The following is a 72089-nucleotide window of genomic DNA, read 5'->3' as shown; positions in this document are numbered from 1 at the left end:
GATGCCCAGAGACTGTTCTTCAGGCTAAATCAGCCCCAGTCCGTTCGCAGGGTCCGCCTCGTCTCCGGGTGGGCCCTGCTTGGGCGCTGGACGCTCTGTCACCGTGGAGCCGTGCTCCACGTGGTCCAAGCTGCTTCTGCTGGCGTGGTGTGCCCCATGTTGGGCACCAATTGTGTCCGGTTGTGTCCCCGCTCCGGGTGGGAGCTGACCCCCAGCTAGCTCGGGTCAACACAGACACAAAGTTTCCAGTTCGTTTTGGCTTCTCGGCTTAGCAGCTGGACCCAAAGGTGACAGTCAACAGCAGCAGAAGAGAAAAGGCTGGCTCTCAGCTTAGCAGGTTAAAGGATGTTTATTAGCAGAGATCTCCAAGCTCCGAGGCGAGCGGCTGAGAGCTTCCAGGCTGAGAACCCAGCGGCTGAGAGAGCCTCTTCCTCCCTCCTACCCCTTATAAGCGGGGGAGGGTCCCAGGGAGGATACAACAAGACAACAAATCAGGGAATTCAGGGGGTAACAAGATGTGCCCACCCCCAAGCTTCAGACCACTAAAATCTAGAGCCAAAGGAATTTCCCCCAGGCTACCTATCACCTGAAGCCCTCTCCCGGAGATTTCACAATCCGGGAGGGACCCCGGGAGTGATAGACAATCTGCCCCAGAGAGGGGGGTTGGGGCAGAGGGGATGTTACATGTCATGTGAGGTATGGGATGATTGACACAAAACACCTTATTATACAGACAACACAAAAGGGATACAGAATTGGGGATACAGTGAAACAAACCATAACATAAACTTCTTACAAAAATCTAATAAAACAGTTCTGCACCACCACATACGTGGGAAATTTTTCTGATATCATTGACTATGTCCAGGACAGCATCTCCATTGTCATCTATTTTTAAACAACAATCTGATGTATTGAACTTTCCACAAACACCCCCTTCTTCAGCTAATAGATAGTCTAAAGCTAACCTATTCTGATACACAGCCGCTCTTGTTTGGGCTTGTTGCTTTGATATTAATTCCATTGCCTGACCAGTTTTGTTCGTTATTATCTCTACAGCCGCTTGAAATCTTATAATACGATTTAGCATATAAATTGGGGTTCAATATCTCCAACTCCCATCTTGTGTCCAGGTGGCTGGCCCATACGTTTCCAGTATGCGTTCAGGGGGCCATTCCTCATCTCCCCATTTTTAGAATCCTCCAATCAATTCTCTTTTGTTTCTCTTTAGATCCTCATAAACTGGTATCCCTAATTGATCCCCATCAGGTCCTGGTAAAAGAAAAAATCCTGGCTGTATAATTCCCAGAGTACAGCTCCCTTTCCACTGGGAGGGGAGTTTTGGGTATGCTCTTTTTCTACGTATCCAAAATAAGTGATCTGGAGCTTTCCAGTAGTCAAATTTTTGTTGATCTATATTCTCCTAAAATTTGGAATTTTCTGGGATGCCATAGTAAGGATTTTTGCCTGTATCATTACATTGAAAAAGGTTTATTTTATTATCATACTTACAATTTCCTTTTTTTGCTTTTTCTTGGGTCCAATACACGGTTGGTGCTTCTGGGACCCACCACACAGAAGTTCCATTACTAACCTTATATCTTTTACAGGGTGTTTTTCCTACTTCATGAAGGAACCTTTTCCCAGTGCGCCAGAGACTTTCTTCCCCTATCACTGTTGAGTTTAAATTCCACCCTTCTGGTCTGTTTCTCCACTTGTACTTGCTTGGTTCCATTTTAGAAGCTCAATTGGGCCTAAGCTGCTGCCTTTCCATGGCCATTCTTCTGACATCAAAGCCCCTCCACAGACCCAACAATTGGTTATGTTAAGTTCCTTACTTATTCTTTCCCCCAATTCTACAAACTGATTTTTACCCATCCTTGAGATATCTATTTCTTTCTCTAATTTCTGTTCAAGTTTGGTATACAAATCGTCGATTGAGATTGGCACAGGTTTAGGTGGTTGTAATGACTTAGCCTTTTTGCTTATCAACTGCTCTTTTACTAAATCTGGTGCTTTGTGCCCAATAATGTAGGTAAAACAACTCCATCTCTCCTCTTTTGGGCACTGACTTCCCATCCTGCTACCACTTGTTCCTAAGTTCTCTGCAATCCAGTACTTTTTCCCTTTATGTATGCAATTGCCTAATTTGGATGGATTGTAACAGTGGCTGTTGACATGAGTGTGAGAAATGAAAAAAGAACCTCGGTGTCTTTCCATGTACAGCTTTTGGTAACACCTATAGCATGGCCTTGTCGATATCTCAAAAGGGAAAAGACAAAAACTGAGTGACAGAAAAAGGAATAACAGAGGTCCAGTATGGCTTATGCTCCCACCTCCCATGCCTATGGGGTTGCAACCCACAGCAGGTGTATTTGATCTTCTTGGTGGCGAATACAGAGGCCAATCTGGTCTTGCCCTCTATTTCCTTGTCACTTCCTCTTAGCTAATTTCCAGACAAATCGTTTTTGACACTCTTTAACTGTCGTTTCCTGTCGGGGGCTTACCCCAACATTGAGGTGGTTTCAGGGTCCTTGCTCCCCTGCGCAGCTCCGAGCCGAGCCGACTCCAACAGTTTCCCACTGTTCTTCAGGTATCTCCCATTCAACAGGCACTAATAATTCCCATCCACAAAACAAAGATATTATTTCAGTTTCTTGGAATTCTATTTGGATAGGAGATCGATTTGGTCCTTGACACTTCCTGCAACGAGAACGTCGCTTGTGTGAACTACAATACCAATTCTTCCCACAATTTAAACATTTACATTTAACCCAGCTAGCATGTCTGGTATTTGGGTGGATTAAACAAGGTATTTGGTCTGACACTGATGGAAGTTGCAACTCCTCTTCCTCCTTGTATAAATCACAGGCTAAGGCGTGAATACAAGAGTTCTCTGTCCAAAACAGTCCTGATCCTCCTGTTTGGAGTGGAAGTATTCCTCCCCAAGGAGGGTATCTGAGGCGTCTCAAAACTTGTCCAGACGGTACTTGAAACCACTGATATAAGCTTGGCCTTATCTCCCAATTAGGTGTGATCCTGGGTATGTTTCTTGGATCATTTGGGTCTTCCCAGTTCATTACCACCCAGTCCCCGTTTAAGAGTCAGTTTTGTATCACCCGGTTCAGATGTAATCGTCCACTCCTTAGCTTCATCCACAGGTCCTTTGATTCTGCTGGCGTGGATCCACCCTCATTCCTTGGTCCGGATCGCGGCCTCGGTCGCCAGCAATACCTGAAAAGGACCTTCCCATTGAGGAGTTAAAGATTGTTCTTTCCAGGTTTTTACTAGCACCCATTCCCCTGGATGAACATTATGGATTTTAAAATCTAAAGGTGTGGTTTGAGGGATTATTCCTTTCAACCGTAAGTTTTCAAGAGTTTTTGCGATGGTGTTAACGTATCTTTTAACGCTCATTTCCCCTACCTCATAGGTAGCATTTTCATGTTGGGTGGTTAAAAAGGGTAACCCAAACATCATTTCATAGGGTGACACTCCCAGGTCTGACCGGGGTTGTGTTCGGATCTTCAATAAGGCCAAAGGTAGGCATTGTACCCATGACATTTGGGTTTCAACCATTAATTTGGTCAAAGTTCTCTTTAAAGTCTGGTTCATCCTTTCTACACGACCAGAACTCTGTGGATGCCATGGGGTATGGAGCTCCCATTTTATCCCTAAAGATTGAATTATCTGTTGTAACACTTTTGACGTAAAATGCGTTCCTCTGTCTGAGTCTATTCTATTAACCATTCCGTATCTGGGAATAATCTGTTCTAAAAGGGTCTTACTTACCATGTTGGCTGAGGTCTTGGTGGTGGGAACTGCTTCTACCCAATGGGTTAAATGGTCTGTTATTACTAATAAATACTTCCATCTTTGTACTTGAGGAAGTTCAGTAAAATCTACTTGGATACTTTGAAATGGTCGAAGAGCTAACTCACGACCTTCTAATGTTGTTTTTCTCATCACCTTTTTGTTTATCCTTTGGCAAGTTATACATTTTTCAGTTACTTGCTTTGCTACTCCATAAATCCCAATGCATCCATAGTTCCTTAAAAAATGATCACACAAGGCCTGAGTACCCCAATGGGTTTTCTGATGCATATCTTCTAATATTTTTCTAGCCAGTATTTTATTAAGTAATTGTCTTCCATCAGGAAGTTTCCATTTCCCTGATTCAGCCTGTTCTCCTCCTATCTTATTTAATTCTTTTTTCTCTGCTTCACTAAACTTCGGGATTTCCAATTTTTCTTCATTTGGAGTTAATATTAACATGACTCTTTCAGCTCCATTTTCTGCTGCATCCTTAGCTTCCTGATCTGCTAAATTATTTCCTCTTATTTCTGGGGTTACTCCTTTTTGGTGTCCCTTAATGTGTACTATAGCTATTTCTTCAGGTAGTTTTAATGCCTCTAAAATCTCTAAAATGAGTCCTTCATGTACTAATCCTTTTCCTCTTGAATTAAGTAATCTTCTTTCTTCCCAAATTTTTCCAAAAGTACGTACTACTCCAAAAGCATACCTCGAATCAGTGTATATAGTTCCTTTCTTGTGTGCTAAATATTCCAGTGCCTTTTTTAGAGCGTATAATTCACAAGTTTGAGCTGACCAGTTTGAGGGTAATTTTTCTTTTTCAATAGTTTGCATGTTTTTTCCATCAACTACTGCATACCCTGACATCCTTTTTCCTTGTAAACATCTGGAGGAACCATCCACATAGATTATTTCCCCTTCTGAAAGGGCTTGTTCTTCAAGATCTCCTCGAACTTTTGTTTGGTATTGGATAATTTCTAAACAATTATGTATTAGGTTATCTGCTGGTTCTCCATATAGAAATTGAGCTGGATTTAAACTTCTGTTTACTTCTAATGTCAGATCATCACTATCTATCAAGATTGCTTCATATTTTAACATCCTAGAGTCTGTCAACCATTTTTCAGCTTTCTGATTTAACACATTTCGAACCACATGAGGTGTGCACACAATTAGTTTACCTCCAAAAGTAAGTTTACGACTTTCTTCTACCAGGATTGCAGTAGCGGCTATAGCTTGAATACATACTGGCCAGCCGTGGCTCACTGGGTCCAACATCTTTGATAAATAAGCTACTGGTCTCTTTACTCCTCCCCACACTTGGATCAGAACTCCATGAGCTACCCCTGTTCTACATTCACATACAGATGAAAGGGTTTTTCTAGTGAAGGTAAGCTTAAAGCTGGTATTGAGGCTAATTTTAACTTCAATTTTTCTAATTTATCATCTTCCTTGGTCCATTTTATATTATCTCCCTCTGTCAATTTTTCATACAAAAATTTTACTGCCTGTGTGTACCCCTCAATCCATAATCTACAATATCCCAACAATCCAAGTAGTTTTCTGATTTCCCTCTTTGAAGAGGGAGGTGGAAGGGATAGAATTCCTGCAATTCCCTCTGGACTGAGCCTTCGACTACCCTTACTTATCAAGTGTCCAAGATATTTTACTTCTAGTTCTACAAATTGCAGTTTCTCTTTTGATACCCTTAATCCTTTTTCTCCAAGAAAATTTAAAAGCGTTATTGTAGCTTCTCTAACTTCAACTTCATCTTCCCCAGATAGTAAAAGGTCATCCACATATTGGATAATTTGTATTCTAGGAGGAGTGGAAAAGGCTTGCAGTATTTTTTTCTAAAGCTTGCCCAAATAAGTTTGGAGATTCCGTGAACCCCTGCGGTAATTTCGTCCATCTTAATTGCTGCTTTCTTCCAGTTTTTGGATCCTCCCATTCAAAGGCAAAGATATCTCAGCTCTCCTCGGCTAGTGGACAGGCCCAAAAAGCATCTTTAAGATCCACTACACTAAACCACTGATGCTGGGGTGGAACTTTACTTAGAAGTGTATAGGGATTGGGTACCACTGGGTAACGAGACCGAGTTCTTTTGTTAACTTCCCTTAAATCTTGTACTAGTCTATAACTCCCATCAGGCTTCTTTACTGGGAGAATAGGGGTATTATGGGGAGACATGCAAGGTTCTAGTGTCCCATCCTTTATTAGTCCTTCTATTACTGGCTTCAAACCTTCCCGTCCCTCTAAAGATATGGGGTATTGACGTACACGTATGGGACAATCTTCTCTCTCTATTGTAACACTTATAGGGTCAATATTTAATCCTCCCCTATTTCCTGCCCCAGCCCAAACTTCCTTGTTAATTTTTTCTTCATCCTCTTGGCCTAATTTTAAAACTTTAGCTGTCATTTTCCCATCTTCTGGTATAACTCCTATTCCTAATTTCACTTGTAAGTCTCTTCCTAGTAAGTTGCTACCTGCCTTTGGAACCAATAAAACATCTCCCATCCAAATTTTAGTTTCCCCTTCAATTACTACATCTTTAATGACTGGAACTGTTAAAGTTTCCCCTTTTGCACCTGTTACTTTTTCAGTATCTTTACTCACACTATAACCTTTGGGTACATTTACAGGCAGGTTCTTTCTGCCCCTGTATCTACTACAAATTCCAATTCTTCTTCTTGGGGACCCACTTTCAGAGTTATCACAGGCTCTAGATGGTATTTGTCCCCTAAAAACTAGAGTCTTTGACCTCCCTATTCCTCCTCTGTGCTCATTTCTTTGAAGATTTTCAGATCTATTACCTGCTTAGGACAATTTTTCCTATAATGTCCCTCACCCCCACAGTAAAAGCAGACATTCCTGGAATGCTGCTGAGACTTGGTTTGTATTGGGATTCTATTTTTCTCCTTTTCCCTGTCTCTATTAATTTTATCTCTAAAAGTAGTGCCTGTATGTTTTTGATTTTTTTGGAAATTGTTTTCTCGCATGGTGACTGCCATAAATTTTGCTTTCAGTTTAGCTTTCTTTTCATCTCTTCGAACATATACTTTTTGAGCCTCCTTTAGTAAGTCATCTAATGATTTATTATGCCAATCCTCAATTTTTTCTAATTTTTTTCTGATATCTGGCCAAGCATTTGTAACAAAGTTAATCCTTAACAAAGCATTTCCCACATCAGTTTCAGGGTCTATTCCAGAATATTGTTTCATATTTTTCCTAAGTCTGTCTAACCATTCAGTTGGAGATTCCTCTTTTTCTTGCTGTGCCTCAAAAGCTTTTTTAGCATTTTGCCCTCGGGGTGCCGCCTCTTTTATTCCCTTGATTATTAAATTACGATATTCATTCATGTGTTTCCTCCCTTCCTCATTATTTTGACCCCACTCAGGAGACACAGTAGGCATTTTGTCTTCTCCAGGGGGCCCCTGTGGGTTCTCTTTTTCCCAGACTTTTATTCCAGCTTCTCTGATTAGTTGCCTTTCTTCCTGAGAAAATATTATTTTCATTATAGACTGCATCTCTTCCCAGGTATAAATATTTGGACCTAAGAACTGGTCTAGTTGTTCAGCGGTGCCGATAGGATCTTCTAAAATTCCTTTGATTTCTTTTTTAAAATTTCTGACCTCAGAAGAAGTCAAAGGGGCATTTACAAAACCTGTCCCACCTCCCCCCATTGGGACTTCTCTCAGTGGGAATAGACTAATTTCTTTATCCCATTTCTGGTTTTCATCCTCTGCAGTCTTTTTCCCGTGTTTTGAGAAAGAATCCAGAGGGGGCTGTCTTTTAACAAAACTTCTAGTGTTTCGATAAGGCATTTCTAGGGAGAAATCGTTTCTCTGAGCAGTCGCTGTGGTTACCAAGGGAACGGAGCTCGGGGCTGCAAGGGGGGGAAGGGAAGGGCATAGCGCCGAGGCTTGGTCCTCCAAGGGCGGAGCGTAGGCGGGGTTTGCTGCCGGGACAGGAGGAGGGAGCAGTTCCGGGGGATTCCAAAGGGGAGCGTGGGCAGCTTGCATGGGGCTGGTGGTAGCTGAGTCAGCGACTCCCGGCAGAGACAAAGGAGCGGCGGCAGCGCCCAGCGCAGCCGGCTTAGGCAGGGCAGCCGGGGATCGGGCAGTGGGGGAAGCAATTGGAGATAGGACGGCTGGGACCGACGGGACCCCCGGCATGGTCGGGGCCGCAGCCCTAGACCACGCGTTAGGAGGGGCCCCTGGCACGGCCCCCAAGGCGGCTGCAGACCAGGCGGTTGGGGCAGACAAATTCACCGGCGGGGCCGGGGATGGGGCATATGCGGGGACCGGCACAGCTGCCGCGGGCTGCGAACCGGCGCTCGGGACGGGAACCGGGGCCGGCGGGGCTGCCGGAGGCTGTGAGCCCGAGCTGGGGGCGGGCGGGGCTGAAGCGGGACCTGGGACAGGGGGCTCGGCCGCGAACGGCGAAAGCGCGAGCGGGAACGGAGGGGGCAAAGCCTGCAAAGGATCCCACTCTATTTTCTTCTTGTTCCCTTCCCTTTTCTTTCCCCTTTTTCTTTTCCTGTTTCGTCTCGGGCGTTTCTGATACATTAAAGATTTTTATTCTCCTAAAATCTCCTGTCCAACATGTGGCATATTCTCTTTCTTCAGGATTAAACGGTTCTTTTGAATTTACAAATATATTTAGAGCTTGACAGATCCAGTTCTCAAAAGAGCCATATCTTGGCCAATAAATGTGGTCAGATCTTATTTCCTTCTCTGCCCATTCTATCATGCAAAATTGTATCATCTTTACCTTTTCCTTTTTTTTTGTACAAGGGTTTTTATCCCAGTTAGCTAACATAATGCCAAGAGGGCTATCTTGAGGTATTTCTGTTGGTAATTTTTTACACTTTTTTTTTTTTGTATCCAACGTACTGTTTTTCTGTCCCATTTTTCAAGATTTTATCTATTCCTCCTTCACTTCTGTTTTTCACTTTCTCTTACAACCTAAAAACCACTTCTATCTATGCACACACACACAAATCCCTTCTATCGCACACAAATACAATACACTTCCCTCTAAGGAGATATACCAGCCAACATTACATGTGCTTTACTCTTACTTCATTCCTCCTTCACTTTTACACACTCTTTCACACTCTTAGGACATGAAGCCTGTCGTCAGAGAATCGTGGCTCTGTGTGTCCTCCCCCTATAGCTGGGCCTCTGAGGAGGGCTCAGAATCTGGTCGCCCCAAGTCGATCCACTTATGAGGCTAATTTGCGTGTCACTTACACTTTACTGCCCCCCCACTCCACACACCAGGAGAAAAAGGGCTGAATTGCAGGTCACACACACGCTTTTCCACAGCCCCCACCCGCCCGGGGAAACTATGGCCGGTTTGCAGGTCACACACACTTTTCCACAGCCCCCACCCGCCCGGGGAAACTGAGGCCTATTCGCAGGTCACACACACTTTGCCACAGCCCCCACCCGCCCAGGGAAACTGAGGCCTATTTGCAGGTCACACACACTTTGCCACAGCCCCCACCTGCCCGGGGAAACTGAGGCCTATTTTGTGTGTGACTCACTCTCACACAACAAAACAACAACAACAAGGTACCTTTTACTTTTAAATCACCTATTACAATTTTAGGTGTTACTGGCCAGTCCCGGTGCTCTTGGATATCCCCTCAATACAGCTGTGTTGTCCAACCCCAGATGCTCTTGGGCCCTTTAGCCCTCAATCTAGCTGTGTTGTTCAACCCCAGATGCTCTTGGGCATAACCTCAATCTGGCAAAACCCTGGGTGCTCTTGGCACAATCCCTCAACCCAGCAGGTTTCAGTCCTGGATGCTCTTGGGCACCTACCCCTCAATCCAGCAGACTTTTTGCTTCACCCTGGGTGCTCTTGGGATATTAATCCCTCAACCCAGCAAAAGTTTTAGTCCTGGATGCTCTTGGGCACCTACCCCTCAATCCAGCAGACTTTTTGTTTAACCCTGGGTGCTCTTGGGATATTAATCCCTCAACCCAGCAAAAGTTTTAGTCCTGGATGCTCCTGGGCAATCACCCCTTAATCCAGCAGACTTTTTGCTTCCTAGGGGTCCCACCCCTTTTCTAAAATTCAGTCCCAGTTTCCCTGGGGGGTTCTCTCACTCTTCTTATCACTCGCTTCGTCTCTTTACTGGCCTTCTCACGAAAGAACAGAAATGCAGCATCAGAAACTCCGCACTCGCTTAGCAAGTCTGGGATAACCAGCTGCCTCTCATTCACACACATTCATCCCCCCCTTAACCGCCCCTCCAAACCAATACTTACCTGTCCTTTGTCCTTGGGTCTTTCTCTTCGTGTACACTTTGGTCTTAGGGGCTAACTACCGCGGTTTTAGGGAATCTTTTCCCTTTCTTTGTTTTATTGTCTCCCTTTGTCCATTGATCGTAACCTGCATCTGCCGGTCACAGCAGGAGAACACAGAGCGAGGCTGCCAAACTGGGCAGGGCGCGCCGTCCTCACTCTGATTCCCCTAAGGCACGAGCAGTGAGGTGTTATAACCATCCTCTGCTACCATAATTGTGATAAACGCCAATCACTTGTTTTAAAATTTTAAAAGTTTAATAGTAAATAAGGTGGTTATAAAAATAGAATTAGAGTAAAAAATTGAACAATTTTAGAGTTAGGACAATACAAGACAATTAAAAACAAAGTTACAGACGTCTGGGTGCCTCTCCCGAGCCACAAGCTCTGAAGAAGGACCCCTGTTAACAAAGAATTATCTCTTAAAAGCAATAGCCTGTTGAATATTCATACAATTCATACATAATGCATAAATTCCATTCTAACTAAGAATTGTCTCTGGTTAGTATCACTTTTTTCCTTTAATCTCTATGGCGTCCACCAGGCTGAGAGAAGCAGGAGGAGCTGGTCTCTTCTGATTAGAAAGTAGTAAATTCTTTCTTCTTTGAAAGATTTACATTTTCCTGTGGTTGTTACATGTGATATATGTCCTAAAGTTAATTCATGTTAAAAGATACAAAATATAATACCATCCCTATAAGTATAAGTTCTGTTTTAATCCAATATGCTATGAGTTAACTCAGAAGAAAGCAGCTCAGTAAAAGTACAGGAATTTCTCTTGCCTGAAAAGACAAAAGGGGGGACACGAGACAAAACATGATTAGAATTACCAGGAGAGAGACACAAACATGCCTCGGCTGAGAATCATTAAAAAGGAATGTAACATCTGTTCTAAAGTTAATTCATGTTAATAAAATATAAAATGCAATACCGACTGTATAAGTTCTGTATAAACTAGCATGTTAGAAGTTAAGTTTTGTTTAAAATAGCATTTTGTGAGTTAACTCGGGAGGAAGGGGACTTAATAAAATACAAGAATTCCTCTAGCCTGAAAAGGCATGGGAGGGACATGAGGAGAACTTGATTGGAATTACCAGAAAGGAGGACAGAAGACTGTCACTGCCAGGAATCGTTGAAAAGAAACAAAAGGCAACGGAAAAACAGAGATGATAGCCCGGAGGACCCGAGGATTGTATCAGATCCGTATCTAGATGGTCTCCGGCTAGAATTAACATGTCCACACCACACCTGGACCCGACCATTAACGGCATTGTCCTCCTCCGCTGATCCATTCAGACTCTTAGAACTGAAACCTGCATGTTTAATGAAGATGCCTCGGAGGGAGGACTGTCGACATCCCGAGCCTCTCTCCACGATCCAGTGTATAAAAAGAGACTGCTGCAAACCAAAAATGTGAACTTGGGGATAACAGACTGTCAGAGTGTGTTATCGTTGTTCACCCAGCGGCGACCCCGGGCTCGACGCTGTCCTTTTAATTGTGGCTGTCCGAGACTGTTATTTTGTCTCTCAATAAAATTCCAAATTTTGATTTATCGAATTTGGTCCTTCTCATTTATAACAGTACATAAAAACTACATTTTAACTACATTTACCATACTATCAAAATATTAATACCACATTAACAATTAGCGCAACATAACACATATAGTAAATATCTTGCGTAGAGCCATATAATATGCACTTTTCACATTTAGGGTGGCTCAGCTCAGAGTTGTTATAAAGCTGCAGGCTTTCTTTCTCTGCTGCCAGTGGCTATTAAGCCAGGCCATGGCTTGGCCCCCTCTGCCGTGGCCCCGGGCACATGGTCAGCACTGCCGAGCTGCAGCCTTCCCTCTCCCCCACCGGCAGCCAGGGGAAAGGGGGCTCAGCCGGCCCGGGCCACTCCCCATGCAGCCAGCAGCTCCCGGAGCCCTGGCTGGGCCCAGCTCGGCTGCCCAGAGGGCAGTGGGGCCTGAGCCGGGCCCTCCTCTGCTGCCCAGAATATTACCTTGTGGCAGGCCCAGAAGGAATAGACTGACCTGCAGGAAATCAGGGTTTATATATGGGTACTTCCCAAAGTCACATTTGACATCCTCAGTGGTCAAAACAGATGCCAATATCCCAAACTAGTCTTCTGATAGGTCCCTGTCCTTTCTAAAGCAATTCCAAGGTCCTGACAAGGAAAAGCATTCCATATTCCTCCCTAACTAAAAACCAAACTGTGCCAACCTGTTTAGAGCTGTGTATTAGCAGTAAGGGAAAGGGAAGCAGTTAGTGAAAGATGACAGGAAGATGAAGTTGTGTAAAGTAGCTCAGAGAAATATTTACACCCAAGTTTCTTAGCTCTGAGTTCATATCAAACCATGGTTCATACAGAGCATGTTTTTTTGCTGGGCCTGCTCCATTTTGGAGCCTTCTCCCTTCCTGTCAGGTCATGCTGGCCTGCCTGGCTGGCAGTGAGCTGGAAGGAAGCTGATTAGCAATGTCTAGTCATGACCACTATCATGGGAGTGTATTTCTGCTATATATGGCATCTTCACAGAATCACAGAATGGGTAAAGCTGGAAGGGATCACATTGGGTCTTCTGGTCCATCCTCCCTGCTCAAGCAGGGTCATCCCAGCACACAATGCACAGGATTGTGTGTAGACAGTTCTGGAATATTTCCAGAGAGGGAGACTCCACACCCTTTCTGGGGAATGTGTTCCAGTGCACACAGAATCTGCACAGTGAAGTTCTTCCTCATGTTCAGATGGAACTTCCTGTCTTCCAATTTCTGCTTAGTGCCTCTTGTCCTTCTGCTCAGCACCACTGAGCAGAGCCTGGCTCCGGCCTCTGACACTCTCCCTTCAGATACTGATAGACATTGATGAGGTCACCTCTCAGCTGACTCTTCTCAAGGCTGAACAGGCCCTGCTCCCTCAACCAGTCCTTGTAAATGAGATGATCCAATCTTCTTCCCCTGGCTGTGAACTGTGCAAAGAGGGATACCAGTGTAAAAAAACAAATCACAGACCATGCTTTTGTTTTGGTCCTAGAACTCCAAACATTCACCTTTAAGAAACACTTGAAGAAGAAGTGGAGGGTTTCTGTTCTTATTATGAGCTGGGCAGGAAACCAAGGCTGAGAAGAAAACACATCTCTTCCAAGGAGCTGATGGCATGATGTAGGAAGGAGTGTAAATTTTCAAGGTAGTATCACCCAAGACCAGGCTGGCAGACTGGCACAGCACCCCGATGAGATGCAGGGCAGACAGCTGGCCTGCCTCCCAGTGGGTGCCCTGTGATGGATTTCCCATTTGAAGCAAGAGGGAATGGCTGCAAGACAACAGCTGCTGGAGCCCCTGCTAAAGCTGTTCCAGCTTGAGGGGTCGTGTTCAAACTGTACAGGTGCTGAGTGGCAGATGAAGTCTGGGAGCAGGAGTGAAGGAGACAGCAGCTGTGCGAGTGCACTTTTCCCTAAACTCATTTTAAGTGTAAATCCATGTGCAATGTCAAGCACAGGGTTTTTTTCAGTTCATGTAACCTAATGCCTGATTCCCTTTTATGCACTGAACAATTTCCCCTTCTGTTTCGCTATCTTTCTCTAATGGCATTTTTTAACTAGAAATGCAACAGCAGTCTGACATGGGTACATGGTAGGAGCATCTAGCTCTCACATAAACAGAGCAGTAGGCAGCAGTGTCCCACATTATCTCATTAAGAGACTTTCGTAGGCATGCCTCTGCTAATGTAAAATCATTATCAGATAGAACAGCAGCAGTTGTTTTCACATGGATGGATCCAAGTCCAAGTGATGAATTGTTTCTCTACTCTTAGCTGGGTTCTTAAGTATTGTTTTGAATGTTGCCTGAGAACTAAGTGGCCATGTGCTACATTTATACAGTAACTTTTGCCCTGTTCCAGTAGACCACTGACAACTGTGCTCTGCTGATCAATAGCAATGATCTGCTATCTGCTCTGACACCACATGCTGATACTGTGAGGAGAATATTTGTAGGAAGATAGCGTTTCACAACATGCAGGCAAGAATAAGAATAATGTTGATGTTGCAGGCTCTGAACAATCTGTGATGCTCCAAATAATCAAAGACATTGTGGCCCATGTTTTACTCTCTCTGACCGTGTCTTTAGCAACATAAGCCTCCCTGACAGTTATGAATGTCAGCATGAAATGGACACTTGACTCCACAATTATAAAAACTGGGGTGTTTTTTTTGAAGAGTATATGATACCCTTTCATCATCTTTGCAGCTGGGAAGTGGACTGTTTGTCTAACGAGGGGAGAATGACACTGACAGCTTAATGCTCCACGTAAAAGATGTAACAGAACCTGGCAGCTAAGAGTATTGGGAGCAGCAAATTTCCCTTGGAAGTATGAGCTGGGTGCTGCAACCCCACCCTGAAATGCTGGGGTTGAAGAAAGCATAGGGTGGTTTCAAAGAAACAGTGTATCAATGTTTCTGAAACAAATATTTCAATTTATGTTTTGCAGAAAAATAACCCTGTTAAACATTTTTTTTTTCATTTCTGAATGGCAACTAAACCAAACAGCATCATTCCAGTGCCACAGGCATTGCAAACTTTGATCAACTATTGTCAGAAGGAAAATCCACCCTGTGCTAAGCAGATGTCATTATTTTTCAGCTCCATCCCACCTTAACTATCTGGAGAATAGCATTTAAGTGCAGAGGTCAGTGGGGGAAAAAAACCCCTGCTCTGGCCAGCTGAGCCGATAGCATAGACCATACATGGATTTGGAATGAAGGGCATCTGTGGGAGATTAGGGACAGGCGGTCGGAAGATATCGTGTTGTACGGGCAGACAGAACCCCTCCCTCAATTCTTAGTTGGTTAGTGTCCTTGATAAGGTAAGCAACACCTAATTTGTAACGTAAGCAGACGGAAGTGATGTAGCAAACAGAGGTTTTATAACTCCATGTAACCAGTTAATAAACGCCATTAGCCGTCCACCACACTGGTGTCTGTGAGCTGGTGGTCTGAGCAGCCTGGGTGTGGCTGCCATGTCGTTCCTGAACCAGGTCGCTACGCCTCAGCGGAGGTAACAAGTGGTGCCGAAACCCCGGGAGTTGCCCGGGAGAACGGGAGTCGCCTGGACGGGTGAACGACGGCCGAGCGGCGGGGCCAGCTCGGCGGGAGGGACGCCTCCGGACCCACGCAGAGGATGGAAGCTCTTGTGAAGGTCATTTCTCAGATTCATAAGCAGTGGGGAATTGATTGTAAAGCAAAAGATTTTACCCTCGCAGTGTCGAGGCTTTTGCAACTTAGTATTATTGATAGACCGGTGGATATCCTCCACCCAGATGTTTGGGATCAATGTACTAAGGCTCTTGCCGAAGACACAATGTCTTCCGGCTCGGGGAAAAATCTTAAAGCATGGGGAAGGGTCGTAAAATCTTTACAGAAGGCTCTGCACGAGCAAGAAACCTGGAGAGCAGCCCGAAATTGTTTAAAGGTTTCCCCCCAATTGGGTATCGCAGCAGCGATGCAAACTTTCTCAGAGGGAACTGTTGTTGAGAATTTTCAGTGTAAAAGAATGTAGTCTGAATGTTAGTGATAATGCTCAGAGTGTTGATGAAGTCAGTTTGGCCGAATGCATAGGCTCAGGCTCAGAAAATCAAGAGCTCGCTTCAAAGCCTCCAAGCTCAAGGTCGCTCACTGATAGCACTGAAAAAAAAGAGAGCTTGTTTGCTAATGCGGGGGCGCGCGAACAGAAAAAGGGAGGAGAGCGCAAAGATAGAGCTGAAGCCAATCTTTGCCAAAAAGCACGTTTTTTTAAGGCAAGAAGCTCCCACAGCAGGAGGCGGGGGGAGCGCAGGTGCAGGGGGCGGCTCAGCCCTGAGAGAAAGGGGCGGACGCCCAGGGGGAAGGAGTGGCCCAGCCCTGAGGGAAAGGGGCGGGGTCGGAGCCCAACCAAAAGGGTCCAGAGCCCGGAAGCAGCCAGTCAGTCGACTTCCGGCTCTGATTCGGACTTCAGCTGGGACTGGGACAGCCAGTCCTCTGCTGCCGGCTCTGACTCCGGCTCTGACAAAGAAGAAGTAACAGTATATAAAATCAGTAACAACAATGTTTCTACTTGGGCTGAGGGGAAGTCAGAACGAACCCCCCTCACAGACTGGAAGAAGATAAAAATGGCATGCTTTAAATGCAGCCAGGCATTTAAATTGGGCAAACGTGCAAATTATCAGACTCCCACTTTCAGTGCCCCAGTCATTCAAACCCTATCAGATTCTCACAGCATGCAGACACAGGAGAGAGGCCACATCTGGCACCTCCTCCTCATTCAGTCCTTTAGCTATCTACCAAAAACCTAAGTCAGATCCTTACAATTTGTTTCTTAGTGTGTTAAATGCTACCTTTTTGTCATTGAACCAATCCAATCCGAACTTTACAAAATCATGCTGGTTATGTTATAATGCAGAACCTCCTTTTTATGAGGGTGTCGCCCTTGATGCTCCTTTTGAATATTCTGCAGCAAACAATCCACACAACTGTAAGTGGGACACACCCCGGAGAGAAATTACCCTGAGTCAAGTCACAGGCCGAGGCAAATGCTTTGGCAGTGTAACCGTAGCAAAGCAGATGGGAAATATCTGTACTGAGTTCATCCAACCTAGTCAAAAGACTGACAAGTGGGCAGTTCCGTTCCTATCAGGAATGTGGGTCTGTCAACAAATCGGAATAACTCCCTGTGTGTACCTTAGCAAACTCAATAACCTTGCTGACTTTTGTGTCCAAGTTCTGATTGTTCCTAGAGTCCTGTATCACCAAGAAGAAGAAATGTATCGCTTTTTAGAAGAAACCATCCTGCTCCACAAAAGAGAAGTAATAACAGGTATAACCATTGCAATGCTCCTTGGCCTAGGAGCCACTGGCACAGCCACAGGTGTTTCAGCTCTCGTGACCCAACATCAAAGACTTTCTCAGCTGCAAATGACAATTGACGAAGACTTACTGAGAATTGAAAAATCCACCTCCTCTCTGGAAAGATCTATCTCCTCGCTTTCGGAAGTCGTCCTGCAGAACAGGCGAGGACTGGACCTCTTGCTCATGCAGCAAGGAGGCCTGTGTGCCGCCTTGAGAGAAGAATGCTGTTTTTATGCAGACCATACCGGAGTCGTGCGAGACTCCATGGCCGAACTGAGAGGAAGACTGGCCCAGAGAAAGAGAGAGAGAGAGGCCCAGCGAGGATGGTTCGAGTCATGGTTCAGTCAGTCCCCATGGCTAGCCACCCTTGTTCCCACATTAATAGGCCCTCTCACCATGATACTCCTGACATTGATTTTTGGGCCTTGCATTTTGAACAAGTTAGTGTCGTTTGTTAGAAGACGTTTAGAGAAAGTCGACATCCTATTTGTCGAACGCCTGCAATTACCGTGAAGTGTGCTTGTTACTAACATTTTATACCACTTTTGTATCCTATTATACTAACTTTAACAGCTTTTGCATTTTTATGACATTTATACTTTTATAACATTTATACTTTTATACTTTTTTACTTAGTCATGGGAGGGGGGGAAAATGTGGGAGATTAGGGACAGGCGGTCGGAAGATATCGCGTTGTACGGGCAGACAGAACCCCTCCCTCAATTCTTAGTTGGTTAGTGTCCTTGATAAGGTAAGCAATACCTAACTTGTAACGTAAGCAGATGGAAGTGATGTAGCAAACAGAGGTTTTATAACTCCATGTAACCAGTTAATAAACGCCATTAGTCGTCCACCACACTGGTGTCTGTGAGCTGGTGGTCCGAGCAGCCTGGGTGTGGCTGCCGTGTCGTTCCTGAACCAGGTCGCTACGCCTCAGCGGAGGTAACAGGCATCAGACTCACAAACTCCCCGGTGCCAAGAAATACACAGCTAAAATCGGCAGCTCAGAGATGAGTAATGCACAAACGTGGTCCAGAGTGTTAGAAGTGTTCAAGCACTTCCAGAGTATGTTGGGTAAATGAGTATCTGTTTCCATGGCACCAAAACAGCACAGAGATCACGCCATGTTCTCTGATTCCATGCCCAGTGAATGAGAGCAGAGCTGACCTCCAGGAAAAGCACTCCCTGGTTCCAATGTGGAGGAGCACAACAAGGTCCTCTCTTCATCTACAAGCAATGCTCATGGTCAAGGGCTGCTCAACGGTGCTGGCAGCCAGGTGAGCCTGGTTGGGAGCCACCAGCCACCCCATCGGAGCCCAGCCAGCTCTGCTCGAACCCAGCCTTTTGGGCAGGAGGGTGCAGGGACTCCAACATCAGACAGAGGACTTGTAATGCTGCTTCTGTGTAGTGAGATGGGAGGAGGGTTTTTTGCAAGAAAACCATAAAACTGTAGAGCTTAGAAACATGCTGGATTCAGAGTGCATTTACATGGCACTGTGAGAACACGCAAGGTGTTAGGAGACTGTCCTGGTCCAGCAGTCTCTTAAGAAAATATCACTTACATGGGCTGGCCCATACACATTCAAATTGTTTAAAATGAGGTTCACAGCTAGGTTCTCCCATGCAGAGAGGGAGCACACAAGCAACTGTTTTACTTTGTATGCCTACTGAAACCAAAGGCAGAACAATTTATTATTCCTCTATTAAATATGCAAATTAAGTATGTTAACCCTGAATTTGTGTCAATTAACTGTATCAAATTCCCTCAGTCAGATGATCGTTTTAGAGTGGCCAAAATGATTGCCTTACCTACAGTAAGGGGATTCCATAATCTCAGTGATGTCCTGCCAAAGGAACATGACTGGATAGGATCAAAGAGACTTTGGCTGAGGTCTTGAAAAGCAGTTTTTTTGTTTGCCTAGAGTCTGTTTGGGGTCAGGCACATGGACCTCTGGACAGCTGATCTCAGCATTTTTTTCAGAGATCAAGTATGGGGAGTACCTTGTGTCCTGTAGTCACAGCATTTCACTGGAAACTCACAGTGTCTTTGTTATACTTCCAGGGTAGCCCAGTGCCTGTTGGAGGTGGTGCTGTAGGACAGGTCCTCAAACAAAGCTGCTTGGAAGGCATTGCTGCCACCATTTAGAAACAGTCTGAAAGCCTTCCCAGTGGTCAGAAGAAGAAATCCAACAGTACCCACTCCCTGAAATTTATTCCAAGATAAATGTCCTCCTACACTAAAATCCCATCATGTATGTCTTTAGTACCACTTGTACCCCAGAAGAGAGTGGTTTTGGAGTGGCCAAAATGATTGCCTTACCTACAGCGAGGTATTGTGTGCTGTGGGATTCTTTGGCACGGAAGATACTATCACGAACAAGAGTTTATTACAATGCCATTGAAAACATTGCTGCAATCTGCAATGCCCCTGGCACCGAGGTGCATCGACTCACCCTGTCTTCATCAGTGACCTCTGCAGCAGGCAGCTGCTGGCGTTTGCCCCCAGGCATTCACACCCATTCTCGATTCCCACCTTAAGATAGTGCATGACTGATGCTTTGCTGCATTATGTTTGTAGGAACATTTTATCCTATTAAGGCACTTCCAGAAGCCAGATGTTCTGTTTTAGTAGGGACTTCCTTTTTTAAAAAACAAGCATTTCTGAGCTGATGTTATTTTTATTCAGTTCTTGTCTTGGGTTATGTAACCAAAAAATGTGTATTCTATTTCATCTGTTGAAAGCCGTTGGGGAGATGCTTTTTCCTTATCTCTTGTAACTCCAGGGGGGAGGGGGGGTGGATGCCTTCTGATAATGGCCCAGCCGTTGAAACCAGGTGGAGCAGCATTTCTTATCTTTTTCACCACCCCTCCATCCTCCAGGGGATATCTTCTGATAATGGGCCATTAAGGCTCACCAATGACATGACACATTACACCATCCCATTGTGAGATGCTCCACCCAGTGGCCGGGGGGGGGGGGAAGCCAACCATTCCTACTGAGATAAAAACTGAGACTCAGGAACACCAGGTATCCAGTTTTTCCACTGGATCCCCAGAGGAAGACTGAACCCATCTCATCACCACTGGACTTTCTACAGGACCATCTCTACTCCACAGAACCACATCTGTTACTCCAGGAGGACTTATTTGGACTGCTTCCAACACCCCGACCAACAGGATGTCAGGTCGTATCCCTGACTCTGTCAGGGTTTTTTCCAGGATTTTTGTTTGCTTGCTTGCTTGTTTTTTTTTGTACTACTATATTTGTATTTTTTATATATATATATTCCTATTAAAGAACTGTTACTACTATTCCCATATCTTTGCCTGAAAGCCTCTAATTGTAAAATTATAATAATTTGGAGGGAAGGGGGTTTACATTCTCCATTCCAAGGGAAGCTCTAGCTTTCTCTAGCAGACAACTGTCTTTCAAAACCAAGACAGTTCTCCTTGTGAAACTTCCAAAGACAGACTTTTGCTTGGCAATGTCATAGCAGGGAATGAGGGAGAAATGGCCATCAATCTGCCTCTGTTTACATATGTTCACGTACCCAGGGAACCTAGTCAGGGAGTACTACTGATACTGCAAAGCTTAATATTCATATATTAGGAAACTGATTTATTAAATCACACTTGCAGGTCCACTCCAACTTTGAGTTATGTAATCATACGTTCTTTTTCACAAGGTCATCTGTGCTTTGGAGGCCTCTGTTGGATCTGATCAGGCATGGAGTCAGGAGTCTGTTGTAGAGAGCTCTAGCCTGTAGGATTCCCAGGTCCTTGGCTGCAGAAGTCAAAAGTTATCTTGTAAACTAAATGGGAGATGAGGAGGATGTCCCTTTCCCGGCATCTGGACTCCACTCCAGCCTCTGCCATGGATTTCCTTTCTGAACAGCATTAAATCACTTCCACCAACTTTTATTTTCTCACACAAACCTCTGGAGACAGACTTGCAGCTGTGCTGGGCTCCTGTAGCTCCAGGGAGGGTAAACAGAAGCAAGTACTTCAAACCAGCCCCAGCCATCCTTCCAGTTTGCTCTGAAAAACCAGACACAATGTGGTGAACACCAGTCATGTAAATTGACTGAAATGGCTCTGTCCTTCACGTTTCCATCACTGATATAATGCCTTCTTCTGACATCACAAGAATAGTAATGTTGTCATAAGGTGCTGAGCTATAATAGCCTTGCATCCTCAGAGATGGGACCAGTGAGTTCACATGCAGTGAATGTTTTCACTGTTCAGCACAGACCTTGAAGAGTATACAGTTAACAAAAGCAACATACTTTCCCCATAGGTGCTCTCCCTCAGCAACCAGCAATCATGGTTTCTTTTATTCTTAGAATTTTTCATATTTTGTAACATTCAGAAGTCAAAAGATCAGTAAGTCTCAACATGCTCTGAACTCCCTGGCACTTAAAGCTCTAACATAGGCAAATGCTGAAATTAGAAATGAGCCACGGGAAGATTTTCCCATGCTTACTAATCAAGAGTCACTGATGTGAGGATTTCTCTCCCAGGCTAAAATCTCTCATCTTTCTCCAGCACAAAATTTATTTAGCAAATAAAAGGAGACCTGTGACCTCTGTATATGTTGACTTGGATAGTTATAATTTCTAATTCTTAGGTCTCACCATTACAGTCATGAAGGTGATTTTTGAAAAGAAAAAAACAAAACAAAAACAAAAACACAGGGAACAGCCAGAGTCAAACACCTTCTTCACAGAAGTAGTGGTGAATGCTCCATTTATTGAGGGTACACAGGGTTCTTTTATACATATATCATTCTAGTGCATAAGCTGTTCACACGGCATTTTACTACTAGCTATTGGCTAGTGTTATCTGCATAAGCATTCCTTTGCAGTTACCTGTTTACACTTTGTTGAGGGAAAAAGCTGGTTCTCAGGCTCAACGTCCTTGACAGTGCTAAAACAACAGAATTTTCCCAGCACTGTCAGGCCTCTCTGTGTCTGTCTCCAAAAATCCTGCTACACAGTCACCCCAGGTCTTTGTTATACAAGACTTGGTGGCTGTGGTTGTTAAAAAAGACTCGAGTGTCTTGAGGTTAGGCTGCTTGGAGAGGGGCCTAGTAACAACCTGTTTGCTGAACCTGTGAGTCATGGAAAATGAAAATAGAGAAAAACATACTAAGGAACCTCAGCCATTCCTACATCTGATAAAGTACATCTCCCTAGCTTTGTATGCTCTTCATATCTTTGTCTGGTCCAGTTTTAAATTGTATTTCTATACCTTTCCTTAACAAACTATTCCATGGCATGAGTGTTTAGAAGTTTTTCTTGAACTTCATACTTTTTTTTCCCTCTGTTTATTTATAGAATTAATTTGAGATTTGGCTGTGTAAACATAAATGTGAGAGTTGGCCAGTATTTTAATGATCAGGAAGGGGAGGTGTTGTGTTCCTCTGAGGAATGTTTTTTCCCCTCAGAATCCCCCTGAAGCCTGTGCTATGTAGTTTAACCCTTCTTCCCTATCATACCTACTCCTGACCCTATTGGCTCAGGGCCAATATCTTTCCTTGGCCCAAAACTACATAAACCCCTGTCTCTTTCTGTTTGCTCTCTCTCTCCTTGGGCTGCTGGAACATCACATTGAGAATAAAGCTTGGACAGAAGCCGGGGGTGAGAGCCACTCTTTTGAAATCTTTATTCTGTCTCTATGAAATATATTTCCCTAAAACCCCTGAACAACTGAGCTAGCTAGAGCCGGGGAGTGGCTAGAGGGAGTATATTTCAGGGAGGGAGGTGTCTGATGGCACAGATCATGGCTTTTGGTGCTCAGGTTTCATGATTATTAGCTAGACAAAATTTGTAGAGTGCAATGAGCAGGTCAGCTTCCAAGGTGGTCAGGCTAACTTGAATGTCTTTTTGTCTTGCAGAAGATGAAGCCCATCGTCCAAAGAAGACAATCTACCTCATGTGCCATTACTAAAGCTCTTGGTAAATCAAAGTCCCATTCCAGGTAGAAAAAATACCTTTGTGACTAGTTTCCATATTTCTGCCTACACAGACTGAAATCAAACTGGTTTTCAAATTCATTTAACAGTGTTGAGGGCAATTTGGTCCTGCGACAGGGGCAGGTGGGGGCGGGTGGAGGGGAACAAGGCACCAGGCAGACATGGTGGGTTGCAGGACATGGGCTGATGCAGATTTAGCACCTCTGGGGAGCATCCTGGTGTTCCACCTCAGAGTTTTCCTGTGCAGCCACCTCCAGCTTACTCACTGCCAGAGCCCTCTGCAGCCCCTGCTCCATGTGCTGGACTTCCAGTGGGAGGGATAGTTCTGAGAATTGCTTCTGGCTCAGCTACAGGTACACCTGGGCAGGTGAGGGGGCTAGAGCTGCTTCTGGAGATGGAGGGAGTGGTGGGAGGCATGCCTAGGCCCTGACAGCCCTGTGCAGGATGGCATCAGCTCAGGACATTAGCTGTAAGAACCGCCAGACCTAGACATGCTCCAGGCCAGCCATGTCCCTGTCAGGGGACAGCAGCTTTCCCCTACTACCAGCTTGAGTAGTGGAAAGCTGCCCCCATGCCTGCACCTCCATCGAGTGTCTGCTGATGCTTTGCTCCTGCAGCATGAGGCACCAGGAGTGTCAGCAGACAGTCAGGGAGCTACATGCCAGACATGCACATCTGCTGAAACACTGTGTTCTAGGTTAACCCTGAGCTGAGCACCTCAGTCCAGTGGGAGCTGAGTCCTCCTTGACCTCATCCCCTCCTGCAGCACTTTGTCACTGCTAGAGACATAAGGGGATACCATGGTCCTTTCTGCCTTGCTCTGATAGCAGTCTTGTAAATAACATTTGCTGAGGGATTTGTTTAGTTTGATTTTTTCTTTCTTTATAAGAAAGAGAAAATAAAGCTGAACTGAATGACGCTGAACTGAATGACACTGATCTGAATCAGCCCTCCCAAAGAATATCCCTTTTGTATCACACCATTGGTGATCAATGCACAGTACAGTCTGCTTCTCTGGAATGAGGGGGGGAATGTCAGTCTCACAGGATCATTTAATATGAAGGGCAGGACTGATTTTTATTTGGTTGTCATTTGACAAAGTTATGTGACTTCTTTTTCCTTCCTCCCACCCCCTCTAAATTGCAGTAGGGGAAAAAAAAGTGAGGAAGAGAAGCAAATTTTTGACTTTATTTGGCTGGAGAACATTCTCACGAGGGAGGGAAGCTTTAAATGTTTCTTGTGATGGATTGCCATGGAGGGAGCTGATCCAATGCCATCTTTGCTTAGGCCATGAAAGCATCAGTGAGATTTTTTTTGCTATCCTGCCACTGTGTTTATAAAGCTGGGTAATCCTCTAGCTTTAGGAAATCCACTGCTTGGGATTGTAAGATGCTGTGGCTCCCACTGCTCAGCTGATGGACATGGAGAGCTTTTAATATAATATCTGAAGGTGATTAAGCTTCTCACAGCCCCACAGCTGCATAAGTCAAGGATTCCCTGGGTGGTGGCTGTGGAGGGAAGAGGGAATTTTGGTTTGCCAGACTGCAGGTGTTCCTGTGGCTGGGGGAGGATTTTAGTAAAGCAGCTACTGGCTGGTTTAATCTCACTCCTGTGAAATCAACTGAGTTCAGTTATGAGGCCAGTGGAAACTGAGTTAAGACCAACAATGTCAAAAATGCCACACTTAAAGCTCATGTGGTTTTTTATTTGTTTGTGTAGTGTCCTCAGAGTAGAGGGTAGAGCAGTAGAGCAGTAGAGCAGTAGAGGGTAGAGCAGAATTGCTGAGGGGTGAAGGGAAGGCAAGTATCCTTGCCTGCAAGCAAGGTACACATTTTTGTCTATGTGTAGAGACAGGAGGATCTCTGTGAGGTTTTTTCTGTGTCAGTCTAAGGCTGTGTCTCAGAGGTTCACTAAGTCAGGCTCAGGCACACGAACACACTGTGTGAACAGGAACTCTTCCATGTTCACGCAGCACATCCCACATGCTGAGACCCAGAAATGGCTGTGGAAGCTGCTGTGTGCCAGCTGACCTGAACCTGGAGCAGTGCTGAGGAGATGCTCTGTGGAGTGCTGAGGTGCAAGTGAGGAGATTGCACTTGGCAGAGCTCTTCCAGCTGGGGACAGCATAAGGAGAGGGTCTGGTTCAATCCTCATGCTGCCTTGTTGACTGCAGTCAACATCCAAAAACCCTCAGGGATTTTTGGAAATTGTGAGCACCTATATGAATCTCAGTGAAAACAACAAGCTGGATGGCAGACAAGCAAGCCAGAATCTGATGTCTGGAATTAGATGAGTACATGCAGTTCATTTTCTTTTGGCTGCAACTCTTGTGCTGACAAATTGTTCAGTCTGGATGGAAAACATGTGCAGAAAGGGCAGTGCCCCCCACGCCCAGCTGAGCCACACCATGAGCCATGGGCTTTCCATGTTCAGGTCATAGCTCACACACATGTGCAGGAAGTAAGTCTTTTACCTGAGTGACAAATTACTCAATAACTGCTATTTCAGCAGCTTAATGTCACAAGATTTGGTGTGGGCATTTAGGCAGTTTTCCATCTATCTGAGGCTGGTAAAGTTAATTGTGCAGAGGCAGGCGAATGTGGGTCATAATAGAGAGCAATAGGGGCTGGGAGAAGCACGGGGCTATCAGGCTTCTCCAGAACAGATGCCTGTGTCCAATCACAAACCTTTCTAAGGAAAGCTTCTGACAAAGTCTTGTGATTTTTCTTACTCCTCCAGGGAAACTACTCTTTCCTTTTCCCATTCAGACAATGGGCTACCAAGTGGGGTGTTCAGCAGCCCAGGCTCCACCTTCATCCTGGATGAGCGAGTGCAGCTAACTGTGGGCCTTCAGACCCAGGAAAGACATCTGATTTTGTTCAGTGATATGCTGGTCATTTCCAAATCCAAGTAAGAAGAATCCCCACTCATTCCTTTTCCCCAGTAGGTGCTGTTGAAACTAGGCTCAGCACATGGTGGGATTTCTGGGGCCGTCCTGTTCAGAGCCAGGTGTTGGACTCAATGATCATGTGGGTCATCACCTTCCAACTCATGAGATTCTGTGATTCTATGAGGCTCTGATCTATTTGTGGAGCACTCAGCAGCCTCCAAAACAATGCTTCTTTGGAAATGTAGATCTAAAATGTGGCATTTCCCCCTTCGACCTTCACAAAGTCTTCTTGGTATTAATGTTTCACTCCATTTGTCTGAAGAAAAAGGTTGTCTAATCAGTATTGCTCATTTCCTTATGAGGTTGCTTGAAGCTACACCATGAGGGCAAGAGGCAGAAGGACAAAACTGACTTTCAGTCTGACTCCTGTCACATAATAAAGAGCTCTAACTGCACCTGCATGGCTTGAAAGGAGCATGATCAGACTATGGAAGTCTAAATGTGATTCTCTGGCCTAAGGAATTAATAATTTCCATTGTAGATCCTCCTCCAGCCTGAAGCTGAAAAAGCAAGTGCATCTGAGTGAAGTGTGGACCGGCACCTGTCTCAGCAAAGTGACAGAAAAAAAGATGAGTCCTGAGAATTTGTTTGTCATTGGCTGGCCTATCACCAACTATGTTGTCACCTTCAGGTATCTTATCTGACATGAGACCTCCCTCTGCATCCCAGTAGCTACTCAGGTCTCCTGTGTGTCAAGTGAATCAATAACTGAGGCTAAAGGGTCCATTTCCTTTTCCATTTCCTTACCCTGAAACCCGGGTAACCTGTGCTAGCAGCAATAGTTCTATGAACAGCATACATTGGGAAGGAAATACTAGGAGAAAGAAAATAGCAATTAAAGGTCACTGCAAAAATAATGAGAGCCCACAAGATGAGTTAACTCCAACTTCACAGAAAGGGATTTGTCCCTTATCTGAACACTCACCAGTCTGATAGGAAACCTGGTTCAGTTTGTTGCTGGGATTTTTTTGTTATTATTATTTTTGTTATTTGTTAAAATAGAACAGAAGAAGGAAAGGACTGTGCTTTTGTTCCAGGGCTTTGCAGGAAGCAACTTTGACTTACAGCCATATATAAATGAAATTGGGTAGTTTCCAAAGGCTGTTACCTGTTCAGCACTTGTTTGATGATCTGCTTCCCTTTTTGTCTTCAGCTCAGCTGATGTGAAGGAACGATGGCTGTCAGCATTACTGTGGTAAGTGACCCTCTGTAGTGGTTTCACGTTTGCCAAATTCTAGTTGCTAAATTTAGCATAGTGGTCTTTGTGTTTATTCTTTTTCTGTGGGAGAGAGATTAGGAGAAAAACAAAGCAGGCTCAAGCTTAAAAATGAACAAATAGTTTTATTAACACACACTAAAAGAATGGAAAAAGAAACTTGGGAAAAAAACTAAAACAAAACAGAATGAAACTCCAAAAACACTCTTCCCTCCCCTTACAAACTGTTCACTTTCCTACAAAACAACATAAATAGACAAAACCTGTAATTTTCAGTCAGTTTCACCATTTGAAAACAGTCTTTCACTAATCTTTAGGAGAGGAGTCTCTCTTAGAGTCATGGATCCCACTGACAACTTAGAACAGTTTTCTTGTGGGTTTTTTAACTGTCACAAAAACAGCCGCCCAGAGAAACTTAACTTTGTGACCCCTCCCATTAGCAGGTTCCCAAGCTGCTTATGAGTCATGGGTCTTAGACTCTTGCATATTGGGGTATCAGCTTTTAAAGATTAGTAACTCTAAAGGCAAAGGAGTCTTTATCTTAAGGCACAGAGATATCTTCTCACTTCTTCACTGGTGCAAAGGATTTCTCATCTCTATCTCTGTTTATGCATCTTATAGGATTAATATAACTTAGTTTATCACAAACACCTTTGCTCAAATCCACGCACAAATCTAAACAATCATCTCCCCAAATGCATATCTTTCCCACGATTTAAAGGAATAATCTAAAGTTCATTTCTATGGCTCAATAAGGATGGAATGATAAATCCTCAACCCTCTGTCCCAATAGTCTTTTCACTCTTGCTCTACTGACTTCATGCTGTTTCTTCTTTATGTTCACATTGTCCCTTTCTTTCCTCTCTCAGGGAAGGGTTAGGCTTTGGAAGCTTCATGTTGCTAGGAAAGGGTTAAATCTGCCCGGAGTCTTTTCTCTCTTGCTGCAACTCATGGTGTTAAGATTTTCAAGGCCGCGCTGGTGAGAGGAGGAAGAACTCACAAAGAAACATCTGAGATCAGAGATCAGAGCACCCAGGCAGTCTGGAATCAAAAAAACCCAGGCAGAATTAGAAATGCCTTTTTGGCCCACCCCTCGGTGTAAATTGGGGCAACCTCAGCCTAAACGGGGCCCATAGTTCTTATCAGGGGCCCGGCCAGCTGGCCTGCCAGGCTCCCCCCCCCCCCTTGCTGGCAGTAGATGGAGCCCAGAAGCACAGCCCAGCCAGGGCTGCTCCTCTGGGCTCGGGTCAGCCCTGCCCCGGCCACCCGGCCAGGGCGGAGGAGCCCGGCCGATCTCCGGCTACTGCACGATGTTACCTTTCTCTCTCTGGCCAGCAGGAAAAGAATGACCTGCAGGAAATCAAGGGGTTTTATGTGTATCCTCCCAAAGTAACAACTGACATTTTTAGTGGTCAAACTAGATGCCAATATTCCAACTAACCTTCTGATAGGTCCCTGTCCTTTCTAAAGCAATTCCCAGGTTCTGACCTGGAAGTACATTCTACATTTCTCCATAACTAAAAACAAAACTGTGCCAACCCATGACACCCTCCTTTCATCCTCCTTCCAGGTGGTTCCTCTACAGGCCTTAGAGAAATTTGCCTGTCAAATTGTGCTCTGATTTTCAGCATGTTAAGTGTCTAAGTGCTGTTTGAAAAATCCACCTTTGAAATCTGAATATAGATGCCCCTAGGAGAGTGCAAAATTTGTGTTAACAGTTGGGGAAAAAGGGGATCCATCAGAAGATGATATTGTTGGAGCATCCTTTTTCCTTTGGAGCTGGAGGTCGACTTTGCTAATTACTGTGTGTGATATATGTCCTAAAGGTAATTCGTGTTAAGCAATATGATATGTAATTGATTCACTGTAAAATAGAATAATATACCATGTAAAATTGATCTACTTTAAGTTTAGTTTAAGATCATTAAACCTAAAGGTGTGTATAGGGTTAACTGAGACTAAAACTGCACAGAGGGACACGAGGAATTCCTGCCGGGAACCGCTTTGGAAGGCACAAAAGGACTGAAAAGGGAGATGGGTGCCCTGACGCCCGAATAATTAAATCAGATCGATATCTTATCTGTTCCTGCCCAATGTTAACATTTCCAAACCTTCTCCGGACACGGCAATCATGACATTGTTCTGCTTTGAGAATCCATTCAACAGACCCCGGACATGATCATGAATATCTAATCAAGCTGCCATGAAGCAAGAGTCTTACAGTCTCAGCCCGCTCTCAGCGGAAGACTGTATAAAACCCGGCGGTATTAGACCCAATTTGTGAACAGAGTGGGTAACAGGCTGACAGAGTCAGTTACCGTGTTCACCCAGTGCCGAAATCCCGGGATTCGACGCTGTCCCTTTTAATTGTGGCTACCGGAGACTGGGTTTAAGTCTCAAAATAAAATTCTACATTTTGATTTACTGAATTTGGCTTGGCGATTTATTACACTGTGGAACTGTTGCAAGTGTTACTGATTCTTCAAATGTTTTTTGATTTTAACTAAAATTTTATTACGTTGCATCTAGAGGTTACAGTTTTTTTCTTTTTCTTTTATGTTTTTGTCTTGGTTTGGAAAAGACAGGTGTCTGCTAGGGAGGGCAGGGTCTCCCTTTGAATGGAGAATTCAAACACACCCCCCTCCCCCAAATTATTATAATTTTGAAAATTAAGGGGGCTCTCAGGCAGAGGTATGGGGATAGGAATATCAGTTCTTTACTAGTATGTATAACAAGGCAAAACAAACAACAACAACAACAGCATTAATAATAAACATAACCAGGAACCTCGAGGGGATTTGCTTCACAAAGCCCGGGGCAGTCTGATCTCAGTGCCCCTGCAGGACTCGGAGAGCACCAAGCTAAAACGGTGGAAAATCCTGGGCTGGTGGATGAGATATACCAGAAGCTCCACGGTGGTAACTGGAACGGTGGGATGTCCCAGCAGAGCAGGGGGGTGTGGGCCTACAGCGTAGCAAAAGGAGCAGTGCCGAAGAAGCGGTGGCAGTGGGACAGGGTTGGCCCAGCTCCAGCAGGGCAGGAGTAGGTGAGCTCAGAATTCTGGGGCACACAAGCAGATGGTGGTAGATTTCCCAGGACTGGACTTGGTGGTGACAGTGAACGCCTCCTGCAGCAAACAACAACCTGGCCATCCTCTCTCGGAATGCCGAGAGCAAGAAAGCGTAGCTGGCCCCCAGCTCCGTCCTTCACCTGCCCCCAAAACTTGCGTTATCTTCCCCCTCCGAGAGAAACAACTCCCAGAGACAAAAAAAAAAGTGTAGCCAGGTGCTACACTCCTCTCCTTTGGCCCCTTTTGTTCTGCTTAAGTAACTATAAGTACCCAGTAGTTAGTTTCCTAGCAACTTATGAAAAAAAAATTCTATAAGTAAAAAAGAAACAAATCTAACCCCCAACAGTTTTATATGTTGCTTCCACTAACACCCAGACAAAAGTGTTTATATAGAGACAAAGAGGGGAAGAAATCTGCTTTGTGGAGAACAGTAGTGATCCTGCGGGAACACTGGAAGATACTATGCAGGACACATCTACCTGCACTGAAGTACTGCATGTGGGGGATTGTTAGTCTTTATGGTCCAGGTAGATAAAGAAGTCAGTAAGCCACTATGAACATTGCATTCATATATGTCATAATTAAACTGTATTTATTACAGTGCTAAGGAGGATGTCCCATCCAAATTTTAGGGCCCTTCTCAAATTTGGTTGGGAGATTACATCCCTTCCCTTTTTCTTTGACTTTCAGGCATACCAATGAGGTAAAACAAAATGACTATCTGAAGAATCTGACCCTTCAGATCATTGTGCTGGATGATGACAACTGTTCTTCTGTAAGTAAAGCTAAGAACTTGCTCATCAGATCAAGACTATACAGGGGTCTGCAGAGTAGGGGAGGGAATGCAGGGCTGTGCTGGTATTCCAGTTTCAAATTCAAGTCCCAGCTAAAAAGATTTAGAAGGTGTGCATCTGGGTATCTGCATCCTTCCCACTTGGAAGCCCACTTGGAGAGTTTTGGTTTGAGAAATGAGGAGGTAGCCAGACCCTTACCAAGCAGCACTTAATTTTTAAGATTATTCTTCGCCTCTGACTTCTTTTCTCTTTTCCTTTTGCTTCACTTCAAAATTTACGACAGTTTGTGGCTGAGTGCCACAGTCAATTCCTATTTCCAGTGCTATGGATTGAGGATATTGATCACAGAGTCACAGGTGTGTTGACCTTGTTAGGAAAATTAATCCACAAACACCAGAGGTTTATGTCCAAAAAGGAGACAGAGGAGTCCTTTTACTTTATTTGAATAAAGGGAGAGGCCATGGGGCATTTCCCCTGGGGTCTCTCAAATTTTGGAGGACGCAGCCTCCTTTTTATCCTAACTTCCCGGCCGCATTTCCCTCTCTCTTTCCCCACTGGCTGAGGTACTTGAGAGGTATAGACTTCCCGGAGTGCCTAATACCTAAAATTCCTCTTTAATATATAACCTCCCTTTTAATATTTAATTCTTATGGAATTTATGGGTTTTCCCCATTGTTTCTTTCATCTTTCAATATCCAATTTCATTTATCAGCAAACCTACAGTTTGTTTGTAAAGACAAATATCTTCTTTTCCATTCATCAATCAGTGGAATCCTTCCCATTGTTTCTTTTATCTCTTAGTGCTAGTTTTATCTACCAGTAGACCCACCGCTTGTTTGTAAAGACAAATCTGTCATTCCTCTCAACCTGAAGTAATTTTCTGGAATGTGTCCCAGTCTAGCATACATTTCTTGGCTTCATGCCAAGCTTGGTGGGTCACATTTGCCTCCTGGGTATTCTTCCTTAAAGAGTGATCCCTGACACTCATGATTGATGAGCATTGCCATGTTCCATGTTCACCCTTTTGAGTGACAGTGGCACTATAATCAGCCAAACACTGATGGGATCAAACACAGCATCTGAGCACCACCCACCTCCTGTGATTTCTGCTGGATGAAATCTTTGGATGGTATAATAGACCCACGACAGAAGAAGTACTGGAGAATAGTTTTCACATTGTATAGCCACCATCCTTTCTGGTGTAGTTCAAATTCGTACAGCTCATCCAACCATGCACATTTAGTAACGACAGTCATTAGACAGAGATGTGACATTTTCCTCAGATTTTGAAGCTACAAGAAACTGCAACCAAACTTCTCACTTTTGTCTTAGCTTCCTGTATTTTCTCTGTTTGCCTTTTTAGACTACTGTTGGGGAGGATGAAGCCAGAAAGCCCTATAAATATGATTGCTTAGATTCTGAGAATGTGAAGTCTGTAAGTGAGATAGAATTGAAAGTAAGTTTTGATGTTTGAGATGTCCTAGCTACTGGTTGTCTGGGAAAACAGTTATGTGACCAGCTGAAGGTCACCTGCAGCCAGACCCAGAGGTCAAATGGAATGTCCTGTCTCACCCCCCAATGTATGGTTCATCCCACACATGTAACCTTGCCCTGAAGTATCAAGTATCTGTAACCCCATTGGCCAAAGTCCTGTTCCAGCCCACCTTGAGACCCCTTATCAAGGGGCTGTGAGGGTGGGTTGGTCTCTTTGCTCTTTGCTCTTTTTGCCTGGCACCCTTTCCCAAGGACTTTCCTCTCCTGGAATTTCCTCTCCCTACCTCTCCCTTCCCCCACTTTCCTAGGCCTTGCCACGAGCTGCAGCCTGGCAGCTCAGAGCAAGGCCTCATATCCCTTACAATAAACCTCATCTTCTAAAACCCAACTTCAGAGATCTCTCGTCTACATTCATCCACACCGTCCTGGAGTCCACAGCAGAGAAGTTATTTCTACAGACTACTGCAGTCAATGTGTCCAGTGTGGAAACTGCAGAGAGTGTGATGAAGAAGACCCTTCTACAGCTTGGGCTCCCTGTAAGTGGCAAGTGACAGATCTTAGCTAAGGATGCTGGCAACATCTGGTTCACAGGACGGTGTGGGTGTGGATAAGTGTAGATTTGCTGTCTATTGCTTTCTCAGTGGAGGGCAACCTCATGGACCCTCACTCTGGCCCCTCTCAACTAACATTTTTTCTCCTCTCTGTTCCTCACCCAGCAGGGCAGGACCAGTGAACACCACCTCTGTGTGGTCTCAGGAAAAGATGAGCCTGCTTACCCTCTCATTGGTAAGAGCCCTCATATTGAGCATAATTTTGGTGCTTAATTCTGGCACCAGAGGAACAAGTGATAAATTATATTGGCATGTGTGGCAGAGACACATCACAAACATTGCACTCTTCACTTAAAAAACAATGGTAGGGACACTTGCTGATGTAAGATGTGACATCAAGTTGCTGTGAGATGTCACTTGGCTTTTATCATCTCAGCATCCACATTTAATCAAAGCATGGTGATATCTTTGTAAAACTTCACAAACTTTCCAAGCAAATCTGTGCATTTCTGGGTGCGAGCCTATCACACTTTTCAGCAGATGCTCCAAATAAATGGGAGATCTTTAGGCTGGCCCAAGAAGTACCTTCTTTGCAGCAGATGTGATATGGGGGTAGGACATGCCTCAAAGCCTAATTCAATCCCTCTGGGTGCTGGTATGAGCTTGCAGGGCTACAGGTTTGGAGGCTGGTCATACTCTCCTGCTCAGCTCTGCAGGCATCTCCTTATGGGCAGAGCAGGAGGTCAGGGGCAGCCTCAGCCCACCTTCACTGTCTGTGATAGAGGTGTCCACTGATCTCTGCCAGACAGAGCATCTCCTGACACTTCCCAGGCCCTTTGCCTTTGGGCTCTGTCAGAACCAAACCAATTGCTGCAGTCAGGTGGTCATTCAGCAAGTGTGTTAGATCTATAGGAAAGCACTTTGGCAATTGAAAGAAACAGATTTTTAGATGGTCTATTGGTGACTTATAAGCCTCTAGTTAGGAAGCTAACATGTTTATCTTACTTTTTTGGTACTTACTTAATTTTCATTGCATTTCAGTTCACAAGTAATGAAACTGCTTTCCACACAAAATGTTGTATCATATTGAAAATCCAGTTTGTTGCATTTGGGTTGTTATCTTCTGAACTGCTACCTTAATCCAATACTAAACTGACCTCACGAGCACATGTGGGCTACTTGCATCGAATGCCTTTGCAGGCTGTTTATTTGAAAACTTTCCTTTTTAACAATTTGTGTTTAGGTTTTAGAAACTCCTCAGGCTTGAGGGAGGGTAGGTGTGTATATGGGGGCCTTTAGGACAATCACAATGGAGGAGAGTGGCTACAGATCTGTAGGGGCTGATTTCAGAAATAGAAGGAATATTTTAAAATAAACCAATGAACTTTGTCTGTTAAGTTCTAAGCATTCATCATGGAGATGACCAAAGCTAGAATTTTCCAATAACAATAAGTTTTTACCATAGCTCTGCATCTTTGCTCTTTACAGAACTCTGCTCAACAGGGCACAAGCATCCCTTCAGCATCACCTTGAGCTGTCTCCAGGACTCTGCTGACCAGCAACAAAGAACCAACAATAACACTCTTCTGGCTGATGGGACAGAGGCTTTCTTCCTTGCTCAGCTCCCAAAGGAAAAACAGTGTCAGTTTGTTCTGAAACCCAGACTCCAAGCTCCGATGCAGCTGAGGAGAGGTAGGGGCTGCAGGAGTGTGGTACGGCCAGATAGAGACTTTATTGCTCTCCAGTGCGGTGCTGAACTCTTCTGGCATCATACATGTATCCCAGAGTTGCTCTCATACCTGAATATAATATAAAGAAGAAAAGATTGCAGAGAGGTGAAATTTCTCTGTGCAAATGTTCAGATTTAGCTTTCAGTCCTTCATTAGTCTTCAACTGCAAGTCATTGTAATAGAATAATAGAAAATGCTGAGTTGGAAGAGAACCATCAGCATCATCGAGTCCTGGCCCTGTACCCAAGAACCCCACCACCGGCTTAGAGCATTGTCCATATGCTCCTTGAACTCAGGAAGCCTTGATGCTGTGACCACTGCCCTGGAGAGCCTGATCCAGTGCTCAGTCACCCTCTGGGTGAAAAACCTTTTCCTGAGATCTAACCCAAACCTCCCCTGACTAAGCTTCATGCCATTTTTTCAAGGCCTATCACTGGTCACAAGAGTGAAGTGATTCTTGCACTGCAGAGACAGCAAGGTTCCCTGAAGAATGGTGATTGAGAGTTTTGCTGATTGTTGAGAGATGAACAAGTGGTTTCACTGCTGTATATTGTCTAACCATCCCCATTAAGAGTGCAGTTAATAAACAGGTGAGGGTAGAAAGTGCTTGTTTTCCTGGGAACTCTGCCACCACTGTAGATCACTCACTGTCCAGCAGGAGGACAGACAGGTGTGTAATGAAGGTCTGTGTTTTCTTTCAGAGTTACTGCAGAAACACACCAAGAGGAAGAAGTCCTTGATTGACTGGGCCCTGCACCGCAGCAGCAGCACCCCCACAGGCAGCCCTTCTTCACAGTCACCTACCACACCACGGAAACTCTTTGGCCTGTCCCTGTCCTCTGTCTGTCCTGATGGAATCCTTCCCAAGCCAATCATGGTAAGCAACAGCCTGGACTGCTTGTCTTGGCATAAACGTGATGCGTTTAGCCCAAAATTTGAAGCCACTTGCAGCATTTATGAGGATTGAATGGGGAAGAGGACCATCGTTTACTTGTGATCCAGACTCAGCTCAGTAACAAGGGTGGGAACAACTCTCTCCTGGGTAATCCCTATCGCTTCATTCATAGACGTCTGTCCTGTTTCAATGGGTGTCTCCAGGTCATCACCAGCTCACAAGGGGCAATGTCAGTGGATCCTGCTATGTAGCCTAGAACTCACTCACTACAAGAGTCCCTTGGGCTCACACCTGTCACAGGATAAGTGTGCCCACATGAACTGTATCTGCAGGTTGGCTGTCAGGTTCTTGTCCCTGGTTAGATCAGGATAAATCTCTTGTATTGTTTTCTTCCCATTACTGACTTGGTCTTCTGCTAATTATAACACATGATCTATAATATACACAAACAAGAGGGTAAAGTGTTAGGCTCTAAATTACACCTGGGTTTTCTCTTAGGATATGCTGCTCCTCTTGTACCATGAAGGTCCCTCTACTAGGGGCATTTTCAGACATTCTGCCAATGCCAAGACTTGCAAGGAATTGAAAGAGAAGCTGAACTCTGGAGATGATGTTCAGGTGGATGGAGAGTCAGTCTTTGTGGCTGCAGCTGTTATCACGGTATGTTTGGCCAAGTAACTCAGCTGTGTGTGCTAATGGTACCTTCCTTCTGTGAGGAAGCAATGAGTCTTTATGGGTAGGGAGGATTTCAGGGGAACAGAAAGCATTTTCCAGCAAGGAACATTTTCACCTGATGGCTTGGTGTGTTTGTCTACACAGAGGTACCTGCCCGATACAGTGACCCTGGTTTTCACATGCAGACATGTGCAGCCCCTCAAGACAGAGCTTCCTTTGGCACCTCCCTGTACCAAACCACCCCCAGCAGGAAATACAGTGATGTCCACCTGCAAGGCAGCCATGATGTACACTGCCAAATAACATGACAGGTTTGTGGTGGTTTCAGGCAGATTTTGGGAGAAACCCTCCCACGGGGCCCCCCTCCCCTCCTCCAACTGGTTCGGGAAAAAGACTTCCTCAGAGAGAAGTGGAAAAAACCTGTTTATTAAACAGGCAAAGCACTCCCAGCACAATACCCGATGACAAGAGCTTCGTGCCGCTTACGGAGGGATAACAAACTTAAAGTCTCCTCGAGGGTCGTCACTGTGCTCCACCGCTCCGTCTCTGCTGACGCTGGGAGAAAAGGAGATGTGCAGGGCTGATCTTGGTGGGGTGAGTCCCCTGTGGAGGCCCCCGGTGCTTCCCCAGGTCCTTAGTCCGGAGAGGTTGGAACAGTTCCGAGGAGAGGACAAAAAAAAGCAAAAAGGAAGGAAAAAAGGACAAAAAAAGAAAAAGAAAAAAAAGCAAAAAGCAAAAAGCTTCAGCTATTCTACAGCGTCTAACTACGCTAGCACTAAACTAATTAACTGCCGGGGCAAAAAAACAACAGAGCTTCTTTTGTCTTGCCGTGTTCCAGCTCCCCCGCTTCAAGGTCACTCCGATGAGCAGGGTTTTCCTGGGGAAAAACAAACCGCGCTTGCCCTCCCCCCTGCACCCAACAGACGATTGGGGATACACAGTCACCCCATGACATCTTCCACCCCTTATCCCCATATCGTTGACTTACAGACAGAACCAATATATATTCCACATAAAACTTCCATCCATTCTCCCCACAGAAAAAAAAGAATACAAGCAATACCCTCTCACTTACACATTTCCTTCTATTTCATTCTGCGTGGTTTAATGTACAGACAATGGCAATAACATTCAGCAGACAGTGATGTTTGTAAATGATTCTCACCCAACAATCAGATCTCCCTGAGGTACACATCGTGTTGTTCCATCTTTCTGCATTATCCACCATGTGCAACCTGGTCCCTGAGCAAAGACAACCCCACGAATGGGTTTGTCTGAACTTGAGGCAGACTTGATCCACACTGTCTTCCCTAACAGACCTCTGGCATGCACCACTGGGACTTTATCTCCATCTATTGTATGCAGAGGCTCAGCCTGCGCAGGGCCTGCTCGGTTGGTGGAGCCTCGGGTGTTGACCAACCAGGTGGCCTTTGCCAAATGCTGCTCCCAATTCTTGAAAGATCCCCCACCCAATGCTTTCAATTGGGTTTTTAACAATGCATTGTGCCTCTCCACTTTGCCTGCAGCGGGTGCATAGTAGGGAATATGGTACACCCACTCAATGCCATGTTCCCTAGCCCAGGTGTTAATAAGGCTGTTCTTGAAATGAGTCCCGTTGTCTGACTCAATTCTCTCGGGGGTACCATGCCTCCACAGGACTTGCTTTTCAAGGCCCAGGATGGTGTTTCGGGCAGTAGCATGGGGCACAGGGTAGGTCTCCAGCCACCCCGTGGTGGCTTCCACCATTGTGAGCACGTAGCGCTTGCCTTGGCGGGTTTGGGGAAGGGTGATGTAGTCAATCTGCCAGGCTTCCCCATACTTATACTTGGACCATCGCCCGCCATACCATAGCGGCTTCACCCGCTTGGCCTGCTTGATGGCAGCACACGTCTCACAGTCATGGATAACCTGAGAAATACTGTCCATGGTTAGATCCACCCCTCGGTCTCGGGCCCACTTATAGGTGGCATCTCTGCCCTGATGGCCTGAGGCATCATGGGCCCATCGAGCTAGGAACAACTCTCCCTTGTGTTCCCAATCTAAATCAATCTTTGAGACCTCTATTTTTGCTGCCCGATCTACCTGCTCGTTGTTTCGATGTTCCTCATTAGCTCTACTCTTGGGGATGTGGGCATCTACGTGGCGAACTTTCACAGGTAGTCTCTCTACCCTGGTAGCAATGTCTTTCCACTCCTTAGCAGCCCAAATTGGTTTCCCTCCACGCTGCCAATTAGCCTCTTTCCACCTCCTCAGCCATCCCCACAGAGCATTGGCTACCATCCATGAATCGGTATAGAGGTAGAGCCTCGGCCACCCTTCTCTTTCAGCAATATCCAAAGCCAATTGAACAGCCTTGAGTTCTGCAAGTTGACTTGATCCACCCTCGCCTTCAGTGGCCTCAGCAACCTGTCGTGTGGGGCTCCACACGGCTGCTTTCCACTTCCGGTTCATCCCTACAATACGACAGGAACCGTCAGTGAAAAGGGCATAATGCGTCTCCTCTGCTGGCAATTGGTTGTATGGTGGAGCCTCTTCAGCCCGTGTCACTTGCTCTTGTTCTTCATCTGTGAGGCCAAAGTTTTCACCCTCAGGCCAATTGGTAATTATTTCCAAAATCCCAGGGCGATTCAGTTTACCCATACGGGCGCGCTGCGTAATAAGAGCAATCCACTTGCTCCATGTGGCATCAGTGGCATGATGGGTGGAGGGAACCTCCCCTTTGAACATCCACCCTAGCACAGGCAGTCGAGGTGCCAGGAGGAGTTGCGTCTCTGTACCAATCACCTCCGAAGCGGCTTGAACTCCTTCATAGGCTGCTAAGATTTCCTTCTCAGTTGGGGTGTAATTGGCTTCAGACCCTCTGTAGCTTCGGCTCCAGAATCCCAGGGGTCGGCCTCGAGTCTCCCCAGGCACCTTCTGCCAAAGGCTCCAGGACAGGCCATTGTTCCCGGCTGCTGAGTAGAGCACGTTCTTCACATCTGGTCCCGTCCTGACTGGGCCAAGGGCTACCGCATGAGCGATCTCCTGCTTGATCTGGGCAAAAGCTTGCTGCTGCTCAGGGCCCCAGTGGAAATCATTCTTTTTGCGGGTGACCAGGTAGAGAGGGCTCACAATCTGACTATACTCGGGAATATGCATCCTCCAGAAACCTATAGCACCTAGGAAAGCTTGTGTCTCCTTCTTATTGGTTGGTGGGGACATCGCTGTAATCTTGTTGATGACCTCAGTGGGAATCTGCCGCCGTCCATCTTGCCACTTTATTCCCAGGAACTGGATCTCATGAGCTGGTCCCTTAACTTTACTCTTCTTGATAGCGAAACCAGCTTCCAGGAGGATCTGGATGATTTTCTTTCCCTTCTCAAACACTTCTGCTGCTGTGTTCCCCCACACAATGATGTCATCGATGTACTGTAGATGTTCCGGAGCCTCACCCTTTTCCAGTGCAGCCTGGGTCAGTCCATGGCAGATGGTGGGGCTGTGTTTCCACCCCTGGGGCAGTCGGTTCCAGGTGTACTGCACGCCCCTCCAGGTGAAAGCGAACTGAGGCCTGCATTCTGCAGCCAGAGGAATGGAGAAAAAGGCATTAGCAATGTCAATTGTGGCGTACCACTTTGCTGCCTTGGACTCCAGCTCGTACTGGAGTTCCAGCATGTCCGGCACAGCAGCGCTCAATGGTGGAGTCACTTCGTTCAAGGCACGGTAGTCCACAGTCAATCTCCATTCTCCGTCAGGCTTGCGCACAGGCCAGATGGGGCTGTTGAAGGGTGAGTGGGTTTTGCTGACCACCCCTTGGCTCTCCAGCTCACGGATCATCTTGTGGATGGGGATCACAGCATCTCGAGTTGTTCTATACTGTCGGCGATGCACTATTGAAGTGGCAATTGGCACTTGTTGCTCTTCCACCTTCAGAAGACCTACAGCAGATGGGTTCTCTGGTAGTCCAGGCAAGGTATTCAACTGCTTAACACCCTCTGTCTCCACAGCTGCTATCCCGAATGCCCACCTAAATCCCTTTGGGTCTTTAAAATACCCATTTCGGAGGAAGTCTATGCCCAAAATGCATGGAGCTTCTGGGCCAGTCACAATAGGGTGTCTCTTCCACTCATTTCCAGTCAGGCTCACATCAGCCTCCACCAAAGTAAACTCTTGTGAACCCCCTGTCACCCCAGCAATGGAAACAGATTCTTCCCCCACATGTCTTGATGGAAGTAATGTGCACTGCGCACCAGTATCAACCAAGGCCTCGTATTTTTGTGGTTCTGATGTGCCAGGCCAACGAATCCACACAGTCCAAAATACACGGTTTTCCCTAGCCTCTACCTGGCTAGAGGCAGGGCCCCTCTAAGCCTGGTTATCCTTCTTTCCTTGAGCATATGTCTTAGAGGTTCCTTCAAGGGGGTCGGACTTGTCATCGTCATCATACCTGGCAGTTCGGCTACGGGCAACTGGAGCCGCTTCCCTTTTGGTGGAACTCCCTCTTTGAGTCTTGACTTCCTTCAATTCACGCACCCATTGTGCCAGGGCAGCCGTAGATTTTCCATCCCATCTGTTCATATTTTCTCCACAGTCCCGCAGGAAGAACCACAGCTCAGCACGTGGAGTGTATCCTCTCTCCCTAGCCGGGGAGCGTCTACGTTGGCTACCAGAACCTCTAATCTGCACTGCTGAGATTTGGAGAAGGTCCTCTCTAATCTCCTCCCTGAGCTTCTTATGGTTCTCATCTATCTTATCCTCCAGTTTCTGTAGACGTGTTTCTACAGCTGCGATCCTGGCATGTGTTGGGCCATGCACAGCATCTGCATATGCTCGGAGCTTCTTTGCCATATCAAGCACTGTTTCCTCCATGTCCTCCCGCTTCATTACTGCTAAAGCAGAAGCATATTCTAATGGCCCGAGTCGTATAAGTTTTCGCCACATCACAGATGTACATGATACCAAGTCTGGGTTCCTAGTGTTTATATCATCTGAGAAAACCATCTCTGCCACTGCCATTTCTCTCAAGCGTTGAATCCCTTGTTCTATGGTCTTCCATGGGGTTTGCTGCATATAGAGATCATCTGCACACAAGTATCTTTCTGCCACACTTCCTAGGACCCATATCCAGAGACTGCAAGGACTAGCCTCTCTCATCATCTCCTGGTCGATGACTGGATCATGTGACAGGGATCCCAGATGCCTCGCTTCAGTGCCATCCAGAATTGTAGCCTCGCCTGCAGCATCCCAAAGACGGACTAACCAACTAATTATAGATTCATCAGGTTGTCGCCGGTAATCTTTTCTTAGGCCCCGAAGGTCCTTCAGGGAAAAGGAATCAATATTTGCTTCTGATCCTGTGCTAGAAGCTTTGGCTTCTGATTTTGGTGAAGGTCCTTCTCTTGGGTCATCATCGTCCACTGGTCGATCGGTTTTGACTGTATGCTTCTTTGCCGGAGCAACTGCCAGGGGCTTTGGCTTACTGTCTGCTTTAGCTGCCAACTCAGGTTCAGGTTCTAGTCTAGCTGCTGGCTTCATAACTGGGGTGTTGACTGTAGCCTGAGTGACTGGGGTGGCTGTTGATTTGTATCCCTTCCCCCCTGCCTCTGTCTGTTGCCCTACAGTCTCTAGCAATGTGCGATAAGCATATGCCAGGGCCCAGCTTACTGCAGCCATCTTCTCCCCCTTAGAGCCATCATGGTACCTCTCTTTCAGGCATTTCCCCCAGCTCCACTGGATTCTGAATTTGTTCCCGTGGAAAATCCCAGACTACAGGGTCAGAGAATTCCTTGAGGAGTTGGCCCATATCCTCCCATTCTCCACACCACTCAGGATTTCCTCTGCCTGGGTCAGGAGTTTCATCAGCCCCTCTAGAAATCTCAGACCATATTCTAGAGAAGCTGCAGACTGTATAGAGGAGGCTTACCAGATGACATACCAGAAAGATGGTCTCTTTAACACTCAGGGGAAACTCAACATTCTCCAACAATGATTTAACCGATTCAGAGGAGAAGAAGGAAACGAAAGACTGCAACGCTTCATCCTCTGCTCCTCTTCCCACAAACAGGGTGAATAACCATAACCATGACCCATACATAGTAGGAAAAGATCTCAGCACCTTTATAAACTTCCTACAAATGATTATGATTAAACCAAGGCAAATAGCTACTCTAATCCGTGTCCCTCTGCTGTAAAAACTGCGTATTAGTGACAATATTGGGGCTATCTCTGGATATGCAAATAAACCTAAGGACCACAATGGTATTAAGACCTCAAAGAAGCCTAAGGATCCAAAACACAGCAAGGCCCCCATCCCAAGAGACATGAGGTCAAACAGCATAATTACTGACTGCTAAATATTAATCAGTACAGGGTTTTTCCACTCTCTCGTGCCCCACGTTGGGCACCAATAAGTTTGTGGTGGTTTCAGGCAGATTTTGGGAGAAACCCTCCCACGGGGCCCCCCTCCCCTCCTCCAACTGGTTCGGGAAAAAAGATTTCCTCAGAGAGAAGTGGAAAAACCTGTTTATTAAACAGGCAAAGCACTCCCAGCACAATACCCGATGACAAGAGCTTCGTGCCGCTTACGGAGGGATAACAAACTTAAAGAAAGTCTCCTCGAGGGTCGTCACTGTGCTCCACCGCTCCGTCTCTGCTGATGCTGGGAGAAAAGGAGATGTGCAGGGCTGATCTTGGTGGGGTGAGTCCCCTGTGGAGGCCCCCGGTGCTTCCCCAGGTCCTTAGTCCGGAGAGGTTGGAACAGTTCCGAGGAGAGGACAAAAAAAGCAAAAAGGAAGGAAAAAAGGACAAAAAAAGAAAAAGAAAAAAAAAAAAGCAAAAAGCTTCAGCTATTCTACAGCGTCTAACTACGCTAGCACTAAACTAATTAACTGCCGGGGCAAAAAAAACAACAGAGCTTCTTTTGTCTTGCCGTGTTCCAGCTCCCCCGCTTCAAGGTCACTCCGATGAGCAGGGTTTTCCTGGGGAAAAACAAACCGCGCTTGCCCTCCCCCCTGCACCCAACAGACGATTGGGGATACACAGTCACCCCATGACAAGATGCTACACTGACATATGCATAAAACCCTTTGGTGGCAGCAGCACAGATGCTCTTTGTCATTTCTGAATGCAAGGAAGAGGCTGCAGAAGGTTTGGGAGGACTTGTGCCATTTGAGGGCAGTTGCTCTGCCACCCCCAAAACAGCAGCTGACCTGTGCTCTCTGGACCCCCAGCCTTCACTCTCTGATCAGCCAGCAAGCACGAGGGAAAGCAGCTGCTAAATCCAAGCAGAGGGGTTGTGGTGGGTAGGGGATGAAGTTTGTGATAAGACCCGTTTCAGTAAGGAAAAGCCTATATTTTGTACTGGCAGTTAAATCTGGTCAGAGTAATTTAGGCACCAAAGTATCCAAAAAATATCCCCTTTTTTCTTGTTGGTCTGATATTCAGGCATTTCCCAACACAAGACATACATTGAGTTGTTGAATAGTCCCCTGAGAAAAACCAGCAGTCCTCCTAGCTGAGAATTGTTTCAGAGAGATCTGTGCAGAGCCTCAGGGCTGAGTCCTCTGTTCAGCTGGAGGTCAGTCCTGCTCTGGAGAAGGGGCAAAACAGGAGGACTTACCTATTCATCCTGCAGTGCTGCCATAGAAGAGCCTGAGGAAGACAGCTTGGTGGGCATGGGAGGGGATAATAAACATGTTTGTGTAGTGTCGTGTTTTATCTTGTGCTTAATATGAATAAACAGTGACTATATGCATTGTGAAACTGAAACCAAGAATTCAAAACTGACCAGACTGCTCTGCATATATATATTTAATTCAGGATTTTCTCCGAAATACACCTGACAGTGTTCTATCCTCAGACATGCATGGACTGTGGATGGAAGCTGTGGACACAAAAAAATCGGGCACATAAGATTGAAGCTATCAAAAGGTTTGTAAAAGCCTTTGTAAAAGTTTCTTTTAGTGGGAAAAGGGAGATAATATGGCCCTAAGAATAGTCTTCATTTTCTGGGAGATTACTGGCAATGCTCCAGGCCACAGTGGAGGAGCTGTTGCTGATTGCCAGTGTCACTGGTCAGAAAATTTTATTTTCAATGGTCATTTTTTGAACATCCTTAACATTTCTGACCCCCAAAAAAGTAATTTAAAAATTCTCTTCTGATGATTAGTTCAAATTACCAGAACAAGTAAACTGAAAAAGCATCATAAAATTCAGCCACCAGGAATGCATCTATGGGAGCAGAATTAGATCTTTAATGACAGTAACTTTATTCTTATGTGCACAAAATGAGGCTGATCATCATATTGGCAGTTAGAAGAAACAGTCCTGCCAAGGTGGAGACATGGACCTTGAAAACAGCTTTACTGCCTTGAAACTGCTGCCCTGAGCATGAGCAGTTTATCAGCCTCCTGTTGGATATCCCATTTATTCAACCATGTCTCAGCTCAGTTTTTGAACCTTACCATTTAGCCTGGGCCTTCTTTATCCATGTTCTCCATAGCACATGACACGGCAATGGCATGGTCTGGCGTGCTGCTGGCCTGGAGCTGTCTCCTGTCTCCTCTGGTCAGTCCCTGTTTAGTCAAGACATTGTGGGCTCCCTCCCACGTGCTCTGAACCCAAGTCCCTTGTCCCTCCAGCTCTGTGACCAGAACAGGTGAGCAATTTGGATGCAGAGTTGTGACTCTCACATGAGTTGGTGGAGGGGAGTGACACAGATTCACCTTATTATCAAATGTGGATGTCTCAGGCTGGGTACAAAGGGGCAGGAGGGGGAAAAAGCTTTGAGATGCAACTTCTGGAATTCAAAGAACAGATGTTTGTGAACAGTACTGTTTTCCTTTTTTCCCACTCCCTGAATAGTCTCATCAAGCAGCTTCCAGAGGCCAACCTCATCTTACTCAGACACCTCTTTGGAGTTCTCCATCATATTGAGCAGAATTCTGGAATGAATCAGATGAATGCCTTTAACCTGGCTCTTTGCATAGCACCCAATATGCTGTGGCTACCGAGTTGCACTGGGCCTGAAGAGGAGAGCCAGTCTACAAAGAAGGTAATCTTCCATGGGTTTGGCCTCACTTCTGTGTTCCCCTTTCACTGCTTTTTATGGGCACTGCCTTTTGTAGTCTAAAGGAAGGCATAGGGCCAGTGACTGTGCTGGTCGAGTGGCATCCAGGCCCCATCCTTTCTTCTGTGCAGCTGTGCCCACACTGGGAGGGATTTAGCTCCTCAGGCTGTCCAGGGTGAAAAGGAAAGCAGTGATTGCTTCATCAGATGAACTTCCTATATGGTCAAGCAAGCACAAGAAAATTGGAGCAGCTGAAGTTGGACACTGCCACCTCATCCGGGACAAAGTAAGCAATGAGCACAACAGTGCACCAGAAAGGAGGAATGCTTGCTTGTAGCTTATGAGGTGTAAGCAATAGTGAGGAAAACTATAGAATGTGCTACACCTGGCTCACAGTACCAGTTCCCATAGTTCACATAGTTCATATTCTTGCCTCAGGTGTTCATAGAGATGCACTGCCACATTATTAACAGCTTTTTGAGGAAATTACATCTTTGTAAAAAAAAAAAAAAAAAAGGGAATGATCTGGGTATGATTCTACTTGCTGTTTTCATGAAATTGAATCTGTGAATTCCTGTCTTTGCCAGGTGGCCTTGTTAGTGCAGTTTCTGATTGAAAACTCAGGAGAGATTTTTGGGGGTGATATTGTTTCCTTGTTCCAAAAACCTGATAAAAAGAAGTCTAAAACCTCAGCAGAATCTCTGGGTAAGTTTGTGGTAGTAAATCTTCCAGAAATATTTAAAATATTTTAATAGGTAAAGTCCTCAGACAAAAGAGTTTGCTTTACCTTCATGTTTCTTCTAAGGAACAGCATTGAAAACCAATTGGGTTTGGTTTTCCCTTTGCCTGTCAAGCACAGGCAGGAAGAGATAGCAAAGCAGAGGGCTGAGGTGCAGAAACTCCAATGTGTCCCCAGGGATAGTTGTCTTTCTCTGTGGCTGCTGTTAAACCTACTCTAGCCATTACAAGAATTTAGTGTAGCCTTAGCACTGCCATGTCCCAGCAGTATTTTTATTTTCCAGGTTAGTACTGTAAAGCTAAACCGCAGGATTTGTAGGGAAAGACATGGAGTTGTCCCTGTTAACTATCCTATGAATACAGGCCAGTGGTGAAAACTGGTCATTGAGCCAGAATTTTTTTATTATTTCCGGTGAGAATAATGGATCATCTTTGTTTTTCCATGGGCTTGATATAATTTTCCTGTTTTGGTTGTGAGGTACTCTATTGTGCTGGCTTGAAAGCAAAACCAGTGAGAGACTCCAAGTCAGAAAAAAACATTTTAATAGGAGGGGGAAAAAAGGTAAAATAAAATAAAACAAATGCAATAGTACAAAAGATCACTGACAGAGTCAGAATACAACCTGATACCCTGTGGTGGTGGTAGCAGTCCAGATGAAGTGGTCTTGTTGAAGCAGTGATCCCGTAGAAAGGTCTGGTAGCTCTTGTTCTCTGGGAATCCAGTGGGTAAGGCAGGCTACCTGTGCTGTCCCAAATCCCAGATTATATCCAGGTGGGAACGCTTGGCTCCTCCCCCAGGGCAGAGCATCTCACAATGGGCTGATATCATTCTATGAGTCATGCAATGGGTCCTTGATTGCCCATTAAACAGAGATAGCTCCTGGAGGGAGTTATCTATGAGTCATGTGGCAAGGCATTGATGGCCCATTAACAGAAGATAGTCCGGAGGGAGGGGGCAAGGGAAACGCTGCCCAACCTAGTTTTAACAGCTCACGTAGATGGTGATAGAAAACGTACTTTGGGCACATCTTACATTGTAACCTAGGACATATATATATATATATATATATATATATATATAGCAACAAATTAATTTTTGTCCTCTGCCCCAGACATAGGCTTGGCTCAGCATGATGATTCCTTTGATGAGCTGGAGTTTTCCAGTTCTGATCCAGATTGGCCAATGCACCACCTGGAATCTGAAACAGATGCCATTTTTGAGGCACCCAGCAGCTTGTTACTTGACGAGGCTCAGGAAGACTGGGATTTGTTCAGTGAGATCATAGCCTGCTACCAAAGCAAAGCCCAGACCAACAGCAGCGCAGACAGCTATGAGCTGCTGAAGGAGGTTGGCTCCTTCTGTTCCATCAGCTCCATACACTCGCTCAGCCCGGCCAGGGACCAGTGCTCCTCAGAACCCAGCGTCTGCCTCAGCTCCCAGCGTCTGCCTCAGCTCCCAGCTGCCCACACAGAGCCACGAGCCAGTGGCCTGCCAGTCCAGCTGCGATGCCACCATCATGAGCAGCCACACAGACTACATCCACAGGCTCAGGCAGCTGCAAATGGAGATGGAGAGTCAGAAGCTGATTGATGAAGGCCTAAGCCCTGGGGTTAATAAGGCCAGGCAAAACTTGTGGCAACCACCTCAGACCACCTCCAGGGTGAAGCAGCTCAGCCTTCAGAAGTCCAGCATGTCAAACAGGTCCAGCTTCTCCAGCCTGTCCTCTACCACCACCTCCCTGTCTGCCTCCTCACTCAGCTCCTTAGACAGTGCTTTCTCCTACTGCTCAGAGTCATCAGCCATTAGCCCCACAGGTGTCTCATCCCTTCCATTCATGTTTGGCACTTCTGCCAGGCTTCATGCTGTGTCTCCCACGGCTGCCAAGAGGTCCCAAAAAGAGTGGCACAAATCCTTCACATCTCCTATGCCTTTACATCTGTGCAATCTGGACAGTTTTCATGAGGATGAACCCAAGGCTGGAGAGAGCAGTCGTTGCTCTGGAGAGCAGAAAAGTTTTCCATGTGTCAGCAGAGCTGCCATGGGAAGCCCATTCACTGATATTGACTGGGAAGAAGAGGAGAGACAGCTGAGTTGTTCAGGGTGCCCTGGCCCAGGGCTCAGGAGCCAGGATTATACCAGAGAGTTTGAGCAAAGCCCTGAGTACCCAGCTACCAGCCCATCCAGTGAGACATCCCCATAGGTCAGCCACCAGCAGCACAGGGAGAAGACAGTGAAGAACATAGAAATCAAAGGCATTGATGATTGCCCTCTGAGCCAGGAAAGACTGAAGGGTGCCAAGATAACTTTTTATGTGGCCCCAAATAAAGAAAGCTCTTGGGGGTCTCAAGTGGGAGAAGAAGAGAGATCTGTGACAAACACCAGCAGCAGAGACTCACCCAGCAGCAGCAGTGAGCAGAGCCTGTCCAAGAGTTTGCAGACTGTGAGAGTCCACATCCCCCAGACAGTTTTCTATGGGCAGAACACCCCCCTTGTCCTGCAGTCCATCTCCAGGCACTACCACCATGAACCGATAGTCCCACCCCTGCAGGCCAAGCACAGAGAGAGCCCCCAAAGTGCCTCTGCTCCTGAGGAGCTGGAGAGGCAACCAGTGGAAATGGCGCAGGCACCAACACAGAGCAAGGGCTTTGACATGTTCAACCACACCAACCGCATCATCCTCCCTGACTCCATCCGAAACACCATCAGGGACTATTTCAAGCACGATGAAGCTGAGCCCTGTCCCACAGCAGAGGTGGAAGCAGTGGAGAAGGAACTCCTCCAGAGCAGGGTGGAGTGGCTCAGGAGCCAGCTTCTGGCAGAGGTGGCCGCAGAGGAGCATGACACAGCAGTGTTTGCAGAAGAGACATTTGTCTAAGGCGATGGATGTGGAGGAACTAATTTTTTTTTTTTTTTTTTGTGCATGTGCAACAGAAAATATTCTGTAATATATGATCAGGGTGTGAAGAATTTATCAGGCTGCATGGGGCAACAAGTGTAAAGTGACACTAATGTGTATGTAATGATGGGGTTCAATACTCATTTTGGTGGGAGGTAGGGGGGCTGTTCTTATGTTTTCCTTATGTCCTTTTCTGATGGAAGAGACTTCACTGGCTGGGTGTGGAGTGAATACCACCAGACTCTCCTTGTCCTTGAATTAGCTGACCTGTACAGAGCCTGAGTCCATTTTTTTTTTTTTAATAGCAGGAAAAGAGAAACATTGCTTTATTTTCTCCAGTCAGCTGCTGATGTATGTGGATGACTGGACAACAGGGACAGCTAATACTCCATATAAATTAGTTTAAAATCTTTACACTTGCACAAAACCCACCATTATTCACCATTCATCACAACCATTCATACAAAGGAAAATCCTTCACCTTCATTCGAGAAATCACTGCTGCTTCACTCTGCTCATCCTTTGTCTGCTCTGGTCTAGCTCACAGCCCACATCCATTATTGGTTGAGGCTGGGTTCCAAAATCAGCAGCTGTAGCCTGGAGTCCAAAGTCCAGCATTCACTGACAGACAGTATGTGTAACATTTTAAGCCCAAGATTGCTTTTTTCTGGAATTAATTATGCAGTGATTCTTTCTTCTCATACCTTCCCCAAAGTTGACATTTGACAGAGACACAGTCGCTATAAAGGATTTTAGTAATGTCACTTTGACAGGGCTGTGAATGTTCTTCTGTGTCCTCTGGGAGTAGCTCAGTAGCTAGGAGTTTCAGTCCTAGTGAAAGTTGATAATTTTCTGTCAATGCTTGATGCCCCTTTCTAGAGGCAGTGTGGATGAGGCAACTGACCAAATTCCTAGTCATGCTGAGAGGGGATTGAGCAGGGCTTGGTTTTAGCACAAGGTCAAGGAGTTGTGGAAGATGTCAGGAATGTTGTTGAGCAGATACTGAAGCCAAGTCACATCTGGCCAGAAAGTTGTCTGTCCATACACTGAAACTGTCTAGGCTTCATCACCGATGCTGGCTCAGAGAAACACCGAGTTCCCACTCAGCAGAGTATGTGGCCCTGTGCGCTCCAGCACAATTAAGTTAGGGGAATTCCAGGCAGGGATGCACTAAGCAGGTTGCTGGTAAGGACCACCAAAGAGATGCAGCCAGTGGATTCCTGAAGCATCCCTCAAAGCCATGCTCAGAAGTGCCACAGACATAATGGGACTTGTTAGAGGGTTGTGACACTGCCAGCTGAGCTCTAAAAAGACACTGAGAGCACCACATTAGTTTGACAGGTTTTGAGAAAACAGTGGAAAAAGTCTCAAAGGTTAAAAGGTTTGTGATGGTTCATTTGAAAGTTACATGAGAGTTTTCTATGGTGGTATCTGTCAGAGAGACAATCCTTTTACTCAGTGAACAGTGAATGGGTGAAGGAAAAAGAAATACATGAATCCTAATGACTGAAGGGTTTGCTTGTGGAATAAGTATCTCTGCAAGCTGCTGAGTGTCTGCAAGTAGCCAGAGCTGGAGCTGCATGACAGCTGCCATGGTTTAGGCCTTGCACAGATGGGAAAGCCACCTCTGTTAAATTATCTAGTGTCAGATCCCTCCACTCATCTGCCAGGTGCCTATGAGGGTCAGGGTCAGGAACCTGGCCCAGCACTCTAAATTCACATCATCAAATACTAGGGCAAGGGAACCAGGGGAAAGCCTAGAGCCCACTTTCCAAAGTGTCTAGTTTGTTTTGTTAGAAGAATGTGTCTGGTTCCGTCCCGCACCGGGCGGGAGATGACCTCCGGCTAGCTTGAGTCAACCCAGGCACAGAAGGTCCCAGTTCGTTTCGGCTTCTCAGCTCAGCAGCTGAACCCCAAAAGTGTTGTGACAGCAACAGCAGCAGAAGAGAAAAGGCTGGCTCTCAGCTTAGCAGGTTAAAAGATGTTTATTAGCTCCAGAGCTGAGGAGCTGAGCGGCTGAGACGCTGAGACGCTGAGAGAGAGATGCTGAGAGAGTTTTTTCCTCCCTCCTACCCCCTATATGCGGGGGAGAGGTTCCAGGGAGGATACTACAAGACAACAAATCAGGGAATTCAGGGGGTAACAAGGTGTGCCCACCCCCAAGCCTTGGACCACTAAAATCCAAAGCTAAAGGAATTCCCCCCAGGGGGCCTATCACCTGAAGCCCTCTCCCTGAGATTTCGCAACCTGGGAGGGCCCCTGGAGAGACAGGCTGCCCCAGAGTGGGGGGGTGGGAGGACTGACACAAAACACCTTGTTATACAGACAACACAAAAAGGGTTACAACATTGGGGATACAGTGAAATGAACCATAACATAAACTTCTTATAAAAACCTAATAACACAGTTCTGCACCACCACATCTCCCCCTTTTTTGTTTTAATAACAGGAGGAGGGCTGGAATGGAGGAGGATGATATTCGAAGTCCGGGTAACTCTCGGCGAGCCACTCTGGCTGAGTGGGCCACTCCATCTGAGGTTCCTGTTCTGGGTGTCTCCTGTCTTCTGGGTCTTCCTCCAGTCCCACGTTCTCCTCCCATCCAGGCGCGGATGATACAGCAACTTGGTTCACAGAAGGGGCATGTGTGGTGCTAGAAATTAATCTACTTAACATTTTTTTGATGATGCCAAACCCAATTAAAATTAACAGAATAACAAACAAAAATAACAAAACTGATTTCAAAACTGAACCCACCCAGCCTGAAATTCCCCAGTCCCCAAACAATCCATTCAGCCAGTCACCAGTCTCTCTCTTGGTGTCATTCACCATGTCCCGGATGCTCTGGATGGCTTTGTGGCCTGCCCCGTTGCCCTGGTGGCTTTGGGCTGGGGCACCAACCACCCAGAGACAGGTGCAGCGAGACTGGCAAGCAGGAGGATGCCGAGGAGCAGGTGGAACTTCCTCAGCCCTGGGGACTGGCACTGGACAGGTTCTGTCAGGACTAAAAGAACTAAAACAAACAATTAGCATTCGAGCAGGGGTCATTCAGGAAAGCGAAACCATCCGGGGAAAAATCTTCCCTCCTTTTCCTCCTAAAAGCTGCCTGAGTAACCTGTGGCAGTTTCTTTTCCCCCCCTGAGACCTTCGGGACATAGGGCCTCACCCATTTTGATGGTAACCATCTCGGCCCCGTGGGGGTGTACCCACGACCCCACGTGACTAAATCATGAGGTCCCTCTGTCCTTCCAGTTTCAGGGTCCCGGACCATGACCGGCGGCCTCTCCTTGATGTTTAGTTGAGGGTTTGCCCCAAAATGACGAACGATCGGTGGGTTTAAAAACTCAAAGGTGCTGTTTAAAAAATTCAATGTGAATAGAGCCCTGGCCAATCGGGTCTGCGGTGTTTCTGTTTTCAACACCGGTTGTTGTTGGTTGAGGACCCTTTTGATTTCTCTGTGGGTCCTCTCCACTACAGCTTGGCCTGTTGGGGAATGAGGGATGCCTGTTTTATGTCCCACTCCCCATTGTTGTAGGAAGCTGCAGAATTCCCTGGAACGGTACTCTGGGCCATTATCAGTTTTTAATTCTTTCGGGATGCCCATGAAGGAGAAAGCCTGGATGAGGTGTTTAATTGCATCTGAGGTTTTCTCCCCTGCGTGGGCAGAAGCAAAAACTGCACCGGAGTAGGTGTCCACCGACACATGCACATATTTAGATCGGCCGTATTGGGGGATATGTGTCACATCAGTCTGCCACAGCTCACAGCTGTTCAGACCTCTGGGGTTCACTCCCGCACTTAAGGTGGGGAGTGCATGCTGATTACATGAGGGACACGTAGCCACAATTGCCTTAGCCTGCTCCCGAGTGATGTGAAACCGGCAAACAAGGCCAGGCGCGTTCTGATGGTGAAGCTGATGGCTGAGCTTTGCCTGCTCAAAAATGCTCGGCAACGGGGCCATCACTGCAGGAGCAGCAAGAGCATCAGCCCTTCTGTTCCCCTCAGCTATGAAACCCGGCAAATCGGTGTGTGATCTTGTATGCATCACAAAGAATGGCTGCTCTCTGTGGGAGACAAGCTTAACAAGCTTAGAAAGCAGCTCAAACAGTGCTGTGTTAGACACTTCCTGCAGTATTGCTTGATCTGCCCTTGATACCACCCCCGCTACATAAGCGGAGTCCGTTACTAAATTGAAGGGTTCGGGGAACCTTTCGAAAGCCCTGACAACAGCGGCCAACTCATCAACCTGAGATGATCCCTCCACCTCGGCAACATCTGCCTCCCACTGCTGAGTCTGAGGGTCCTTCCAAGTCATAACTGACTTGTGGGACCTTCCGGACGCATCCGTGAAAACTGTCAGGGCCTCTAAAGGCTTCCTGCTCCGAACATCTTTCAAATTCAGTGTGAATTTGGCATCCTGATTAAAAATTTTGTGGGCTGGCCGATGAATTGAGATTTGCCCAGTAAAGGAATCTAGAGCAAACTGCAGGGCTTCATTTTCTTGAAGCAGGTGTTCAAACATTGCCTTTGTAATCTGGCCCGATCTTAATCCAATTGGAATGTGAATGCATTCAAAATCACACCCCGCCAATTCCCTGATACGAACTCTGGCTTTTCGGATCAGTTCAGCCACCAGTTCCTGTGGACGTGTCATTCTCTTGGACCTTTGATGGCTGAGAAAGACCCATTCTATGATTAGAAGCGGGTCCTCTCTGCCCTGGTCCTTTTTGATGTTATTTCTCCATTGGAAAATGACTTCATGGAGGTGTGGCAATTTTCCCATTATTATGAATTTGAAAGGCAGGTCTGGATCACACCGGTGGGCCTGCCGAGTGGACATGAGATGCTGTACCTTTTCCAGCGCCTCCTTTGCTTCCGGGGTTAGTTCCCTGGGAGAACTCAGCTCCTCTCCCCCTTTCAATAAATTGAAAAGAGGGGCTAGGTCCTCGGTTGTGAGGCCCAGCCAGAGTCTCACCCAATTCAATGCCCCACACAGTTGATGGACATCTGTGAGGGTCTGAATTTTGGGCCTGATTTCCAATTTCTGCGGCACAATGGTCCGCTTGCCAATTTCCAGCCCCAGGTACCTCCAAGGTGGCATCCTTTGAACCTTGTCTTCCTGCAGCTCGAACCCTGCAACAACCAATGCATTAATTGTCAGGTCAAGCGCGTGGGACAAGACATCATCGGTGGGGGCACACACAAGCACATCATCCATATAATGATGGATGATTGCTTTCTCTGCGGCTATGCGAACCAGGGACAGCAAGGAAGCCACATACCACTGGCAGATGATAGGTGACACTTTCCCCCCTTGGGGAAGAACCCTCCAATGGTAGCGTTTCCTCGGGGCCTCTCGGTTAACAGTGGGAACCGAGAATGCAAAACGTGGTGTATCGTCAGGGTGTAGGGGAATGTGGAAGAAACAATCTTTTATATCTATAACAGCCAATTTCCAATTTTGTGGGAGCATGGTCGGGGTAGGCATCCCAGGTTGAAGAGAGCCCATGTCTTCTATCACGTTGTTAATTTGTCTGAGATCCTGGAGGAGCCTCCACTTGTCCTTCCCTGGCTTCCGGATAATGAAAACCGGTGAATTCCAAGGACTGGTGGTCTCTACAATGTGACCCTTAGCTAACTGCTCCTCCACGAGCTCTTTGAGCACCTTCAATTTCTGTTTTGAAAGCGGCCACTGCTCTACCCACACTGGTGCATCTGTTTTCCAATTCAGCTTGTGGGTAGCGCGCTCCTCAGCGGCCGCCGCCCAAAAATGCTGTGGGGGGTCTGGGATGTCAATTGTGACTCCCCACTGGGCCATCAGGTCTCTCCCCAACAAGGGTTCCCTATAATCCAAAACGAAAGGGCGTAAACTGGCCAACTGTCCTTTTGGCCCCTTAATTTGGACCACACTCTTTGATTGTTTGGCCAATTGCATTCCCCCTATTCCTTGCACGTGTCCTGCCACGTTTTCCAAGGCCCAACGTGACGGCCAGTGCTTGGCTGGGATTACAGTAATGTCTGCGCCAGTGTCTAGGAGGCCTGTGATGTTAATGGCCTCATCACCCACCTGTAACTCACATCCCACCTGGGGTTTCACTTCTGTGATCTTGCGCACGGGGCAAGCAGTTGGTATGTTGTCTTCTTCCGGGCGTTCCCAGGTGGGTATGATCTGGGCAACTATCTGCCCTTTAGGTAGGAATGTTGGTGGGTGAGTGCAGCGTAGCCAGAGAACAAACTTTCTAGGATTGTTATCAAGTGTTCCTGGAAGAATTTCGATCTCTTTTGGGGTGTGTTTGCAGTCCCCCACAATGATGAGCTTACCTTTGACCCTTGGCCAGGTACCCTGCTCACTGTTGTCAACTGACACAAAATTCCAGTCGTCGTCTTTCAGGTGCAAACCCTCCGTGAGCTGAAACCTGTAGGGGGTATATTTAGAATTGGTTGTCAAAATTGGTTGTGCCATGTCATGGTCCGTGTAAGTCATTTCCAATGTGTTCTTTTTGCTGCCACCCTGAATGGGGCAATGCAGCTTCTCCTTCTTTTTCCTTTGGCTCCCTTTCCCCTCCCCTCCTGCCTGGTCCACCCCATTTTTTTCCTCACGCAGGGCAGACCTGCGCTCTTTCACCAGTTTTTTTGTGAGGGTTTAAACCCTCTCCCTTTTTCCCCTTCCCCTCCCCCTTTTTTGTTTTTGAGGTCCTCTAATTCTTTCTTGAGGGGGCATTTGGAAACCCAATGCCCCAAATTCCCGCACAAAAGACACTTCTGGGAGCTTTGAGCAGAAAGCTTCTTCCCGGTGTTCGGTGTTTTTTGGGAATCTTCAGCTTCCATGTCTGCAACTTGATGAGGTTTGGGCCGCAGACCTGTAGATGAACTCATAAAAGGCACCTTTACGTGACATACCTGAAGCATGTCCGGTAAGGTTGGTTTGGGGTTTAGGGGTAAACTTAAAATTGCAGCACGACATAAATCATTTGCATTCGAAAACGCAATCTCTGTTAAAATGTGTTCCCAAGCCATTTCATTTTTGACCTGAGCTTCAATAGCTCGGGACAGTCTCTCCACAAAATCTGTGAAAGACTCCCTTTGGTCCTGTCTGATTTTCGAATATGAAATCGCAGGACCTTGTGTTTGCATGCTGAAGAATGCAGTCAGGGCCGTGTCTCTCACTACGTGGAGGCACTGGACAGGAATGACCACTTGGTCAGTGGCTTCTGCCCACTGCCCCTCACCAGCGAGGTGTTCTAGGGTGATGGGGTTTCCCTGAGCATCCACTCTAGTGTTAACATGGTTGAGGAGTCCTGGTAAGGCATCCTGGAGCAGCTGTTTCCAAGCTGTGACCCATAGGATGTACTCTGTTGGGTTCAGCAAGCAAGAAAACAGGTACTTTAAATCAGCAGGCACCACTTCCTCTGCAGAGAGATCTGCTTTGAGGAGCCCTCTGAAATATGGCCCATCCCGGCCATATGTTCTGTGAGCTTTGCAGATCTCTTTGATGGTGGCTCAGGGAAATGGGTGGTACTCTGCCCTGTTGTTACCACCGCAGGCATTGCGGTAGGTAACAGGGGCAAGAGTCGGAATGGAGCAGGAACCGGCACCTCCATCTGCCCCGGTTCCCTGCTCGGCCACTTCCGGGTTTGAGGGAGCGAGGGAGCTCGTGCCCTGAGGCACTTGGTTGCTTGGCAACCGCGTCCCTGCAGGGGGCGCGGTTTGCCCGGGGGGTGACGTCATCGAGGAGTGGGGAGGTGGGGGGGATCCCGGGGGAGCGGGGTCGAGCCCCGGCGGCGCGGGACAGGGCTGCTCCGGGGCAGTCGGCGGCGCGGCGGCTGCGGGGGGAGCGGCGGGCCACGCCGCGGCGGGGGCCCCCTCAGGCAACGGCGCCGCGGAGAGCGGCCACGCCGGGAGGGGGGGGCGGGGAAAGCGACGTCACCGAGATCGGGCGAGGGAGGCGGCGCGGACGCCACCGCGGTGGGGGAGGGGGGGTGCCGCAGCGCGCACGTGCAGGCACAGGGGGTTGGGGGGGGCAGCGCGGCGGCGGCGCGCGGAGCGGGGGCGGGGCCGCGCGGGTCAGGGCCGGCACCGCGCGGGGCGGGGGCGGGGCCGGGGCCCCGCGGCAGACACCCGACGTCACAGGGGTAAGGCGGGGCGGGGGAGGGGGACAGGGCGGGGCCGCACCGTGCGGGCGCCACGTCACCGGGGTAGGGAGGGGTGGGCGGTGCTGAGGGGGCGGGGGAGTCCCCTGCCATGTGGTCGCCGCCATCTTGGGGACCCGAAGCGGGCCATGCGGCTTTCCCCCCCACAGAAAAACGAACGCGGCATTTTTCAACTGGGGAAAGCAGGGACGGAGGATTGTCTCGTGCAACGTGGCCAATGCTGCCTGAAGCTTCCCTCCCGGCCCCACGGGGCCAGCGCGGGCGGGGTGGCTGGGGCGTCCCGGAGGCTGAGCGGGCGGGCGGGAACCCTGCTGCTCCATTCAGAACGCTTTCCCGGGGACACGGGGACCGGGGAGAAGAAGGGGGGGGAGGAGGGGGAGAACACGTTTCTCGGCTGGGCTCATTCTGCATTCTCTTTTGAGACTGAATCGCGGAGTTCACCTTTGTTGCTACAATAAAATACTTTTTAGCCTTTTTGTCACCCGTTTGAATGAACCGAATTAATTCCATTTCTACAGTGCCACAGAAATAGGCGCTGCAGACTTCTTCGGGGGATACTTGGGGAAAATGCAGGTGAACCCAGCGAACAAAATTTCTTAAGTCGCCTTTTGAGATTTTCAATTTGGCCTCTTTCAGGACCGATACATAGTTGTGAAATGTGCATATTATATGGCTCTATGCAAGATATTTACTATATGTGTTATATTGTGTTAATTGTTAATGTGGTATTAATATTTTGATAGTATAGTAAATGTAGTTTTGTAGTTAAAATGTAGTTTTTATGTACCAACCACAGGAAAATGTACATCTTTCAAAGAAGAAAGAATTTACTACTTTCTTATCAGAAGAGACCAGCTCCTCCTGCTTCTCTCAGCCTGGTGGACGCCATAGAGATTAAAGGAAAAAAGTGATACTAACCAGAGACAATTCTTTGCTTGAATGGAATTTATGCATCATGTATGAAATGTATGAATATTCAACAGGCTGAGATGTTAATTTTGAGGAACTAAGGATTTTTTAGGAAAAGTTAAGATAATAAGTTGCTGAATTAGCTGAAGTAGATAGGTAATCTTTGTTCGCAGTTAACAGAAGCCGGATCTTGTAACTCATTTCTTGTCAGGTTTATGTTTATGTAGTTGTCCTTGTAATGAAAAACAAAATGTGGTAAATAGGACATAAGATAGCTGCAGATTTCCTGCTTAAAGGACCCATTGAACACAGGAAACTGTAAGTTCTACCAAGGAATCATTTGTCACGAATGCATTGAAAAGGTAGAAAGGTCAGGACGAGGAAGACTCATCTTACTTCCTCATTTTAGGTGACCCCTCCCCAAAATAGACCCCCGACTCATTTTAAGAAACAAAGTACGCATGCTTAATAGCCTTTTTGTCAATTAGCATACGAAGCGAGGAATGGGAGGTGACAGGGGTATGAATATGCATTTGTATTTTGGATATTCAACACTTTTGTAAATAAAAGACTTTGTAATTACCTGTGAATTTCGCAGTGCGAATTAGGGAAATATCCCGCGTGCTGCCCGGCCGTAATAAACATACACTTTCTAACTTTAAACTGTTAGAGAGTTTTTGTCTGTCACAGTTGGGTATCGATACTAGATCAATACCCATATTTCTTTAATAAATCAGGCTATTGCTTTTAAGAGATAATCCTTTGTTAACAGGTGTGATATATGTCCTAAAGTTAATTCGTGTTAAAAGATACAAAATGTAATACAATCCCTATAAGTTTTGTTTTAATCCAATATGCTATGAGTTAACTCAGAAGAAAGCAGCTCAGTAAAGGTACAGGAAATTCTCTTGCCTGAAAAGACAAAAGGGGGGACACGAGACAAAACATGATTAGAATTACCAGGAGGGAGACACAAACATGCCTCGGCTGGGAATCATTAAAAAGGAATGTAACATATGTTCTAAAGTTAATTCATGTTAATAGGATATAAAATGTAATACCAACTGTATAAGTTCTGTATAAACTAGCATGTTGGAAGTTAAGTTTTGTTTAAAATAGCATTTTGTGAGTTAACTCGGGGGAAGGGGACTTAATAAAATACAAGAGTTTCTCTAGCCTGAAAAGGCATGGGAGGGACACGAGGAAGGCTTGATTGGAATTACCAGAAAGGAGGACAGAAGACTGTCACTGCCAGGAATCGTTGAAAAGAAACAAAAGGCAACGGAAAACGGGGATGATAGCCCGGAGGACCCGATGATTGTATCAGATCCGTATCTAGATGGTCTCCGTCTGGAATTAACATTTCCACACCACACCTGGACCCGACCATTAACAGCGTTGTCCTCCTCCGCTGATCCATTCAGACTCTTAGAACTGAAACCTGCATGTTTAATGAAGATACCCTGGAGGGAGGACCGTTGACATCCCGAGCCTCTCTCCGCGAACCAGTGTATAAAAAGAGACTGCTGCAAACCAAAAATGTGAACTTGGGGATAACAGACTGTCAGAGTGTGTTATCGTTGTTCACCCAGCGGCGACCCCGGGCTCGACGCTGTCCTTTTAATTGTGGCTGTCCGAGACTGTTATTTTGTCTCTCAATAAAATTCCAAATTTTGATTTATCGAATTTGGTCCTCTCATTTATAACAATTTTCTGGTGACCCCAATGTGATTGGAGTGATACCGGGACCCCCGCCGAACCCCTGTCTCTGACCAGGAGGCGCCCTGCTGAATTCAGCGGCCTGGTGGAGCTGGGTGAGCCGGGTGGAACCGATCAACCACACGACGGACTAAAACAGCAAAAAGCCACATTTAAAAGGGGAGATAAGTGAGGTCAGAGCTCTCGGGGAACTCGGGGAGGTTTTGGGGGAGCAGAACCTCCGGAGCCGCGGCGAAGAAAATCTACTCGTAAAAGTCTACGTGCATGCAGAATCCACGCAGGAAAAGGATCGTAAGTATTGCGTGGTTGAGTGGGGGTGACCGAGCGTGTGAAGTGAGACGTGATTTTATCACGAAGCGAGTGGGACCCCAAAATCGCAGTTCCACTTCCCCGCGAGGGGTGTGGTCGGTTGCGGAGGAAGCGAAAGTTTCGGGGGTAAAACGCACCTCACACGTCAAGCCTTGAAAACTTGGGGAGTTTTGGAAGGGGGGGATCGGTCACAGGAAGGCTGAAAGGGAAGGTTACGTCCCTAAAAGAGTTCCGGGGACTGGTAAACTTTTCAGCCTAGGACCGAGAAAAGTCCAAGGGAGAGAGTAAGGAGAAAAGAGAGCTCGCAATCACCAGAGAACACCCCGAGGGGGAGCGATCACCCTTAAAGGGCCAGTATCTGGTGGACCCACACCATGGGGCAAACGAAAAGTAAAAATAGTAAAAAGGCTTCAAGAAAAGCCAAACAGGGAACTGGTAAAGGGATCCCTGAAATCCCGATTGAGAGTCCGCTGGGATGGATGTTAAAACATTGGGACGAGTGCCCCATAAGGAAAAGGAAGTCCAAGAGACAGATGATACATTACTGTATGGAGATATGGGGAGGAGTGGAAGTACGGGACCATGTAACTTGGCCTATTTTTGGGACATTTGAAGAATGGATTTGCAAAGCACTAACACTTTATGTCAAGGAGAGGGGAAGTGTAGAAGAACAGGGATATGCAGGTATCTGAGGAAAGATTGATGCTAGGCTTTTACCCGTAAAATTAAAGGGCCCTACCTCTGTCTCAGGGGATAAGTGGGAACCCTTAGATAACCTTCCCCCGCCCTATGTAGTGCCCTCGCCCCCTCCCCTCCCAGATCAGGATGACCCCCAAAACCCCGGGAGATTGGGAAATCCCTTGGGGCAAGGGATCCCCGGACCCTCACCTCTTCCATCTGCCCCTCCGTTAGGACCACAATCAGGGGCTCCGTTCCCACCGGTTGGGCTCCCTCCCCCGCTAGAACCGGTGCCAGCTCCTCGGCCATCAGGGGGGGGTGATGCAGGTTCCTCATGCCCCTGCCCCGCTCCTTGATAGCCAGCCGCTTGAATTAGATCTTGCGGCGTTCCTTAGCCCCGCTCCCATGGCACCGCAGGTCCCGGCAGAAGCTAAGCATACCCCACCTGCTAGGAGGACTAGAAGGCAGCTAAAGAGAATGAATGAGGCAGAGAGTGAAGGGGAAGGCGAGAAGGCTAATCTTTTTCCCTTAAGAGAACTACCAACCGCCCCAGGAATTATCGGGTACGTAAACGTCCCGATTAATACCAGTGATGTGAGGACTTTCAAAAAGGAGATGGGAAAGCTTATGGATGACCCCTTAGGAGTATCTGAAAGGCTGGATGAGTTCTTGGGAACCAGTATATATTCCTATGAGGATCTCACAGCCATTTTGAGGTCTTTATTCAACACGGAAGAGAGAGAAATGATACGGCAGGCAGGAATAAGGGAATGGGAGCGACGGAACCCTCAGAGTACCCCAGGAGATCAGAAATGGCCAAGCCAAGATCCCCGATGGAATGCCCAGACCGAGGAGAGTAAGAAGAATATGATCGATATGAGGAACATAATCATCCAGGGAATCAGAGAGGCCGTACCCCGGGGGCAAAATCTAAGTAAGGTTTTTGGGGAGTGCCAAGGGAAAGAATAAACCCCTACCGAATAGTTAGAAAGGTTGAGAAAAAGTCTCCAAATATATTCGGGGACAGACCCTGATTCTCCTGTGGGAGAAGTATTGCTAAAAACCCAGTTTGTAGCAAAATCATGGGAGGATATACGGAAAAAGTTGGAGAAAATTGAAGGGTGGCAGGAAAAAGGATTACAGGAACTACTGAGGGAAGCTCAGAAAATATATATGAGGAGAGATGAGGAAAAGCAGAAAATACAAGCTCGAGTGCTGGTAGCAGCTGTAAGGGAAGCCCAAAAACAGGAACGCCCTCAAGCTTCAGAAAAACCCCTATGGAAAGGACCATCGAAGGGACCAGTGCGTCCACAGAAAGGGACCCCGGTGAATCGAACTGAGGGGCTGGAATGTTTTTACTGTAAGAAAAAGGGGCACATAAAAAGAGATTGTCCGAAAAGGATGAGGGATGAAAAGATGTTTCAAGAAGATTAGGGATGTCAGGGGCTCTACATTTTGGGGTCCATAACATCAGAGGAGCCCTTGATAACATTAAAAATTGGACCCAAGGGAACGAAAATGGACTTTTTAGTAGACTCTGGGGCTGAGAAAAGTACATTTAAACAGTTACCCCCAGGATGCCAAGTCAGCAAGGAATTTATGGTGGTTATAGGGGCCAAGGGAGAACCTTTTAAGGTTCCCATAGTAAAGAATGTAGAGATTGAATCCGATAATAAAATTTGCTTAAGAGACATGTTACTAGTAGAGGAAGCTGATTATAACTTGTTAGGGAGAGATCTGATAGTAGCACTGGGTATTAATTTAATCGTAAGGGATTCACGGATAGTGGTTAGCATATATAAACTAACCTGTGAGGATGAAGACAAAATTAACCCTAAAGTGTGGCACACAGGGAGGGAGGCCGGGAGGCTAGACATGACCCCCATTACAGTTGAAATAGAAAGGCCCGAGGACCCCATAAGAATCAAACAATACCCTATCCCCTTAGAAGGGAGATGAGGACTGAAACCCATAATAGAAGATCTAATAGATAAAGGCATTTTGGAACCTTGCATGTCAAGGCACAACACCCCAATCTTAGCCATTAAAAAGACAGATGGGAGCTATAGGTTGGTGCAAGATTTGAGAGCAATAAATGAAAGGACAAAGACATGGTTTCCTGTAGTTGCCAATCCATATACTCTTCTAAATAGAGTTTCCCCAGAGGACACATGGTATAGTGTCATAGATCTAAAAGATGCGTTCTGGACCTGCCCTTTAGCCGAGGGCAGTTGGGACTTCTTTGCATTCCAATGGGAAGACCCTGACACCAATCGCAAACAACAGCTAAGATGGGCCTCTCTTCCTCAAGGGTTTGTGGACTCGCCCAATCTATTTGGACAAGCCCTAGAGCAATTGCTAAGCCAGTTTTCTCCCAGGAAAGGGACAAAGATCTTGCAGTATGTAGATGACTTATTAGTGGCTGGTGAAACAGAAGAGGATGTAAGAGAGTGTACCATTGAATTATTAAACTTTTTGGGAGGAAAAGGTTTAAAGGTGTCTAAACAAAAATTACAATTCACCGAGCCAGGGGTGAAATATCTAGGGCACTGGCTTATAAGAGGAAAGAAAAAGTTGGATCCTGAAAGAGTAGCCGGGATTTTAGAATTGCCTTCCCCCAAGAATAAAAGGCAGGTACGCCAATTGTTGGGGCTGTTGGGCTATTGTAGGCAATGGATAGAAGGGTACAGTGAAAAGGCAAAATTCCTATATGAGAAATTAACAAAGGATAAGATAAAATGGACTGAGCAGGATGACAAGGAATTGCAAAGGCTGAAGGAAGCCTTGGTAACCGCCCCTGTTTTAAGCCTCCCCGACATAAACAAAAAGTTCCAGTTATTTGTGGATGTAAGTAATCACACAGCCTATGGGGTTTTAACGCAGGAATGGGCTGGAGATAGAAAGCCTGTCAGTTACCTCTCAAAATTATTGGACCCTGTAAGCAGAGGATGGCCCACATGTTTGCAGGCCATAGTGGCTGTGGCCCTATTAGTAGAGGAAGCCAAAAAGATCACATTTGGTGCTCCTATGGTAGTCTATACCCCACACAATGTGAGGACGATGTTACAACAAAAAGCTGAAAAATGGCTCACGGATGCGAGGCTTTTAAAGTATGAGGCCATTCTCATCCATGCCCCAGAATTGGAACTAAAAACAACACAAGCGAGCAATCCAGCAGGGTTTCTGTATGGGGAAGCACTGGGTAAGCCTATGCATAATTGTTCAGACTTGATAGAATTGCAGACAAAAGTAAGGGAGGACTTGGAAGATGAAGAACTAGAGGAGGGGGAAAAATGGTTTGTAGATGGGTCAGCCAGAGTCATAGAAGGGAAAAGAAAATCGGGGTATGCCATCATAAATGGGAAAACCGGGGAAGTAGTCAAATCAGGCCCCCTAAGCACTTCTTGGTCAGCCCAGGCATGTGAATTGTTTGCAGTACTACAAGCCCTGAGAGAGCTGAAAGGGAAAACAGGGACCATCTTTACTGAGTCTAAGTATGCTTTTGGGGTGGTACATACTTTTGGAAAAATTTGGGAGGAAAGGGGACTAATAAACACTTGAGGAAAAAATTTAGTGCATGAAGACTTAATAAGACAAATCCTCGAAGCAGTAAGAGAACCGAAAGCTATTGCCATAGTATATGTAAAGGGTCATCAAGCAGGATTACAATTCAGAATAAGGGGAAATAATCTGGCCGACCAGGAAGCCAGGAAAGCAGCTCTTCTCACCCTTGACATCCCTGAGAGCATAACAAATGATCCCCAGGAATTTCCCCCACATCCCACAGAAAAAGAAATCGAGGAGTTCAAAAAGATAGGACGTACATTAGAAGAAGGGAAATGGAAACTCACTGACGGTCGAGAATTGATTCCAAAAGCATATGCCCGAACGATACTAAAGAGATTGCATTCTCAAACCCACTGGGGAACTCAGGCATTAGCAGAACAGTTCCTGAAGTTTTTTAGATGCAAAGGTATCTTCGAATTAGCAAAGCAAGAAGTTCAGAATTGCCTAGTGTGTCAGAAAATTAATAAGTCTAGAATCAGACAAAATATACCGGGGGGGACGCCCCTTAGCATACCGCCCCTTTGGGAGGATTCAAGTAGATTTCACTGAACTACCTAAAATAGGAAGGTATAAATATTTACTGGTAATAGTGGATTGTCACCGAGACACACAAAGCAATCACACACAGACAAGAGATTTTCGCAGAGGTTCCTCTGATCCAGCTCCCAGCTGAAAGAGCGGAGAGAAGAGCCCCCTTTGTTTATTCTTTTACTTTTATACATTTGTGGGTCTAGCAGAAGATTGGCTTTTTGGGGTTTCCACCCCTCAGCCTCAGTGGCCAGACGAATTGTCAGTTATAATTGTTTTCAGGTTAGAAATATGCAAACAAAGGACAAAGAATGAAAAACAAAGGGTTTGTTTATATTGCTTCTGTGGGAAAGGTAGAAAAACTGCTCTAATATTCTACAGTAACTAAAAGATCTGACTCCATTTATGAAAATCAAAAGGCTAATAAAGAAACTCAGAAAAACCAGGGTAACATCTCACCCTTTTAACTTTAAAAAAAGAAAAAACAGAAAAAGAAAAATGAACAAATTTACAAAGGGAATATATACAAGTTCAATCACTGTCTGTGGAGGAATCATCAGAGTGATCACTCGAGGATTCATCCACTTGGTGGCTTTCAAGTTGATCACGACTTCCACCTTGCCTGTCAGCTGAATTCTGCCTCTGTGGTCGCAGGTCAGGACGGACACACTTTGAAGGTAGCCAGGGTGTCCCTGTGTCCGTGGACACACACACATACCCTCGCCCCATAGCGATTAGGTCATAGGGTCCTTCCCATTGCTTGGTGACTAAATTTCGGACCCGTACCTTCGCTCGAGGCTGTTGCTCACCATCCGAAGCCTGCAACGAGAGATGATGGTTCAAAATGACAGGATTATTTGAGTTCTGCGGCACCGTAAGGTGATTGATGGTGTACAAAGCCTTTGCCAACCGACTGTGCGGGGTTTCACCCTGCATTCCCCGTTTCTGCTTCTGAAGAACACGCTTGAGTGTACCATGATTGCGTTCTACAATCGCCTGTCCCGTCGGAGAATGAGGGATGCCAAAGTTATGTGACACACCCCATGACTGTAGGAACTGCCGTACCTGCTGCGAGGCATAAGCAGGACCATTGTTGGTTTTCACAGCAGAAGGTATGCCAAGAACAGCAAAGGCCTGCCTCCAGTGGGCAATGACATCATGGGCTTTCTCTCCTGTGTGAGCAGAAGCCCACATCGCAGATGAGAACATGTCCACAGTGACATGCACATACTTGAGCCGGCCAAACTCGGCGACCTGGGTAACATCGGTCTGCCAAAGCTCCAAGGCTTTAAGGCCTCTGGGGTTAACCCCTGCCGGCAATGGCGCACCAAGGGCGTGACAGTCATCACATGATTTGACAATTTCACGAGCCTCAGTGGCCGTCCGCTGGAACTGCTTCTGCAGCGTATGCGCCTTTTGGTGGAAAAACCCATGCGATGCCTTGGCCTGCGCGAGCACATCAGGCTGAGGGGCTACCCACGCTGGGTTAGCCAACTTGTCAGCCCTTGCGTTACCTTCCGCTACAAATCCTGGCAAGTTAGTGTGACTCCGTACATGCAAAACGTAGTATGGATGAACTCTGGCCTGAATTGCACGCCACAGGGCTTTCAGTAAATCAAACAAGGCAGGGTTACTGACCTCCTTCAAAACTGAACAACTCAATCGCTGTGCGATGTCGGCAACATAGGCAGAGTCCGTGATCAAATTGAAAGGTTCCTGGGAAAATTTCTCAAATGCCATGACAGCAGCCTTTAGTTCAACCAGTTGGGCTGACCCATCCTCATGGCCTTCCAAAACCTGCCACTCAGATCCATCCTGCCAGGTAACAATGGCTTTTCCTGTTTTCCCCGAACCGTCAGTGAAGACGGTGGGACCTTGCACTGGCTCTTGGCTACTTTTGGGTCGTAGAGAAAATTGAGTATTTTTGGCCACTTGCAATAGCTTGTGGCTAGGCAGATGATAAGTGATCTGCCCTGAAAAACCCTTGAGAGCACTTTGCAGCGAAACATTGTTTGCATAGCTCCAATCAAATTCCTCCCTCTGAACTGGGAGTATGATCTTTGAGGGATCTGCACCCATCAATTGCAAACAGCGTTGCCGGCACTTGATTATCAAGCGCGCAATCAATTCAAACAGCGCCGTCGCCGTCTTATGCGGCTGATGAGGCAGGAAGACCCATTCCAAGATGTGCAGAGGATCAGTCCAATCATCATTCCATTGGCCGATGATACCTGTAGGATGTAAATCAGGAGTGGTGATGAACACAGTAACATCAATGGAAAGTTCAATGCGGTACACCTGGCAAGCCGAAACAGCTTGCTGAACCTCCTCCAGCACTTTTCGTGCCTCAGGGGTCAATTCATGAGGTGACTTTAAATCAGTGTCCCCTTTCAGCAATTCAAACAAGGGAGACAGTTGTGCTGTGGTCAGTCCCAAGTAAGGACGTAACCAAGTGATAACACCTACCAGCTTCTGAGCATCATTCAGTGTCTTCACCGATTGCACAAATTGCACCTCCTGGTGACGGATTGTCCGTTCCAGAATTTTGACTCCCAAATATTTCCAAGGAGGTTGTTGTTGTACCTTTTCTGGAGCCACCTGCAGTCCATGTGAATGCAGAGCATTCAACAACTGAGGCTGTAGCCTCAGCAGCTCTTCCTGAGTGGGCGTAGCCACCAAAATGTCGTCCATATAATGATAGACGTGAGCATCAGGAAACCGCTTGCGAACTCCAGACAAGGCACGGGCTACATACCATTGGCATAACATTGGCGAATTCCGCATTCCTTGAGGCAAAACTCTCCATTGATACCGCTGTGCGGTCTCAGCATTATTTATTGTTGGCACCGTGAAGGCAAATTTTGGTCTGTCATCGGGATGCAGAGGGATCGTAAAAAAACAATCCTTCAGATCCACAATGAGGGCCGGCCAGTCTGCAGGAAGCATGGTAGGCGATGGCATACCAGCCTGCAATGTCCCCATGCCTTCCATCACGGCATTGATCTTTCGGAGGTCTTGTAGCAACCTCCATTTCCCAGACTTCTTTTTGATACAAAAGACAGGAGTATTCCAGGGACTGGTAGATGGTTCCAAATGCCCCTGATCCAACTGCTCCTGTACAAGTTCACGAAGGGCGACTAGCTTGTCATGAGGGAGGGGCCACTGATTCTCCCAGATGGGTCTGTCCACCAGCCACCGTAAAGGAGGTGTGGGACACTCTGTGCCCTTCATCACAGTGGCCCCAATCAAAAATCCGTCCCCAGTCGCACCCCCCACGCGGCCAAAACATCCCTCCCCCAGAGGTTCTGAGGAATCTCAGTAACATGAGGCCAAATTATGGCCGTCTGTCCCTCCGGGTTCGTGATGGCCACGAGATTCTGGCTCACGTAGCATTGCTTCGTTCCTCCTAAGCCCGAGATCGATGTCTTTGCCAGGGTCAAAGGCCACTGCGGGGGCCAAGCGGCCAGGGAGAGAATGCTCACGTCAGCCCCCGTATCTAGGAGGCCACGAAGGTGAATCTCCGATGGCGTTGCACCAACCATGGACACGGTACACAGCGTCTCAGGACGGTCTTTGGTCAGGACAGCAGTCCAGTGCACTTGAGGTGGCCCTGTAGAGCCGAAGCCACCGTCTCCCCGTGACCGGTCCTCAGTTCTGGAAACAGAAGACTTAAAAGGAACAAGTTGAGCAATTCATGTGCCTTTTGGGATAGTCAGAGGGGGGGTGGGTGTGGAGACCATTGCATGAATCTGCCCTGAAAAATCTGCATCAATCAGTCCCAGGTGCACTATGATACCCTGAATGGTGGCACTGGACCTCCCCATCAGGAAAGCACTCATGCCATCACCCAAGGGACCAAAGGCATCCAGGGGAACCTTGTGTATTTTGTCCGAATCAATCATGACAGACTCGGCTGTGCAGACATCAACACCTGCTGAACCACGGGTGCTGGCTGCAAGCTTGCTGAGCAGATCTCCATTGGTTGGGGCTGAGGCAGAGACATTTGTGTCTGCACGCGTCTCACCTTCGCGCTCTGCGTCGCGTTTCCCGAACTGCCCAATGACTGACCATTCACATGCACTGTCGCCTTACATGCATTCGCAGCGTGATTCGGCCTTCCACACCGTGCACAATAAAACAAGACAGCCGTAGGCTTCTGTGCCTTCCTCTGTTTCTTCCTGGCCCGAGCACCCCACTGCTGCTGTTGCACCCCTTGGGGAACAACCCAAGCAGGCTGCACAGCAGCAGCCACAGCTGGTTGCACGGCCGCAGGCATGGCCGGCTGGACCGCTGTAGCCACCGTCGGTTGGACAATCGTAGCCAGAGCTGGCTGCACAGCTGTAGGCATGGCAACCACCTGTTGGCTGGAAGGGGATATCTTTGCACAGGCCCCAACCATGTCCGACATGGATGGTTCCCCGGGAAGGGCCTCAATAATCCTCTTGCAAACAGCATTACAGTTGCCCTGAGCAACAGACTGAATCATGAGCTTCCTTGCTGCCGGATCACTCACCTGCTTCTCAACTGCAGCAGTTAACCTCCCTGCAAAGCACAGGAAGGGCTCATCAACTCCCTGGACGATAGTCGCAAAGGGCTGCTGTGGAGTAGCCAGCTGCAAAGTCTGAACCAGGGCTGCCATGCCTGTCTGCTGGCACTGTTCCTGGACCAAGGGCTCATAACCAGCCTGCCCTTCGGCCCTGGTATAATTGCCAGTTCCCATTAGCATATCAATATTAACCATACGCCTAGGATCTCCTGGACCCAGTGTCGTATTCCATTCCACCGCTCTGACTGCCAACTGAGTCCATTTATTCTCAAAGAAGTCATATTCAACCGGTGGGAAAAGGGCCTGAGCCAAGCTCCGAATGTCAAAGGGCGTCAAAAGACTGGCATTAAAAGAACGGAGAACCTGCATCACCTCAGCTGAGCCCAAACCATATTTCCCAACTGCATCACGCAGTTCTGACAAGGCCTGCCAAGCCAAGGGTTGATAGGTGTTATGAGTAGCACCCTGAAGGACAGGGAAGGCCTGAAGACCCTCAGATGAAGCAGCAGCATCTGCCCTATCCTGCCCTGTGGGCCCCACAGGGTCAGAGGCAGGCACTCGACTGGGAACCAGCTGAACATCAGACACGGCAGGTCCAGCACCAGCATCAGCATCTCCACTTAGTCCTTCAACCTTAGCCTTCACTTCCCCCCAAAAGCGCCCACGGTCTTTTGGGCGTACAGTCACCTGACAAGGGGGTAGCGTCCAGGCTGTGGACGAAGAGCCAACAGCACGGGAATTTCTGCTCTTGTCAAAGACCGGCCGCATTTCGGCTGTGTCCCCGTTCGCGCTGAACTTAAACACCTCGGCGCCTGCAGCCGGCGCAACGCTAGCAGCAGGAAGCGGAGGCGGGGTCGGACCAGCCGCTGGCGCTGGCCCCGCTGCATCCTCAGCGGCGCTGGAGCCTGCGCCAGCTGCCGGAGACCGGTCCGACGGCTCCGCGGTGGGCACGCATCCCTGCGCGCCTGAGGAGCCCGACACAGCCGCCTCCAGGCTCGGCCCAAGCGGCAGAGCGGGAAACTCCACGTCACCCGACCCCATCGGATACGTAACGGTCGTGCGGCAGAACAGACAATGCATCGTGACCGAATCGCGGCCAAAAGACAGGGGGGCCCACTTTTCCGGGGCGCCCTCACCCACCAACGCCGGAAAGGCTTGGAGAGGGGGCGGCCCCGCCCCGTTCCAGTGGCTCCGCTGCGCGGGGACCGGCGGGACCGGCTGTACCGGCCCCAGGCTTGGCAGGGCTCTGCCCCCCCTCTGCCCGAGACCAGCGCCAGAACCCGAGGGGGGGAAACCCCCCGCGCAGGAACGGGGGAGGAAGGGGAAGAATCCACATCACAAAGCAGCTGAAATTCAGATTCCGGGTCTGACATAATGACCCCGCCCCCTCCCAGCTCTCCGTCCCGCTTCGGACTGGGGCTCTCAGCCTTCGAACTGTAAGGAGTCGACTTAAATACAGCTCTCTCAAATAATTTCAACTGCAATATGAGTTCCGCAATGTCTTCATCGTATTCTATATCAAGGAAGTCTAACATACAGTCCCCCAGGAGGTACCACTCCCGTCGACTAAGCACAGACCCTGGCGTGGGAAAGAACCCATGCCGCCTGCCCCATGCAAACAGATCCTGTAGTCCCTCCTGGGATATCTGAGCATCCTTCCGCTCCAAGAGATCTCCCCAAAGTTCCAAAACTAAAGAATCCTCCATGATAAGCACAAAACAGGGAAAAGGAGAAAGGAAGAACCTCACCACACTGTTCACCCACACTCAGGGTCACCAGATGTCACCGAGACACACAAAGCAATCACACACAGACAAGAGATTTTCGCAGAGGTTCCTCTGATCCAGCTCCCAGCTGAAAGAGCGGAGAGAAGAGCCCCCTTTGTTTATTCTTTTATACATTTGTGGGTCTAGCAGAAGATTGGCTTTTTGGGGTTTCCACCCCTCAGCCTCAGTGGCCAGACGAATTGTCAGTTACAATTGTTTTCAGGTTAGAAATATGCAAACAAAGGACAAAGAATGAAAAACAAAGGGTTTGTTTATATTACTTCTGTGGGAAAGGTAGAAAAACTGCTCTAATATTCTACAGTAACTAAAAGATCTGATTCCATTTATGAAAATCAAAAGGCTAATAAAGAAACTCAGAAAAACCAGGGTAACAGTGTGTGGTGGTTTCAGGCAGATTTTGGGAGAAACCCTCCCACGGGGCCCCCCTCCCCTCCTCCAACTGGTTCGGGAAAAAAGATTTCCTCAGAGAGAAGTGGAAAAAACCTGTTTATTAAACAGGCAAAGCACTCCCAGCACAATACCCAATGACAAGAGCTTCGTGCCGCTTACGGAAGGATAACAAACTTAAAGAAAGTCTCCTCGAGGGTCGTCACTGTGCTCCACCGCTCCGTCTCTGCTGACGCTGGGAGAAAAGGAGATGTGCAGGGCTGGTCTTGGTAGGGTGAGTCCCCTGTGGAGGCCCCCGGTGCTTCCCCAGGTCCTTAGTCCGGAGAGGTTGGAACAGTTCCAAGGAGAGGACAAAAAAAAAGCAAAAAGGAAGGAAAAAAAGGACAAAAAAAGAAAAAGAAAAAAAAAAGCAAAAAGCTTCAGCTATTCTACAGCGTCTAACTACGCTAGCACTAAACTAACTAACTG

The 72089-nt window shown here is 46.9% G+C and overlaps 1 protein-coding gene across 1 annotated transcript; it reads left to right on the top strand.

The window, feature by feature from the left end:
- The first annotated feature begins 22895 nt into the window (after window positions 1-22895).
- On the top strand, window positions 22896-49046 carry LOC120764947 (rho GTPase-activating protein 20-like). The gene is given in 16 exon segments (XM_058423963.1): window positions 22896-22996; window positions 25731-25901; window positions 26423-26572; window positions 27095-27136; window positions 30918-31002; window positions 32974-33051; window positions 33235-33301; window positions 34570-34758; window positions 35498-35673; window positions 36190-36351; window positions 44161-44235; window positions 44237-44271; window positions 45205-45394; window positions 45997-46114; window positions 47266-47582; window positions 47584-49046. Coding segments are annotated over 16 exon segments (3375 nt in total). The 5' UTR covers window positions 22896-22916; the 3' UTR covers window positions 49024-49046.
- The last annotated feature ends 23043 nt before the right edge of the window (window positions 49047-72089 follow it).

The sequence above is a fragment of the Hirundo rustica genome, chromosome W, assembly GCF_015227805.2.
Source record: "Hirundo rustica isolate bHirRus1 chromosome W, bHirRus1.pri.v3, whole genome shotgun sequence".
Taxonomy (NCBI): Eukaryota; Metazoa; Chordata; class Aves; order Passeriformes; family Hirundinidae; genus Hirundo; species Hirundo rustica.
The sequence above is the reverse complement of the archived record's forward strand: the minus strand, read 5'-3'. Positions and strand labels throughout refer to the sequence as shown.